The 58,385-nt window shown below is 44.8% G+C and overlaps 3 protein-coding genes across 3 annotated transcripts; all 3 read left to right on the top strand.

Annotated features, from left to right (window-relative positions):
* Nucleotides 1-30,072: 30,072 nt before the first annotated feature.
* LOC127692863 (olfactory receptor 6B2) lies at nucleotides 30,073-31,011 on the top strand. The gene has a single exon (XM_052193460.1). The coding sequence runs from the start codon at nucleotides 30,073-30,075 to the stop codon at nucleotides 31,009-31,011; it is 939 nt and encodes a 312-aa protein (XP_052049420.1).
* A 15,587-nt stretch (nucleotides 31,012-46,598) lies between these two features.
* On the top strand, nucleotides 46,599-47,534 carry LOC127692864 (olfactory receptor 6B2-like). The gene has a single exon (XM_052193461.1). The coding sequence runs from the start codon at nucleotides 46,599-46,601 to the stop codon at nucleotides 47,532-47,534; it is 936 nt and encodes a 311-aa protein (XP_052049421.1).
* Nucleotides 47,535-54,676: 7,142 nt separating this feature from the next.
* On the top strand, nucleotides 54,677-55,615 carry LOC127692853 (olfactory receptor 6B2-like). The gene has a single exon (XM_052193450.1). It carries the CDS (start codon nucleotides 54,677-54,679, stop codon nucleotides 55,613-55,615), a length of 939 nt encoding a protein of 312 aa, XP_052049410.1.
* Nucleotides 55,616-58,385: the final 2,770 nt, after the last annotated feature.

The following is a 58,385-nucleotide window of genomic DNA, read 5'->3' on the forward strand; positions in this document are numbered from 1 at the left end:
ACTTTTAAATGTATTGTATGGCTTAGCATATGATGAATCCTGAATCATTTATCATGTGGGTTTGCAAAGGGTATTTACACTTTTTTCTGTTGGGCTAGAGTTTTATGAAAAACTCTTGGACAGGTGGGCGATAGTCTTCTTTAAGGGTTCTCTGTCAGTATGCCTCTCGTATCTGTTGCTACAACAGAATACCTGAATATGGGTACTTTATAAAGACAAGAAATTTATTTAGTGAGCAGTTTTGGAGGAGTGAAAATCCAACCAAGAGCCCACTGTGTTCAGACTTTGTTGAGGGTTCCTTTGGCTAGGTCACAACACAACAGAGAGGGAAATGGGGGGACTCGCCAGGTACAGAAGTTTTCATAGACGGGAAGTGGTTTAACGTTACAGTGGTTTAACGTTGCCTGTAGCTGGATGGGACAGCATATGCCTAAAATTCCAGAAGTTGGGAGGCAGAGACAGGAGGATTGTTGCAAGTTTGAGGATAATCTGATTTGTTGAGTTCCTGGCCAGCCAGGATGATAAAATGAGACTATAAAAGGTAAAAGTAAATTAAAACAAAAACAAAAACCTACTCTCCTGAGAATTATCCCACATGTCCAACATGGACAAGGGGACTCCACTGGCCTAGTCATCTCACACTGAAACAACAGGGCCAGAGGGAGTGAAAATCACTCCAGAGGAGCAACTCGCCCCGCCCTGCCCTGCCCCACCCCGCCCCTAGCTTCTCACTGTCAGTCCTTCCTGCCCCCCACATCTTCTCTCTGCTTCCTCTTTCGTGATTAGTATATTTCTATAGCACAGAGAAGGGAATTTCGTTATGACATCCCTACAGATGTTTACCATGTAGGTAGTTTAATTCCTATTCCCATCCCCCCTTCCCTTTCTTGTCCCCCTCCTTCCCTGTGGCTCTCCTCATTGCATAGCCCCTTCTACTACTGTGCCTTTGTTGTTAAATCTAAGTTTTGCATACAAAAGAAACATATTTATCATTTTTAGTTTGGCTTGTTTTGTTCAACATCTCCAGTTCTGTCCACGTTTCTGAAAGCGATGTAATTTCCTTCTTCTTTATGGTTCAATAAAACTCCATTGTTATGTTTTTGGATCATATTTTTAATTTTATTTACCTGTTGATGGTCATCTAAACCAATCCTAAGCTTAAGCATCTCTGTGGTAGAACTTGGGTTTCTTCTGATGGCACCAGGAAATAGATTTTCAGGATCATAAGGCAGTTTTACTTTTTATCTTTTAGTATCAAGGTTGATTTTTTTCCTCACATCTCTTTCAATATGTGTTGTTGCTTGTTTTGTGTATAATGCTGTTCTGACTGGGGTAAGATGGAATCATAATTCAATATTTATTTCCCTGATGGCTAAGGATGTTAGGCAAATTTTCATATATTTATTGGCCATTTGTAATTCACCTCTCGAGGACTTTCTGTTCAATTCATTTGCCTGCTTATTGATGGGGCCATCTGGGTATTTTAAGTTTAAGTTCTTTGCATATTCTATTGAACACTCTTCAGAAAATCTTTGTCTCTGCTTAGACCTCCAAATTTCAGTGTTTCTCCCTGGGGTTTTCAGAAATGTTGGTCTCACATGTAGGTCTGTGGTTTTTATACAAGGTGAGTCTCGGGATCTCGATCCCATACATATGGGTATCCAGCGTCCAGAACCACCGTGGAACACTTCTCTGATATCAAGTGGCTGTATCAGTGTGGGGCTCTCATTGAGTTCTCTACTCTATGACCTTGGTGTCTGTGTGTGTTTTGTGCTGCATCATCCTGGTTTTTGTAACTATGGCTTGGAGTCAGACATTGTGCCTCCATGATTGCTTTTCCTTCTTAGAATGTCCCTGGCTATTTGGGAGTATTTTGTGCTCCCACAGAATTTTAATTATTATTCTAGTTCTGTGAAGCAGAAATGTTCCTTCACATGTTTGCCCCAGCAAAACATTATCTGACACAACCGACTTCCCAAAGAACCCTTGGGTATCTGTGTATCTTAGTCAGTGTTTCTATTCCTACACAAAACATCATGAGCAAGAAGCAAGTTGGGGAGGAAAGGGTTTATTCAGCTTACACTTCCACACTTCTGTTCATCACCAAAGGAAGTCAGGACTGGAACTCAAGCAGATCAGGAAGCAGGAGCTGATGCAGAGGCCATGAGGGATGTTACTTACTGGCTTGCTCAGCTTGCTTTCTTATAGAACCCAGAACGACCAGCCCAGGAGTGGCACCACCCACCATGCGTCCTCCCACACTTGATCACTAATAATAAAAAATGCCATACAGCTGTATCTCATGGAGGCATTTCCTCAAGGGAGGCTCCTTTCTCTGTGATAACTCCAGCTTGTGTCAAGTTGACAAACAAAACCAACCAGTACACCATGTCAGATGGCTTATTTGGTGACAAACATATACACCGCTTTTATAACAGTTTCCTCACTCCTCCTCTCACTCCTCCTCTCACTCCTGCTCTCTCTCCTCCTCCTTCTCCTTCTTCTTTTTCTCTGTGTTATATTTCTTTAAGTGTCTTCTGTGATGCTGGCAGAGTGGTCATGTGTTGCCTTTGTTTATACATTCCTCAGAGGTCTTTATTTCCCCATTGATTTAAAAAGGTAACATTGCTGGCTGTATAGCAAACTTGATTGACAATTTTTTACTCTCAAGTCTTGAAACATATTCATATCCCTCTCTCCTGGCTTTTGTTGCTTTTGCTGAGAGGACTCACGTTCCTAATTTTCAGTTTTCTTTTGCAGTTTTAAATGTTCCTTTTTGCTTTGTACACTTAGCAATTTAAACTAAGGTGGCATGGGCAGGTTCTACTCTGGTCATGTGTCTGGGGTTTTAAATGCCACTTGTCCTTGAGTATCTGTGTTTTGCCCTAAGCTTGGATGCTTTTCTCCTGTATTTTATTGAATAGATGTTTCTCTGCCTTAGTTTCTATCTTGTCAATGGATTTTTGGCTGTTTATGTCCCAGAATTGCAAAAGTTTTGATAGCTTGCTTCCTCTTCCTCCTCCTCCTCTTTCTTTTCCCCCTCCTCCTTCTCTTCTTCTTCCTCTTCCTCTTCCTCTTCCTCCTCCTCCTCTTCCTCCTCCTCCTTCTCTTCTTTCTTTTCTTCATTGTTTGAATCTATTATTTCCTTCACTTTGCTTCAACCCTTGGTGTTTCCTTTAGTTTTCTCTGGTTTAGTGGCGATGTCTTGCATTGTAATTTTATTTAGTTGAGTTTTCATTTCCAATATTTATTTGTTTTCAAAATGGTCTTTCATTGTTCAACATTCCATGAATGTTGCTTATTTTCTGCTCCAAGTCTTAAATTAGCTTCTTACTGTATTCACCTACTGAGCTGAATTGTATCCATCATTTAAAATTAGACTTTTGAATTCTTTGTCTGGCCCTTCAGTCATTTCAGTACATTTGAATTTTGTTACATAGTTGTAAGCATTTTAAAGCATCATGTTTCTAGCCTTTTCGTGGTTCTGAACTGTGTTTTGTTCATCTTTTGGGGTTTCTAGGTCCCATTTTATTTGGGGACTTACTGGGAAGCCTTTTCATGAGCAGTCAATACCAAGTGCCATTTAGAAAACTAAAGTGTAACAGCAACACTAAACCAAATAAATAAGTGTACAAATAGAAATCAATTAAAGTCAATTTCCACACAACCAATGACCACTGAAAATATAATACAGAGAAAGGTGCATTTAAAAATAATAAAGGCAAAATTAGAAATAACTATATGAAATAAAGGTGAACAGTGAAAGGGGAATGAGGAGAAGCTAAAGATAAATAGAGCAAAAGAGAGAAAAAGGAATGAGAATGTTAGGATGGACACGTGAAGAGGGAAAGAATAAAACCTGGTTACAGGATAAAGGAAAATACATAAATAAAACTGGACAAATGTAGGAAGAGGACTAAATTCAAAATCTCTAAAAAAAAAAAACAACCCTACATCTGACAGAGCCAATAAATAGCCAATAAATATAAAGAACTCAAGAAGTTAGAGCCCAGAAAACCAAATAACCCTATTAAAAAATGGGGGTACAGAGCTAAAAAAGGATTTTCTTTTTTTGTTTTGTTTTATTTTGTTTATTGGGTTTGGTTTTTATGAGACAGGGTTTCTCTGTATAGGTCTGGCTGTCCTGAAACTCATTCTGTAGACCAGGCTGGCCTTGAACTCAGAAATCTGCCTGCCTCTGCCTCCCAGAGTGCTGGGATTACAGGCGTGCGCCAATACCGCCCAGCAAGGATTTTCACCTGAAGAACTTCGGATGGCTGAGAAGCACCTTAAGAAATGTTCAACATCATTAATCATTAGGGAAATGCAAATCAAAACAACCCTGAGATTTCACCTCACACCAGTCAGAATGGCTAAGATTAAAAACTCAGGAGACAGCAGGTGTTGGCAAGGATGTAGAGAAAGAGGAACACTCCTCCACTGCTGGTGGGATTGCAAGCTGGTACAATCACTCTGGAAATCAGTCTGGCGGTTCCTCAGAAAACTGGCCACATCACTTCCGGACAACCCTGCTATACCACTCCTGGGCATATACCCAGAGGATTCCCCGACATGCAATAAGGACACGTGCTCCACTATGCTCATAGCAGTCTTATTTATAATAGCCAGAAGCTGGAGAGAACCCAGATGTCCCTCAATGGAGGAACGGATACAGAAAATGTGGTATATTTACACAATGAAATCCTACTCAGCAATTAAAAACAATGAATTCATGAAATTCATAGGCAGATGGTTGGTGCTGGAAAATATCATACTAAGTGAGGTAACTCATTCACAAAAGAACACACATGGAATGCAGTCACTGATAAGTGGATATTACCCCAGAAGCTCAGAATACCCAAAACACAACCCATATATCAAATCATTCCCAAGAAGAAGGAAGGAGAGATCCCGGGTCCTGGAAAGGCTTGATGCAGCATTGTAGGGAATTGCCAGGACAGAGGAGTGGGAGGGGGTTGATTGGGGAACTGGCAGAGGGAAGAGGACTTATGGGATTTAGGGGGAGGGGGAAACCTGGAAAGGGAAAATCATTGGATTGTAAACAAAGATTATAAAGGAAAAAAGTAAAAACAATATTAAAGGTAAAGTAAAAATGGGAGGAAATACAAAGTAGAAAAATTAGAATGTTTAAAAGTAACATATTAGGAGTTTCTTCCTGGGCTCTGGACCAATGGGGGATGAAGGTGCAGTTGGCTTCAGCTGGAGCTTCCCACTTCTGCCATTCAGGCTGATGCTGAGACTTCTCTTCCATGCATACCAAGAGCTGTTGCCAGCTGCACCTAAGTCTGCAGCCTGGAGGCTGTAAAGGTTCTCAACTGTTCTAGAGACCTTCTAGTTCAAGTACCCATGGTGGTGAATGTCTGTGCTAAGAACTATCCCCAGCGTGTCAGGGAAGCAAACAGAGCACTGTCACCTGTACTGGAAGGGGAGAATCTAGGGACCCTGGCATTCTCAGATCCTGCCCGGGAGTGAAGGAAGTGGAAGGAAGAGGTGTGGAATTAGAAAGACCCACCAGACCTGGGCTCCACGCTCTCAGTCCTGTTGGCAACAAAGTACACAAATTAGGAACACGACTCCAGAAGCTGAGTAGTGTGCTGACCCAACATTCAGGGCTGTAGATCTCCCACATTAGTCTTAGATGACAGGGTTTGCTCACCGCCACAGAGGTGAGAAGACAGCCACTGTGCCGCCCACAGCCTAAGCTCCCTGCTACCCAGACTTCTCACTTATCCACAACCAATGTTCCCCCCGACACACACACACACAGAGAGAGAGAGAGAGTGCATTTAATGGTAATCTTAGTCTCACTGACAAATTATATTTGTTGTTCTTTATATGCGTGCACAAAATGGGCAATGTTATTACATAATAGGCAGATGGTATAGCTTATAAAGTGACCTTTATAAGTTATAATAAGCTATTTAAATAAAAAGTACAGTACACGTACATTTTTTAAAGAAAAGAATAGTTATTACCTATTAAAATCTGAGGCTCCCCTACTCTGTCTTATACCCATTTCAGCAGAGATAAATAGGTAATTATTTGCCTAGATCCACTTTCATTCTAGGTTCTATATGCATGCATGTCTAGAGATTGTCCATGCATCTTACAGGTTACCTCAGTAGAATATCAAGAAAAATATTTCAATGTTGACTTATTTTATGTCAAGCTGTGATGCCTTACAGTTATTCTGAAGCTGTAAACATACTTGTTTAATATTTTTAATTCACTTATGAATTATATATTGTTCACAAGGCATTATACAATTATTTTATATATATGCATATATATATATATATATACACAATTAAGAATATTGATAGGATTGTTTTTAAGACAGAATGAGAAGATAAAAACTTAAAACTTTACACTTTAATATAAGTATTGAGTTGTTCCCTGAGTTGCTGTCACTGAGATACAGTCCCCTATGGTCCCCTGTAACACTCAACATCCCTTGCAATACGTTATTTATTAAGATCGGGTTACTGTAGATATACTTTACTTTTATTCTACATGATAAGAAAACATTGAGTGGTACAAAAAAATCTACATGTATATTCTTATAACTAAGGGATAAACTGACATGTGGCTCATCCCTAGAGAGGGCTGTTTCTCCATGTCTTAGCAGTCAATTAGTTTTTAATTACCTGAAGCTTTTTATCTAGATTGGAACCTGTGAAGCTTCTCTCATCCATGTCAGCGTTTTCTCTTAATTTTTATTATTTATTTACCTATTTATTTATTTACTAATTTGTTTATTATTTACACCCCAAATGTCGTTCCCCTTCCGGTCCCCTTCACAGAGTTCTTCCCCCATATCCTCTCCTCTTTGCCTCTGAGAGGGCATTTCCCCCCTCCCTGGATATCAAGTCTGTACAGGACTAGGTGCATCCTCTCCCACTGAGGCCAGAGAAGGCAGTGATTTCCTATGCATATGTGAAGGGCCTTGGACTGGACCACATATGCACTTTGGTTGGTGGCTCAATATCTGGGAGCTCCTAGGGGTCCAGGTTAGTTGACACTGTTGGTCTTCCTATAGGATTGCCATCCCCTTCAGTTCCTTCCATCCTTCCCCTAACTTTTCCGTAGGGGTCCTCTACTTCAGTCCATTGCTTGGCTATGGTAGCATCTGAATCTGTTTTAGTCAGCTGCTGGTAGAGCCTCTCAGAGGATAGCCATGCTAGGCTCCCGTCACATGTCCTTTTGGGTTTGGGTTACCTTGCTCAAGATATTTTCTAGTTCCATCCATTTGCCCACAAAATTCATGATGTCCTTGTTTTGAATAGCTGAATAGCATTCCATTGTGGAAATGAGCCACATTTACATCTGTATCTAGTCTTGGGTATCATGAATAGGGCTACTATGAACATAGTGGAGCAGCTGTCATTGTGATCTTGTGGGGCATCTTTTGGGGTATATGCCCAGGAGCGGTATAGCTGAGTCTTTAGGTAGAACTATTTCCAATTTTCTGAGGAACCACCAGATTGATTTCCAGAGTGGTTGTACCAGTTTGCACTCCTACCAGATATTGAGGAGTTTTCCTTTCTCCATATCCTCACCAGCTTGTGCTGTCACTTGAATATTTGATCTGAGCAATTCTAATTGGTGTAAGGTGGACTCTCGGGGGCTTTTTTTGATTTGCGTTTCTCTGATAGACCAGGACCATTTGTTGAAGATGCTTTCTTTTTTCTCACTGTATGATTTTTGGCTTCTTTGTCAAGGACCATGTGTCTGGGTGTGTGGGTTCATTTCTGGATCTTTGATTCTGTTCCATTGATTGACCTGTCAGTCTCTGTGCCAATACCATGCAGTTTGTATCACTATTGTTCTGTAGTACAGCTTAGGGTCAGGGATTCCCCCAGAAATTCTTTTAATGTTCAGAATTGTTTTGACTACCTTGAGCTTTTTGTTTTTCCATATGAAGTTAAGAATAGCTCTTTCCATGTCTGTGAAGAATTTTGATGGGAATTGCATTGAATCTGCAGATTGCTTTTGGTAAGATGGCCATTTTCACTATGTTCAACCTACTGACCCATGAGTGCACTAGTGTGGGAGATCTTTCCAAATTCTGAGGTCTTTATTTCTTTCTTCAGGGTCTTGAAGTTCTTGTCATAGAGATCCTTCAGTTACTCAGCTAGAGTTACACCAAGATATTTTATATATCTTGCATGTAACTATAAATTTTATAGTATTTGCGGCTATTGTTAAAGGTGTTGTTTCTCTAATTTCTTTCTCAAACTGTTTATTATTTGTAAAAAGAAAGGCTACTGATTTGTTTGAGTTAATTTTATATCCAGCCACTTTGCTGAAGTTGTTCATCAGGTGGAGGAGTTCTTTGGTAGAATTTTGAGGGTCACTTATATATCATCACTATATCACCCGTGAATAGTGATATTTTGACATCTACCTTTCCAATTAATATTCCCTCGATCTCCTTTTGCTATCTTACTGTTCTAGCTAGAACTTCAAGTACTATATTGAATAGATGGGGAGAGAGTGGGAAGCCTTGTCTTGTCCATGATTTTAGTAGGATTGCTTCAAGTTTCTCTCCATTTAATTTGATGTTGGCTATTGGTTTGCTGTATATTGCTTTTATTATGTTTAGGTATGTGCTTGAATTCCTGTGCTTGAATCTCTCCCAAAGCATATGAAAGTGTGTTGGCTTTTGTCAAAGGGTTTTTCAGCATCTAATGAGATGCTGAAAAATAAATCATATGATTTATTCTTTGTTGAGTTTGTTTATATAGTAGATTATGTAGATGGATTTTCATATACTAAACCATCCCTGCATCCCTGCAATGAAGCCCACGTGATCATGATATGTGGTGGTTTTGATCTGTTCTTGGATTAGGTTTATGATATTGAATATTTTTGTGTTGATGCTCATAAGCAAAATTGGTCTGAAATTCCCTTCACCGTCTCTCATGACCACCTGCTGGAAACCTGCCTGGAGCACCCAGAGCACTGGTGGTTCTCTCTAGAAGGTAGAGTGGGAAAAATGTTGGCCAGAGCAAAACTTGGCTTTGTGAGTATAAAAGCTGCTTGGCATTCATGTTATTTACTCTCTTTGATTCTTAGTTGTATTGGGGCCAGAAGCCTACAGTTCAGAGGAATTATCAACTTTTGCTTAATAGCAAAGGGATAAAGTAAACGATTTATTCCTAGTGCTCCCTTTTCTGGCCCAGGAGCCAGAAGCCTTTCACTGACCAGACAGGTTAACTCTTTATGAACCAGAGAGGAAGGAAAGGAAAAAGAATTAAGATCCTTTACACAAGCAAACATGCTCAGACAAATATACATTCATACACCTTCTCTCTGGCCTGGCCAGACCGTCTGTCTCCATAAGTATTGCCTACATATGTGTTGTGCCCAGATTGTAAAAACCCCCAGAGAGACCACCAGGAATCACAACCCACTGTAATTTCATGCGGGTCTTTATTTAAGCTCGAACTTGGGCCACCGACCTTCCTGATGGGGCAGGAAGGAGAGTGAACCCCCAGATCTAAGTGAAGGGGCTTTATAAAGGAGAAAACCTCAAGTGGGGTTTAAGCCTTGGCCTTCCATGAGAGGGTAAAGGAATGTAGTCCTTCAAACATGATAACATTTGTTTAGACTGTGGGGCGGAACTGTGCAACCTGAAAAGGAACCTTTCTGACCTGGGAAAAGTAACTTGTGCTATCAGAAGCTGGTGTATTTTTACAAACTGCCACAGCTGTCTGGAAACACTTAATTGTCTCTTTTTTTATAGTCCAAGAGTAGGCTATTATCATTTCAAGGGTATTGGCTTCTGTTTCCTTCAAGGGCAGGAGCCATTTGCATCTGAGAAATGTTGGTTGTTAATCAAAAGGGGTATGAGTTTCAGGGGAGGCTAGGGTATGCTGCTTTTCATCTATTCCCAAGGCTGGCATTTGCCCCCTACCTGGGGGGTGGGGATTGTCATGGGGAGGGAGTGCTAACTGCTCTGGCTCCATGAAGGATCAGAAGAGTATAGGCTTTGATGTGCAGGCTTCTCGTGTCTCTTCATATGTACAGATAAACAGACAGATACATACATTTGAATGGAGGGATGGGGCACGACACCCACAAGCCATCACACCACACCATACCACTTTTATTTCTATTCTCTGGCCTTTTTATAGACAAAGGTTCTTAGAAAATTACCTCATAGATAAAATGTTACACAAAAAGAGAGTTACAAAAGGATGTTGATATTAAGTTCAAAGCAGTGTTTCACTCTATAAGCTCATTATAAGTTCAAAGCAACAATTTCTCATGTCCTTGTCTTACCATAGTGCAACTTATGGCATCACCCTTGGACCTGAAAGCATTTCCTTGAATACAAATTTGTCCCAAGCCTTTTTACTATAATTATGAAAGCTCATTGCATTTCCTATTGTACAACCTTTACTTACTATTATGAGGAATGGGCACATTTTGTTTTTGATTCAAACTTTATTGCATCTTTCTAGCAAAAGAACTGAAACTATCTCTTAAAACTTTCTTCCTAAGATTATTTGAGTCAAATCAGGAATTCTTTAAAAAATCATTAATTTACCCGAAAGTTGATCTTTCCATTGGTCTGCAGGAAATCTGCTCAATAGTCTAATGAATGCAGACCATGAAGAAATGATGGGTCACCTCCAGGAAGACCACCTACTAGCTTTAACCTATCCTCAATGGCTCCTGACAGCTACTCACACCCAGTCACAAGGCCAAGGTATCTTCAGAACCCCTGAGTAGTGATATTAATATTGCTATACTGTTTGGGAGATGAATGAGAAAGGAAAGGTTCTAGTTTAAAGTTGATGTGTTTAGTGTCAGCTTGACAGAGGGTCAATCATGCTGGCTGGTTTTATGTCAACTTGACGCAAGATAGAGACATTTTCTCACTTGAGAAAATGTTCCCACCAGATTAGCCTGTGGGCAAGCCTGTGGCACATTTTCTTAATTAGTGATTAATGTAGAATAGTCCAACTCATTGCCCTACCTCTGAGCAAGTAGTCCAGGGTGCTATAAGAAAGCGAGATGAATAAGCCGCGAGGAACAAAGCAGTAGGCAGCAATCCCCCCCCCCATGGCCTATGCATCAGCTCCTGCTTCCAGATTCTTTCCCTGACTCCCATAAATAATCAATTAGCAGTTGTAAAATGAAATAAACCCTACCTTCTAAAGTTGCTTTTCATCATGGTGTTTTATCACAGCAATAAAAATATAATTAAAACATATTCCCTTGGCACGTTGTTGTTGCTGTTAACTTGATGTGAGTTATTCAGAGGAGTTTTCTAATCCATCAATTTATCTTCAAAGTTGGAAATCATTCCTTCTCCATTTTTTAAGAATTCCCTGAAGCCTGTGGATCCACTAAGGTAACCTGGGCCAGCTCCCCTACCCAGTCCTCATCCCAGTCATCTCTGCAATGTCCCTTTGCTCTGTAGAACAATATGCATATATCCCAGAGGTCAGAGTGTTGACATGGTTGAGAGATTAATCTGTCCACACCACTCCACCCAAATTACAGCTAAAATAACTATGGAAAATAAAATGGATTATTTAAAAGCACATAATTCACCGAAAGAGGAAAGGTTGAAGGAAACATAGCAAGGGAAGAGATTAGAAACAGGAAGTAATGCAGAAGGCTTATGTTACATTGTAACTGTATGTTACATTGTATGTAAGTTTATGTTACATTGTATATATGTGGGATATATGCTCTAAGTAGAAGACAAAGTTGGCTGATTTTTTTTTATGATCCTAAAGTTTGACTTTTCAAGACAGGTTGCTTTGCAGATGTTGGCTTAGCGTCCATGTGGCTGCTTGTCCAAGGATCCTGGGAGGCTCTCAGTTCCCTTGTGGATTCCTGAGTTGTCAGAAGGAACAAGCCCCTTTCTCCTCAGATGAGAACCCATCTCAAAGGCTGGAAAGCATTAAGTCAGCATTTTCCCTCCCCAGGAAGAGATCCAGTGCAAACCAAAGGAAGTAGAAGTATTTTCCAAACATCCGTTACTGCACAGTGACCCAATACAGCTTGGACAGTCAAAACAAATTTCCCCCTGTGTTTAGTTCCCAAACTCCAGACACCACACCTAACCCGAGGGAACCTCTGTGGTTAGTATCACTGCTGCATTACTCAGAAAGAAGGTTATTTAACAGGACTGCCTCATCTGAACACCAGGGTCTTCACAAGCCTCCAAGGACCATTTAAGGTTAGCAGAATGTTATTGCAAAGAGTTAGCTGGAAGGAAAACCAATGAGACTCAAAGTTCCCCCAGACATTTGTATTTGCGGTATTCCTCCACATTTCTGTCAGCATGACTTGACTGGTCCACAGAACATCCTCCCAACACATGCTTTGATGGTGTTTTGCTATTCAGAATTTCTGTTCCTCTTGTTCTGTTAGGGGGAGGCACCTAGCACAAATTAGAACAGAGCCCCACTTCACCCCAGGGACTTATAAAAACTGTAACCAGAAGAGGGACTCAAACTTCTTGCAGAAGTGAAGCTGGACACTGGGAGCATAGACCCTGCTCACCATGAGTGTTTGTCGTGTAGAGAAAAAAACCATCTGAGCCAAGGAGCCAATGGGCAGATAAAGATGAGGCAGTAAGCACAGATGTCCCTGCATGAACATGGGCTGTGTGCATCTGATCTGTATGTCCTTCCATTTGTCTTTCCACAAAGCTCCCATGGCTTCATATCCAAGACCTGGGGAGGGCCAGTTCCAGTTACTCTGTGTTGTGTGGGAAAGCTTCAGGCTGTGCCTTGACCTGAGTTTCTCCATTTTACACAGTGACAGTTTTGACTTGAGTCATTCCGTTTGGAGTACAAGTTACAGGATAGAATGACATGCTGCTTATACAAGTAAAAGCCACCTTTGGTGCATGCCAGCAGGCATGGATAGATGAATTATGTTCCTGTGTCAATAAAAGTGACACCTGTGAACAGATCAGATTTTGTTAGCAATGCTGAATGTGGTCTTCAATCACACCAGAGCAACCTGGACTGGGGCTTTAAATACAGGAGTTGTTTGTTTTTCAAACCCCATCATGTGGCTACCTGTCCTGCTCATTGGTGAGGAAAATGTAACAGCAAAGAACTCTAGCCACCTGTCTTCAGCTCCAGCTCAAGAATGGTTCCTCCTGCCGATAGCATGAAGTCCTCCTCAAACTCTCTGCACCTTGACCCTCTCTGGAAGGTCCCTGGACCTCCCCTTGACATCTCTGCACTGAGCAGCTCTGTGTCTGTGCTCTGATCAAGACCACTTAATACCTTGTGACCAACTCACAACTGTATCTGAGCTCTGATCAAGACCACTTAATACTTTGTAGCCAACAGAAAACCTATCCATCACAGTTTAATGAAGTGGGATGTCATTCTCATAAAATTGCTTCCTAATGATTTGGGACCCAAGTATTTCTTTTGGGGGGCAAGGAAATTGAGAGAATGGTTAATCTCGAGAAAACTAGCTGTATTTAGTTGTCAGTCTCTGTACACTGAGGAAGTTCAGGCTCAAGCGAAGTCCTGACTGGATCAGTCTGTAAAACTGGACGAATTGAGGTCATCTGGGGTCAGCAGCTTTCTTTGAAGTGGTTTTGGAAGTCTTTTGAGGAAACCACATTGAGGTAGTCTGAGGAAGGACCGGGTGGCTCAGCATCCCCAAGGGTGAACCTTGCCAAGAGCTGTCTTTTTGGTTATTTTCTGTGAGCATGTAAACTCTCACAAGTGATATAAAGTTTTTTATTAACATAGTATGGAAAGTACAAGGTACATAGATCAGTTAACAAAAATTCTTTGTTCTTTGTTTGAGTGGGTCAAAGTCATCTGTCTTTCTAAAGTTAGTTTGGATTATAACCAAATTGCAATATAAAATTTTATCTATGCCACAAAAGAATAGCAGGATAAGTCCTGAAGACTTTGTAGTCAACAAGATTTATCGACCACACGTGGATATTTAAATCTCAACCAGACTTAGAGCTGTTCCCATATAGCGGGATCAGCATATACATTACCTGTCTTGGTCTTCTTGTCAATCTCTTTTTGTGTGTCTGTAACCAAGAAGCCCCAGGAGTCTTCCATAGTCAAATTTGGTTCTTATTACTTTTGATGGAATCTAAAGCCCTTTCTCCTTTTCTTCTGACACAAACACAAATCCTCTCTCCTAACATAACATTTCTTTTGTCCAGCAGGTTGAAGTCATTGTAAGTATAGACTGATCCATTCTAGCAATTCCTTTTTATCTAAGTCTGTTGCACTTTGACCTGTCTCAAAGAGGTTCTACAATAGCATCATTGCCATTGAATGTATAACCACCTTCATGTTGATAAATTAAAATGAGATTGTATGAAGTCCAAATATCCTCCTCTACAGTGATACATATTTATTATTATTTATTAAGACAGGTTTTCTCTGTGTAGCCCAAGCTGTTCTGGATTTGTTCTCAAGTTGGTCTCAAACTCACAAGGAACCCATCTGTTTGTATCTTTGTTTCTTTTAGCAAATCCTATCAGTGTGTGTCACCTACTGGCTTAAGCATAGTTTTAAGTGTGCTGTACCTGTTTAGAGGTTTGGGTTCTGTATTTTACCCTAGGCTAAGCTGCCAAGGGTTTCCCTATGTGAGTCCCATGTTTTAAGGAGACTGGCTGGTTGCTCAGAGTAGTGCGATTTTTTATCTCAAGTTAGCTTTCAATAACTTTTGGCTCCAGGAGGCACGCAGCCTGTTGCCAGGGCGGTGACTTCCATGGCCTCGCTGGCATTATTGCATAGCACTAGCACTTGGTGTTTCTGTGACCTTGCTGTTGCCTGTCTTGGGCGGGGACTGGGCGGCTGCTCCCTTTTCAGCTGCTATCATGGTCTTTTTGTCTTAAACAGATAGCGATTCTCCAACCCACCGCAGTTTTGTTTAGCTTTGGGTTTTGTCCGGGATGCTGGGAGCCAGTCTTATCCAGACTTCCCCAGTCTTATCCGGAGCTACAGTTCGCTTCAGAGAAGCACTTGAGAAGAGCCTAGGCTGGCGTCTAAGCCTGCTATCTGTAGCTCATGGGCTTTGCCCACTATCGAGCTCTGGCTGGGATAATAGGTGTCCACAAGCTAGCATGCCCCCAAACCTCACTGCTAATGCCTCGGGAGTCTGGGAACTAGTGCCCATGTTAGGAAGCTGCTGCCGCCCTTGAGTCCAGATGAGTCCCCACATCTTCTATTTGCTAGGCTCTGGAGCTGAGGGTCCCAGCTCTGGGCAGAGATGCAGCAAGGCCTGACAAGTGGTCAGTTCCAGATTGCAGCTGCCTTAGCTAGCACTCTGACCCTGGGACTCAAGGCAAAGCTTTGACCCTATCCAGAATTGTGCAAGACTTGGGGAATGACCTGCCTTCCCAACCATCATTACAGCTTCTGTCTTAAAGGGATAGTGTGCATTTCATTGGGATATCTGAAATCTCAACTTAGGTTATAAGTAAGTTCCCCACTTTGCATAGCACAGAATTATAACAAGTTTTAAAACACTGGAGCTGGGCAGTCTATCTATCTGAGCTATATTGTCTGTGTTCATGCCTTGAATCCCAATACCTTCACGATGTTCCTGCTTCATCAGGCTAGCCCTCATGGCCACATGCTTATGATCTATATTACCCCATGGTGATTTGGTGATTTCTTCTTCTTCTCCTTCTTCTTCTTCTTCTTCTTCTTCTTCTTCTTCTTCTTCTTCTTCTTCTTCTTCTTCTTCTTCCTCCTCCTCCTCTTCCTCTTCTCCTCCTCCTCCTCCTTCTTCTCCCCTTCTCCTCCTCCTTCCTCCTCCTCCTATTCCTCTTCCTCCTCCCCTTTCCCCCTTCCTCCCCTTTCCCCCTCTTCCATCTCCTCCCCCTCCTTTTCCCTCCTCCTTCCTTCCTCTTCCCCTTTTCCTCCTTCCTCCTCCTCTTCCTCCTTCTCCTCCTTCTTTACTCTCCCTCATGGTCCCTACCTGAGACCTCAAGCCTAGGAATCTTTGCCCCACTTACCTCTCTTCTACCCAGCTATAGGCTATCAGCTACTTTTATTAAACAATCAAGGATAATTTGGGGGGGGCAAGGTTTACACATCAAAGGTTAGTGTGCATGAAAATTTGACAACCAGATCTTGGAGATACAGAATTTAACATTTGAATGCATAGCAACAGACCAAACCCCAACACAGTTTGGTTGTCCTTCTGGTGTGATGTCAGCCCCTGACTATAGGCTCAACTGTCAGCAGCAGCCCCAGCCTGTCTATTCGTCGCTGGCTTTGTGGCTCTGTCAAGGAGAATTCCATGGGTGCCTCTGATTGCTGCTGCCAGACAAAGTGGGAACAAATAAAACGATGTCGTTGTCTGTGTCAGAGAAGCTGTTCTAGGAGACAGCTGTTGCCGGAGGAGTGTGCCAATGTATGCAACAACTTGCACACAAGTGTAGATCCTCGAAAACTCAGCTCATCAGAGCTGATGCGGGATGTGATGGAAATCGCAAGATCCACGAAATCTGCTGAATAAATGAGAATTGAAGTGAAAATTCCTCAAGGAAAGCACCAGGCCAGCAAGCTCCGTGGAAGTTGCTATAAAAATATAACAAATAATGTCCATTTTAAGAAAACTTCTTTTTCTGAAAATAAAGGCAGGCCCTGTGTGCCAGTTTGCGATTGAAGCTAGCAAGACATGGAGGAACTTACAAGAACAAAGCTGAGGGGCCCTCATTAACTACAAGCACAAAGTCCCCAAAACATTAATAAGCCTACAATGTAAAACAATCACATCCTCACCTAGCGGGTGTTCTCTTAGCCTCAGATTCCTCATATTCATGGGAAGATAACCCAGCAGAACCATGTGATCATCATCTGCCTGATGCAGAGACATCCAACCAAACGTCAGCATCCGTTCCAAAGCAGAGATCCGAGAAATGGAGCTTAGATAGATTGGGGGAAAAGAGTTTTCCTCAAGCCGGAATAGGTGATCTTCAAAACCACATGGTTATAAAAAGGGGAGTTTTCCCTCGGCTCTAGAAGAAAGCCATGCCTAAAAGGACCAGTATCTGCGCAAGACACCCCCCAAGACCAAGTTTTCAGCACAAAGGAACTCTATTTGCCCCAGAGGGAAAAAGAGATAAAGACAGGAGATAGAGAGGATGAGGGGAAGGGAACAAGGGAGGGGAGGAGGGGGGCTAGGAAGAAGGGAATATTTTCCGCATAGAGACAAGGGACTTCCTCTGGGTCGAGAGGAGATGGTCAATAAAGTAAATAGAGGAGGCCCCTGTGTTAGCACAAGGTGTTTAATTTTAATTGGCCATGTTAATTAGGCAAGCTAGGGGGGCTGTTGATTACTGGATTTCAGTACTTAGCTGTACCTGGGTAGTCAGCCTCAGGAGGAGGAAGTGGCCAAATAAGGAACTAGACCTTGGTGACCAGCTTTAGTCATGCAGTCTAATAGTTTTTAGCGAGGCAGAGGGAATGGGGGAGAAGGGCAAGGCCTGCCAGAGCCATGTTGCCTTGCTCAGGCTGGCCAGAGTCTCTTAATGGTATAGGCTAACCCCGCGCCATTGTACTTGACAGTGCGTCAAAGGTCACCATGCTTAATAAGCCAAGGGAATCGAAGACATGAGGAAAGAACCAAAGGGATCAAAGCATCAGTGTTTATTCTCAAGTGACGTGACCGTCCATGTGTGGGTCACCCAGGAGTTAGCAATCCAATGGGTGAATCAGATGAAGTCAGGGAGGGCACCCTGTGAAATAAAACTGAGTTGTTTTCTATGCCCGAGACAGGGAAGGTAAAGGTTAAACCTCTTGGGATGGTGTCACTAAGGCAGCAGCCATTAATTGCAACTGCAGGTCGTCACTGAGAACACCAAAGCCCTGAAAATAGAAATTAAGGAAGAGCTGTCAGGATAAACATGTGGTTCAGATGAAACGGAAGTGGTGCCATTTTGTGTGACTCGGATGCACTCTCAATGCATTGTGGGAGAGGCAGTCGGGTCTGACCAGGGGCAGCTTGCCCGGCCTTGGCTCCTGAGTCATTTCACTTCAATGGATATTAACTAGATGCATTTGTGGGGGTGCATAGCACTGCCCAGCCTCCATAGGTCATTCATGTGAACCGGCAAAGGACAGCTGATTGGGAACATGGAAACGATGACTTTTAATTAGCACATTAGAAGCCGGGGTGCTTCTGAACTGATTATTGCTCTGTAGCGAAAATGGCCCGGTGAAAGGGCAGATGACCTGGACACCCAGAGTAGTCAAAGCGCGGCAGCATGTAGAGGCAGGGCCATGCGCCAAGTGGCTCGTCCGAAATCTATTTTCTCTATTGCAATCTTCCTCCATGACAGAGAATGTCAACCCACTGCCGTGGGTTGTCTGATTTCACCAGATTCTGTTATTTGGTTAGGGAAGATTCAGACCTTACACAAGCTTTGAGGGCGATAAAACACTAAATTACTATAGTGGTCCTAGCAGAGAGTGGAGCGCTAGCTAGCTGGGGCTGGCAGAAGGGACGCTAAAACACGCTCACATCGTGGACATCCATCGCCCTTGACCCTCTTGATGCTGCTGCTGTGGCTGGCTGTCCACCGGAAGAGCCCGCGTGTCTGCATTTCGAGGAGCTGCTTCCATTCCTGGGTAGATGGACCTCTCCTGCCCAAGAGAACCCGTGAGGGAAGGTCACTCGTGGGGTATGAACAGAAGCGGGCTACTGCTGACTTGCCAAAGGAAATGCATGGGTCCCTCAGCGTCTTGGGAGTCCGGTGGTGATCAGCACAAAGATTCTGGGATTATGTGGAGGTCCTTGATCCATTTGGATTTGAGCTTAGTACAAGGAGACAAGGATGGATCAATTCGCATTCTTCTGCATGCTTACCTCCAGTTGAACCAGCACCATTTGTTGAAAAGGCTATCTTTTTTCCATTGGATGTTTTCAGCCTCTTTGTCAAGGATCAAGTGGCCATAGGTGTGTGGGTTCATTTCTGGATCTTCAATCCTGTTCCATTGATCCTCCTGCCTGTCACTGTACCAAACCTCCACATAAAGCCAGACACTCTGAAGCTAATAGAAAAGAAACTGGGGAAGACCCTTGAGGACATCGGTACAGGGAGAAAGTTTCTGAACAGAACACCAATAGCGTATGCTCTAAGAGCAAGAATTGACAAATGGGACCTCATAAAATTACAAAGTTTCTGTAAGGCAAAGGACACCATCAAGAGGACAAATCGGCAACCAACAAATTGGGAAAAGATCTTCACCAATCCTACATCAGATAGAGGGCTAATATCCAATATATATAAAGAACTCAAGAAGTTAGCTCCAGAAAACCAAACAACCCTATTAAAAAATGGGGTACAGAGTTAAACAAAGAATTCTCACCTGAAGAACTTCGGATGGCGGAGAAGCATCTTAAAAAATGCTCAACTTCATTAGTCATTAGGGAAATGCAAATCAAAACAACCCTAAGATTTCATCTTACACCAGTTAGAATGGCTAAGATTAAAAATTCAGGAGACAGCAGGTGTTGGAGAGGGTGTGGAGAAAGAGGAACACTCCTCCACTGCTGGTGGGGTTGCAAATTGGTACAACCACTCTGGAAAGCAGTCTGGCGGTTCCTCTGAAAACTGGGCACCTCACTTCCAGAAGATCCTGCTATACCACTCCTGGGCATATACCCAGAAGACTCCCCACCATGTAATAAGGATACATGTTCTACTATGTTCATAGCAGCCCTATTTATAATTGCCAGATGCTGGAAAGAACCCAGGTATCCCTCAACAGAAGAGTGGATGCAATAGTACACAATGGAGTACTATTCAGCCATTAGAAACAATGAATTCATGAAATTCTTAGGCAAATGGATGGAGCTAGAGAATATCATACTAAGTGAGGTAACCCAGACTCAAAAGGTGAATCATGGTATGCACTCACTAATAAGTGGATATTAACCTAGAAAACTGGAATACCCAAAACATAATCCACACATCAAATGAGGTACAAGAAGAAAGGAGGAGTGGCCCCTGGTTCTGGAAAGACTCAGTGAAACAGTATTCGGCAAAACCAGAACGGGGAAGTGGGAAGGGGTGGGTGGGAGGACAGGGGAAGAGAAGGGGGCTTACGGGACTTTCGGGGAGTGGGGGGGGGCTAGAAAAGGGAAATCATTTGAAATGTAAATAAATTATATCGAATAAAAAAAAAAGAATTAAGTTGGAAAAAAAAAAAAAACAAAGATTCTGGGAACAGCTGCAGCTCCTACTTCACAAACAGCTTCCAGCTGAAGCCCGCGGCCGCCACCCAGTGGCAGACGCTGGAATCTGGGACAAAAAAAAAAAAAAGTGTGCTGTAATGACAGGGTCTGTTGTCGCAATATCCAGAGTGCTACCGACAGAGACACTGCCTCTAGTTCTGCTCGACATAAAACAATAATCCGGGAATATGAAATTCCCATAACAGCTGGGTAAACCTCTAAGATCAATGCCCAAAGAGTTCTGGAATGAACGGGAATGGCTACCAGGATTGTGGACCTGCGTTTTCCTTCTGTGGCCAAGTCAAGGTAACCGAGGGACTTGTCCCCATGTGGGCAGTGTCCAGGAAGCAGCTCTCAGAAGGTTCTCCCTGAAACCAGCTGGTGAGACTGCAGATGGAAGAAGGAAGTCTCTAGAGACCGATGAGCAGCCGTGGGGGGTGGGGCAGGGTGAATCGGGCGGGGGGCTTTATAAACAAGAGCCCCATGTGGGGATCTGTACTGACTCCGGCAGTGGCCAAGGACCAAGCTGTGTGGCCAGTGGGAATCTGGTCTGGTGAAGGAGGATGCCCACGTGGGAGTAAGGTCCTGACGAGGGTGAATATGGTTGCCTCCGCCATAAGTCATGGTGAGGCCTCAGGTGTAGTGGGAGATAGAGGCTGTGTGGACAGTAGTGAGAGCACGGGGTGGAGTCCTCGAGGACGAGAGGCTGCTGCTGCTGCTGCTGCTGCTGGGCCTAAGTTCTTCCTCTAGGACTGTCTTGGTTGGTTGGTTGCTCTGAGAGTAAGCGCCAGGGTGTCAGAAAGCAGAGCCTGGCTCCCCACACACTTGCACACTCTTTCCACACGCCTGCTCATAACCTCACATGCACTTTTGCTGGGGGATGCGCTTGCCCTCTCGAGACACAGGAGAGACCCATGACCATTTTAACTTCTCGGACTGATGTGCTATTCCACTAAGCGATCTCTTTTCTTTATACATTAAGCAGCTCCAGGTGCTTTGTCGCTGCACCTACAAATGGGCTAAGACAGGATTTGTAGGCATCGCTGGAAATCTGACAAATGCTACTGCCCAGTGAATGGTGGTAAATGCAGACTCATGGCTGCTCAAGGTTCTGAGGATAAATGACGGGTGGGCAGCCAACCCTGACTGAACAAGACATTGGAAGCACTCCCTCAGTGACTCAGGGAACATTGTTGAAGAAAGGACAGAAAGAATGCAAGAGCTGGAAGAGAAGGACAAGGACAGTGAGTGAGGAGCCATCTTCTGGGCAGGACTGAGCCCTCTGAATCGTGAACTCAAGGCAGCTATGGATACCTGTGCTGGATCTCCGTGATAATGGATCTGTCAACAGACAGACGTAGGTGGAGGAGGGGCCCAGGGGCTCTGCCCATCACTGGTGAACTATTTCCTCCTTATGGATTCAGAGGGGGGGAGTCAGTGGCTTCAGTTGCTAACACACTGATGGCCCCACCCGGTTCCTTTGAATAGGTACAATCCAGCACCTACACAGATGGTCTGTGTTAAACCAGATGGGTCAAAAAATAAAACTTAAAGCCGTGCATCTGGGGAAGGGTCTGGTGAGGAGGAGGTGAGCTGATGGGCTGAGGGAAAGAGAAGAAAGAGTCGGAGGGGAGGGGGAGGGGAGGGGGGGGAGTAACCAGAATGGATTATATGCATTGTGAAATTGTCAGTAAGCCAAATTAATTAATAAAAAATAATTTCTATCATAATTTAACAGAACTTCTAAAGGAAGCAAATAATTCAGGAGACCATGAACACAGCAAAAGTCTCTCCAGGGCTGGCAGAGAACACCTTCCTGCCCGGTGGCCACACAAACCACTCATCCTTCCCAGGCAATGCCAAGAGCTTGGTCTCCTTGATTCTGAACCTATGACTGTAGGAAGTATGGAGGAGTTGTTATAGCCATGATTATTTTAGAGATTTGGTTTGGTCTGGGTTGCCCAGGGGCTGGGGAAGGACCATGGAAGCGTTAGTGCACAGGCTCTGGCAGGGACTGACACAAAGTGCTTTGGCTCTTCCTGGGCACCCAAGACGATGCCCGAATGGGCGATAAGCACGTGGGAGCACAAGACCCACCCACAGCATCCTGGGTCCAGACAGCTGTCCTTGTGGGTACAGTTGGCTCAGCAACTAACACATTGTAGGACATGGGGCTATTTCCAGCTTTGAGAGATTGTTAAAGGAACAGCCATATAGACGGAGTATCCGGAGTTGTACATGAATAAATGTCTAGTTTTCCAATGCAATAAGAAACTGCTAGACATCCTTTGCAGAGCAGCTGGAGCGTCTTGCTCACACCAGCAGTGTAGGAGAGTCTACACCCACCACCATCCGTAGCTGTCTGGTGTTCTATTTTAGCTTGCTGAGGAGCTAGGCCTGCTTGGTCGTGTTTGATTTGCGACACCTACTGGCAGATGGGCATTTATGACTTTGTGGAAGGGTTGGTTGGCCAATCCCTTCGCTTCTAAGCCTTGTTCTCTCTGGTGGCTTTGCTGAAGACATGGGTAGGTTGAGCATTTGTTTACACCCAGGGACTCACTCTCCTGCCTGGGCTCAGTGGCTTCCATCACTCTGCCCACCGACAAGTCTATTTGCCTTCGACTTAAGCTGTGGTATTTGTGCTAATCCTTCCCAAGAAAGATGTCTCTGTCTACAGTGGAAGTTCAGCTTTCCCTTTATACTCATGAATGATGACACTCATAAACTGCGGGACTGAGTAGGGCCCTACCTCAACCTCATCTTCTCCTGGACTAGACCTGCTCATAACTCTCCACAGTCATGTCCCTCCCTGCCTTGAAGAGCAAAGTGGCTATGGTCAGGACAGGACCATGTGGCCAGGGGCCTGAAGGCTTGAACAAGGTTATGGGGACAAGAACCAGTGACACTAAATGGCCTGAGTTTCTCCATAGTCTTTGCCATCCAGCACAGGAGACCAGGGCTAATTGGCAGTGTGGGGCAGATACACTTTACTGTGGGGTAATTGGGCCCTGGAGTCCCACGTCCTCGCACATGGGGATGGGAGCTTCCCTTCTTCCACAGTGCCTCCTTTAAACCAGCTATGGCTCAAGTGGGCCAGCTGCTCTGAGGGTTAGTCAGGCTGCAGCAGAGGTCAGAAGTAGTTTCAGCAGACTGAGGACAGACACAGACACCGGCAGATCTCCAAGGTAGGCATCACTGTTTTTGGAGCTGATTGTACCGTAGAAAGCTCCATGCCCCTGTCTCCTGCCTCCTGCCTCCTGCCGCTATTTGCGTGCATTCCCCAGCCCCCTCACACCCTCCGCTTCCAACATCTCCAAGTACTTGCTAGTCCCATTCTTCATTTTTGTTCCAAACTCTATGTGCACGCCCCTCAGATGTCCCCTTGACCATGACTCCAGAAAAATGGGTCAATGAGCATCAGGAAGGCTGACATCTGCCCACTTGTTCCTCACAGGAAGTTGGCCCGTTCCCCTGAATATACCCTCCTCTTTGCCTATGGTCAGCTAGAGAGATTCAGACAGGGACACCAGAAAACCCATCCTCCCAGTATCCAGTGCCAATAAATCAACCCCGTATAGTGCCAGGGCAGGCAGGACTGAGAGCCAGCTACTATTTCCAGAGCTCGCCTTCACCATAGCCATTGGGTGTTGATGGATCAGAACCAAGGACCTAGCCTATGGGAGGACTGCCCCGTCTGCGAACCACCTGCTCACTCTCCTCTTTGCTGCCCTGATTTTTCTTGTTCCCTCTCTCCCCCATTTATCAATGGCCCCATTTTGGTGAATCCAGAAAGAACCACAAGTCTTCCTTGTAATTTGGAAGTCTGAAGGCCACAAGCACAGGACTCAAAGGAATGCAGAGAACAGTTTCCCTCCAACATTTCCTGTCAGAAGGGGGACTGCCCTCTTTCCTGACATCTTCCTGGGCTCCTGCCTGGACTCTTTGAGTAGCTAGGCGCGCCCCTGACTGTAAGGAAGACCCAGGACAGTCCTACCTCCAATCTACCCCAGGCTCTGATCCTAGGCAAAGTCCAAACACCTTCCCAGTCAAGCTCTAGAGAGAACCGCTCCCTCCTCCAGAGTTGGCCTGGACTCTAGGCAGGGCTGTGACTCTGGGGACAGGCATGACAGAGGATGACCGTGTTTCCAGGCCCCCTCACTTCGCAGGCTCTTCCATGACCATGGTCTCACCTGCCTGCTCCTATCTACTGTCACTCAGACTGCAGAGTGGCTTCTCTCTGTGTGGGGGAACCTCCACAGTTGCCCAAAGCCTTGCCAGGCAATGGAGGAACAGGGCTCGTGCCCTGTGCACTCTGCTGTGTGATTGTGAGCACCGAAAAGCTGAATTTTCAAGCCACCATGCCCAAGGTGACAGAGAAGCAAAGGGTGAGTTGAACCAAGAAGTGGCAGAAATCTCCAGATTTCCAGTTGTCCTCTCCTGAGAGGACTCTGCTCTGTGTGCAAATGTGTTCCCATCTCCACACTTTCCGTTCTGTTTGCTTACTGTGCTTCCGGTCACATCCCAGACAGCCCCATCCTAGTCCTGTGCCCCTGAACTCCCAGCAGGGAGACCCCACTTGGCCTGGCTGGAACCTCACATATCTAACTGTCCCCTTCTTCAGCATTCATTCCCCAGGGGCATGGCCCTGCAGTACTTCCAATCTTCCCCTTGGCCCATCAAATCCACATCTGCTGCTAATTATTTATTGACCAGGGTCATCCTCGACTCTTGGGGTCTGGGTCAAGAAAATGTGTCAGGCACTGTCCTTAGCCCAAGTCCCACCACCTCCTCCCAGGGGGACCAGAAGCTTTATCTGCACCCTTCCTCTGCTGGGCCTCACTGCACAGATCGCACTGATCATTTAGAATGTGGATCAGCCCAGCCACTAGCCATCAGGGTGACAGCCGATCCATCTGCCTCACGCGTCCTTTGAATGCTTTTCTCCTGTAGTCCACACAGTCCCTCCAACTGGACAGGTCCTGACCAACTTTTCATACTTCAGCTGTGTAGTAGGAAGTCTCTGCCTTCTTCTTCCCAGATAGCCATGTGGCAGGTCCTCTACTCTTAGAAACTTCCCAAGTGTCACTTCTTGCTGCTGTCCCCACCCAGCTGTGCCCTGTCCCACCGACCAACTCTCTCCAGCTCAGTATCAGCTCGTAGGCTAGGAGCTGCGCATCTTGACCTGCTTAAAATTCACAGTCCGTGAAGGTGGTGAGTGGGGGCTGCTGTTTTCTCCTGACTGATCCAGTTGCTTGGAATGTCTGCTATAGATAGTGTGCACTCAATGAAACTGGATGGACCGTTAAATGGGAACGGTCCCCACCCCAGTTTTGCCATCTGAACTCTGCCTTCTGAGGAGTCCTGCATATCCTTGTTCACTCTTGGCATTTTTCATGGTGACCATGGACACCAAAACCCAGCACATCCCTGATGTCTAGGTCCTCTGCCAGGAGTGCTCTTCCCAGTACTCAAAGCCCCAAGAAGGCAAAAGCCATCTTTATGGACTCTAGAACAGTCTTCATTTCCATTGGGGAAGGTCCTAGTTAGAAGGGACATTCAGAAAACCTTTTTGTTTGAGACAGGATCTCACTGTGAAGTCTAGGCTAGCCTCAGGCTCATGGTAATCCTCCTTCCTCAGCCTCAAGAAGGAGATCTTACCATCTATTCAGAAATCATCCCTCAGTTATGACAGAGTTGTGGATTTTCTAGATGAAAAGTTCCTGTCCTCCAAAAATTGGGACAGTTTGTCTATGTCTTTATCCCCTTTGGTAGCAGGTAGCTCAAGGGAGCTTGGTATACAGTGGCCACCATGGTGGGGTGGAGGTGACTCTAAAGGCTGTAGGTTGCTTTGATCACATGAGAGCCAACTTCCCTGAGACAACAGGTGTGTTTCAGTGCTAGGTTCTGACAGCTCATTATCTAGCCCTGACTTTGGAAGTGAACTGTGCTGACCAGTGTGGCTGTTCTGACCAACCTCAGGGCTACTTCCTAGGATCTCCTCAAGTTCTGAAAGTATAGTAAAACATGAGGCTACTGCAAGGGCTTTTCCTCCACAGCCTCTGTCAAGTGGTGGCGGTAGGAACTGGTTTCCGCTGAATCAGGGAGAATCCCCTATGCTCAGAAGCAGGGAGGATCTGTGGTCAGCACTGGTGAGACTTCAGGACAGTCCCTCTCCTCTCACACCTCCTTGACAGCCCTGATGGCCTCCCGGTGACATCACCTTGACAGTGTTCGAATAAAACAGCTCATCCCAAAAAGCCCTTTCAGGATGCTTGTAATACTGTGTGCTATGGGATGCCTCCTCTCTCTTGTGAGGGAAGCTGTCAGAGACCCGGGCCGGCTCACCTGCTGGGTGCTTACTATAAGGTGTGTGAATGTTGGCTGCAACCGCTCCCCTTCGCCTCTGTCTCCTATTACTGTTTTGGTTTTGATTTTTTTGTTTACATATTTATTTATTTATTTTTGGTGTGTGTGGGGAGGTCTGATAGTAAGTTGAAGTAATTATTTTTGATAAAAGGTTATATGAGTAAAACTCTGTTTGGGGCATGGATTTTAATTGATGAGACAGTAACTCTGGACACGGGCTTTCTTTTCATCCTCATCCCCAAGCCTACATGTGGAGTTTCCAGCTAAGTTGACAGGTCTGTGGTGTGTGTGTGTGTGTGTGTGTGTGTGTAGCCAACTCTGCAGTGGGGTCAGAAGTCCCGTGGGCAGGGTGACCCTGTTCTATTTGCATTTTTCTTCACAGCTGGTATTTTTCTTAATCCAGTCCTTGTTCTCTGTGACCTAGTGTGTTTTCTTGTTTCCTTTACTTCTGTACTTCTTTGTTGATCTGATGGCACTTAAAGGATCCATGTCATGTTAAACAGTTACCTTGAAAAGATCTGAGAATGTGCTAGTTACAAACTCTAAGGATAAAAGTCTTCTGGCTTTCTCTGTTGAAAAGAAGCCAAACATGTAGTTTGCTTATTACAGTCTCAGCCCCACTCAAGGTTCCCTCAAGTGTTAAAACGCTGTCATTTCCCCGAAGAAGCAATATCTTGCATGGTGTATCTTCTCCGTTGACAAGGACTGATATGCGCTGCTTTGTCGATGTGCCGACAGCTCCTGCAGCACTGAAAGGTGTTTAAAATGTTTACTCCTGTCACACAGCCCTTTCCTGTGCCTAGTCCTCCCCTACGGTGATGTGCTTGGCCCAGGAATACGGTTTCATCTCTGGTTGATGCCTGTGACACCTGAGTTTCACACTGAGGGAGGGTGTGTGAGTCCTTGTCTAGAACAGGTGGCCAGAAGTCTGGCCACAGTCACACACTGATGGTTCCAGGTCTGGGTTTTGGGGAGGTCACTCAACCCTCCACGGAAACTGCCCTGCTGTATTCTGAACTCTCAATGTTTGCGACTGGAAACAAAATCTAGCTCAGCTGATCTTCCATTTTATAACACATCTCATTCTATCTGGATGCTTCAGAAGTATTCTGCCTTAATGTTGCACTTGTGTTTGTGTGTGTGTGTGTGTGTGTGTGTGTGTGTGTGTGATGTTTGTTATTTGAAATCTTCACTGTACATCTTGAAAAACCATAGGCAGACTTGGTTGATATTTTCCTTGAGTGTCCACTGCTTTTGTTACTTTTCTTGCCACTGTGACAGAAGCAACTGGAGAGAGAGGAGAGGTTTGTTGTGGCTTACAGTTGCTTGTGCTTCCCTCCCACATCATAGAGAACAAAGAAGCAGAGAGCTTGAGCCTTCTCCAGAATCATTCACAGTCTTCAAGTCCCACTTCACCTAACTAAGCCATATGTCTGTATGTCCTGGATGAGGACCAAGTAGTTAAACAACAAGAGCCTGCAGGAGGTATTTCACATTTACATTCTAACCATGGAGTCCTTTGAAAGTCCATATGTCAAAGGGCTGTTCATAGCCTGGGGGGCTACAAGGGTGCACTGGCTGGTTTTGTGTGTCAACTTGACACAGGCTGAAGTTATCACAGAGAAAGGAGCTTCATTGAGGAAATGCCTCCATGAGATCCAGCTGTAAGGCATTTTCTCAATTAGTAATCAAATCAGTAGGGCCCATTGTAGGTGGTGCCATCTCTGGGCTGGTATTCTTGGTATCTATAAGAAAGCAAGTTGAGCAAGGCAGAGGAAGCAAGCCAGTAAGAAACATCCCTTCATGGCCTCTGCATCAGCTCCTGCTTCCTGACCTGCTTGAGTTCCAGTCCTGACTTCCTTTGGTGATCAACAGCAATGTGGAAAGTGTAAGCTGAATAAATCCTTTCTTCCCCAACTTGCTTCTTGGACATGATGTTTGTATAGGAATAGAAACCCTGAATAAGACAAGGGAGATGGGGAAACCTTGGGGGTTGCTACTAGGAAGGAGTTAGGTCACTGGACATGTGCTCCTGAAGAGGATACTGGGTCCCCTAGCTACTTTTCCCTTGGTCCCTACTGTCACAGGTTGGACAGCATTCACCACAGACTGTCATCATGCTGTGCTTAGATCACCAGAGGCTGAGAGCAAAAAGGCTAATGTAAAAACAAACAACAAACAAACAAACAAAAAACCCTCTGAAACCATGAGCCAAAAACCAAGCTTTCCATTCTTTAGAGGAAACCCTCTGGTACATTCTAGTTACAGTAATCAGACATGACTGACAGGCCTGCCCTTTCTGGATGGCTGGGAAATGTTCTATGGTATGAAGCAGCAATCATAGCCAGACCCATATGGAAGGAACACGGGATGCTTGTTAATTTCAAACACTTGCCTTAGGTTAATAAAACATTCTTCTCCCTGTGGCCTGGCATTACCTTCTCAGATACCATTCACTGCTTCTTTTGAGCACTACTTTGCCCATCCTGTGCCCTTTGCTTCTGTAGTCTATGAGAGTAGTTCTAGACAGCACCACCCACTGCAGCTTCCCACCTTAGCAGTCTAGCCAGCACCCACGTGGCTCCACTTTTTCTGTTCTTGGTATCTCATGAAGAGAGCAGCAGCTCTGCTATTAGAAAATCGTGTTTTGTGTCCTGGTGCAGCCACGGCCTCGGGTAAATCCACAGACTGAAAGTGGAGATGAGACTCATTCCCAGTTGCAGTGAGGCATGAGATAACCCGTGTTACTTAGACATGGAAAGAGTAAAGATGCTCTTCATCTTGTTGAGTCTAGAACCTCAATGCTGTTCTAGAATTCCTCTATCCTGCTGCCTTCAGACACCAGAGTTCTGGCTTTCCCTGACCCAGAATGGTAATTCTTTCCATTTGGAAATGGAATGGTAAGAATTTCCTAGTGGAAATTCTTTCACTGTTGATGTCTCATGTGGTCTATAGAGACAGGGGTGGAGCTGCCATCCTGTGTCTGAAAACCAGTCCCAAGGGAATGCCTGATTATAGAGTCTTCATAACCCAAACTGACCACCCCAGAAGTCCTAATTATTTCATATCTATTAAAAAATCTTCTCTGAACTCAAACAAAGGTCTAACCTCTGCTAATTGGAAGGAATGATTAGAACCAAAACAGTAACCCCAGGTGACCTTAGCAATCATGAGTTACTTGCCTAGAGAGCAGGCACAAGGAACCGCCACTCTCTCATGTTCACAGATTTGCTGCATGATTCCAGGGTGCAAATCACAGTCTTGCCATCCCTGTGGATAGAGAGAGATAGGGATGCTGGATTTCCAAGCCCAGCATCAGAGCCACAGCATCTGGGATCAAGTACTAACTGCACTTATAGTTTTTTTTTCCTTCCTTGGCATTTCTATTTCTGCAGGTTGGGCTTCCTGTTCTTGATGCCAGCTACTCTTCTCCTGCCACAATGCCTTGTTGATTCTTTCAAGTATAGAAGGATGAGGGGAGAGAACATCACCAAGGTCAGCACATTCATCCTTCTGGGCTTCCCCACAGCCCCCAGGCTGCAGTACCTGCTCTTCCTCCTCTTCTTGCTCATCTACCTCTTTGTGCTGGTGGAGAACCTGGCCATCATCCTCACTGTCTGGAGCAGCGCCTCCCTCCACAGACCCATGTACTACTTCCTGGGTATCATGTCCACCTTGGAGATCTGGTATGTTTGTGACATCATCCCCAAGATGCTGGATGGCTTCCTCCTGCAGAGGAAACGCATCTCTTTCATTGGATGTATGACTCAGCTCTATTTCTTCAGCTCCCTGGTGTGTACAGAGTGTGTACTTCTAGCATCCATGGCCTATGACCGCTATGTGGCCATCTGCCACCCCCTGCGCTACCAAGTCATCATGACCACAGGGCTGTGTGTCCAGCTTGTGGCCTTCTCTTTTGCTAGTGGCTTCACCATCTCTGTGATTAAGGTCTACTTTATCTCCAGTGCCACCTTCTGTGGCTCCAATGTCCTGAACCACTTCTTCTGTGACATCTCCCCCATCCTCAAGCTGGCCTGCACTGATTTCTCCACTGCAGAGCTGGTGGACTTCATCCTGGCCTTCATCATCCTGGTGTTCCCACTCCTGGCCACCATTCTCTCCTATGGCCACATCACCCTGGCTGTGCTGCGTATCCCTTCAGCCACAGGCCGGTGGAGGGCCTTCTCCACCTGTGCCTCCCACCTCACTGTGGTCACCATCTTCTACACAGCTTTGCTTTTCATGTACGTGAGGCCCCAGGCCATTGATACGCGGAGCTCCAATAAACTCATCTCTGTTCTGTATACAGTTCTCACACCCATCTTGAACCCCTTGATCTACTGCCTGAGGAACAAAGAATTTAAAGATGCCTTAAGAAAGGCCTTGGGCTTGAGTCAAGCTTCGTTGTAGGAGGAAGGGTACCTTCTACCTCCAGAGCATCTTGGGAGTATGCCTCTTTGGTGATGATGGTAATGGGAGCCCTTGCCACTGCTGTAGTGCTGTAGGCATTTAGAGCATCATCTTTTCCTTTGTGGGGTGGGCATGATGGGCACTGTTTGTGTACCGATGCCATCCAATTCCCTTTTATATGTGAGCAGAATGGGACTTGGTAAGATGAAATGTGTTTTCTACCCCTTTAAAATTTACCATGCACATTTCAGAAGACAGTAAGCTCTGTTGGGCCAGACAGGTCAGGTCTACAGCATCAGTAGTTCTCAGTATGTGGAAGTGTGGAGCATGGCAAAAAAAACTTCAGGAGTCCCCAAAGCACAGTGTATCTGGAAACTGCGAGAGTCCGTAGACTTGTTTTAACTAGTAGGGCATTGCTCGGTAACAATTCAGGAAAAGAGCTTTAGCTTTTTCTCTTCAGATATCCCTCCCCATAGCCCTCCCTCTGCTGAGAAAATAAAGCCCCACTACTGCTTGAGTTAATCTCAGTTGACGGTCAAGTGGGGACTATGTTTTCTTGGGACTGTTGCTTCCTTAAATTTCACCACAGTGCCCAGCGTCCCTTAAACCATGGGACAGGCTGGGAGGGATGGCTTGTGGCATGTGAAACAGAAGCATGTGTGGGAGGTTCCTGGGACAAGAAGATAGAAAACCCACAGAGGGGGTTGAGGAGAACCTGGGTGGTGTGGCACCTACATTTAGAACATGAGTGGTTTGTGTTGAAGGGTGGAGAAGAGGAAAGGAGGCAGCAGGGAAGCTCAGAGACAGGGAAGCAGCTGAAATGGTGCAGATCACAGAGTTGCTGATGGGGTTTAGAGTTTGGTGTTTGCAAATGAGGGGGGAGCAGAGTCCCCGGCATGCACAAGTCTGCCTGACCACTAAAGCTTAAAATTCCTGTCTAGGCCTACTTGCAGCTGCTTAAGAGATGAACAGAGGCCCTTTGGAGGAGAGACTATGCAGGGGTTGTTGAGATTTTCTAGAAGGGATGAGTAGCTCTGGGATGAGGTGGTGCACACACGGTGGGATGGGTAGCTGGGATTCAAATAAGTATTTGAGGTTAGGGTAGAGAGACCACATTGGTGCCCTGGACTGAATAAAAAGGAGGAGACCAAGTGACCATGGCCCATCCTCTCTCTCCCTCCATCCTGACTGAGGGTAAAATGAGACCAGCTGTCTCCTGCCCCGAATGCCATAGCTAGACCCACTATCAACACACCTTCTCCACCATGTTGGACCTCACCCGTTAACTGTGAGCCAAAAGCCCACTCATTTCCTTACGTTGCTTTTGTCTGGTATTTTGCCTCAGCAAAGAAAAGAGTAGTGACCATAGCAATATCTGTGGAAATTGTAAATGAGGTTGAGAAAGTGAGAAAATGCAAGTGAGGTTGGAACAATTGGCTGTCTGTGATTGGCTGAAGCTGGGCTATGTTTCTGTTAAAATTGGGTCTGTTAAATATCTATCCCTGTTTGTTGTTATCTTGGTAACAAACATCATGCTTACCTGAAGATGCATTAGAAAAAAATCACAAAGATTAAAAATCATTGGGGATCCCAGCTTACCACCTACTACTTAGGATGGCTACAAACCAACCACTAGTTGCTCTGTAAACACTCCATGTTACATTCTCAAGAGACTTACTTATTGAATTTGGTGTTAGTGTCTACAGAAGCAATTTTTGTTTTGGATTGGTTGGGTGGTTTTTGTCTGTATGTCTGTTTACAGGCCAGGTACATCTCAAACTTGATATACCACCAAGAATGACTTTGAACCCCTGATCCTCCTGCCTCTACATTTCAAGTGCGGGGAGTGTAGGCATGCACCACTACAACTAGTTTCTTACCTACCATTGAAGTCAAGCTTTCTGTAGTGGCAGTCAGTATATAAATAAGATCAGTAAGTTTGTTTGATGACAGACACAAGACTGAACAAAAAAGCAACAAACAAACAAAAGGACATAAAAATCTGCACTGTTTCTGTGGCAGACACATGTTATCCCCACCACTCAGGAGTTGCTTCCACTTGTCTGATACCTGTATGGTCTGGCTCCCAGAGTCAAGGAATTTTCCTGTTGTCCAGGCTGGTGTCAGACTCCAATCTCCCTGGCCCCTACTGCTTCCAATACTGAGTTCCCCAAATCTCGGTAGATCTTTGCTCATCGTGATGGCCTTTTCAAATTAACAGTTGGTACTAATTTCAGTTATCAATCATATGAGTCAGTGATCATGTAGATATTTTAGAGAAAATGATGGACAGAAGTGAGACGGTAAAAAAACAAAATTGGGCTCAAATCAGCAAGACAGCAGAGGGAAGGAGTGTATTCTACAGAAGCCTAGCAAAGGTCCTTGGGGCTTGCAATGATTGGCTTCATGGAGTGTTTCAGCAGAGATCACTTACATCGGTTCATCCAGAAGTCTGGGAAACTTATGTGTTATCCCTATGTAGCATTATGACATTAAAAGGCCATGTTTAGTGAAAAAGGACACCATGGATTTAATCTGGTGATTTCACATAGGTAATAGCTTGGACTTATAGACCCCAGGTCTTCAGTGTGTGAACTCTAGGTGTACAACAAGCCTTTCCCAAGCACCGTTCAGACAGGTTCCCAACTGGAAATGCTCCTGATGTCTCCAGTGAACTTAGAAAGGCAAGCATCAGCAACATCTACACTGTCAGACACATCCTTCCAATCTTCTCCTGGGATTACAGGACGAGAACCCCAAGAGGCATTTGCCTTCCAGGAAAGTTGTCTGACTGCTTGGCCACAGTCAAAGTAACTTTTCTGATTTTTAGACCCTAACTAAAGTCGTCCATGACTGTAAGGAGGCGAGAAGAGAAAAGACTAAGACAGCAACAAATAAGAGTAAGTCTGCCATCAAGCCAGGAAAGTCCTGTCTGTGCCCTTGGGAAAGCTGTCCACCTACTTGCCCATCTTCTCAGCATTGTCTTGGGTCTCCAGCAGATGTGTCGATCAGAAGACTGGGGCTGGAGTAGCAGCTTTGGAATTATCCATATGAACTACAGTTTCAAGGTCTCGAAGTCTTAGGGAAAATGGTGGCAGGGTTTAATACAGCTGCTGCCAGCTTGCCCCTGAAACAGTCTCACTCTGGTGCTGTAATGAGAACTGGAGTCTCTAGTTCTGGATAATGAAAGGTTTGGTTGTCTTTGTCCTCAGTTGGCAGAATGCAGGCTTCCTTCTCCAGCTGAAAACCCACCTGGACATTAAAGCTTCCTGGCACTTAGCAGGATGAGGGAGGTGTGTGGGCTTCTAATCTTAGGGTTGTGGGGGTTCATGAACTGTTTTTGCGGGATCAGCATGTACTTTCCAGTGGGAGTGGATCTTACTGTCTTTAATGACTCTTACCATCACAGTTCAGTTGACTCAGTTAACTTGCCAATTTCAGGGTTAAAATTACCTTTCAGAAAATTGGTGGTGTAGATGGGGAAAGGGCAAGAATACCATGTTTGTCTATGGAACCCAATTTGCTGTGGAACTTTTCCAATGGGATGGGTGCTCTGACCATTCACTGGAGATTCCTTCACGGATGTTTTATGTTCCCTAATGAGTTCTTGGATATGGTAACACTGGCTTTCTTACAGACAAATGCCTTTCCAACTAGAAACTATGCAGTCTCCTGCCTCATCAAAAGTGTCAGTTCATAGCTTATATCTGTTAATGTGCAGACAAAGCCCACAAGAAATGGTGATGTCTTCCTAGAATGACTCACAAACACAGTCTCACAAGCCTAGTGTTGCTTAGGAGCTATGCTTGTACAATGGAAGCATTCTTTGTTTACCTTATGGGTCCACAGTGTGTCAGCTCCACAACTGTAAATGCGTGTGGCTGATTGGTCCTAAACCATGTGATGAATGTAGCACAGGAAGCTCCTGGGTTGGGCTGGCTTGAATCCTGAAACACTTTTACTGTAAACTTACTTGGAACTTGGACATCTGGTCTGCTCAACAGCCTCTTTCTGAGTCTTTACCATAGGATGCACCAGGGAACATGTGTCTGAGGACGGTCCAATACACTATCTCACAAAGCAACACCATGAGCCTCCAGTTCTGATCCTACACTTGCTGAGCTGATGGCTTCTCCATCAGCAGGCTGCAGTAAGAGGCAGGGTCATGTAAGATGTCATCATAGAACAAGGCCTCTTAGTCTCTTTCTGTTTAAAACTCTTTCCGCCTGGGAATTTTTACACAAAGCTGAATACACGAGTACACAAATCAACCATTTGTTGACATTCAGCCTAAAGAAAATTATTTTTAAAACACCTTTTATATGTATAAAATTTTGCCATTATTAAAGATGGAAGCAACTTTACCAACTAAAAAGTTAAATGTATTTGTTTATGTTTACACAAAGAATAAAATCTTTAGGGAGGGTAAATGGGAATTCCCATCACAGAGAAACTGTCAGGGACATGTAATTTACCTGTAAGGGAAGAGTGAGAGAGAACAGGACCGCTCGTAGTAGAGAAATCCCAGTGAGCAAGCCATTGCCACGCTCTGTATTTCTCACCCAGCAACCTCTTCCTTCTCTGTCTATTTCTTTATCTACTACCCAATGTCAATTTAGAATGCTCGGTAATTCTCTGATCCAGCCCTATACACCATGTTCTTCTTGTTTTATCCTTACTCTTTCCCTTTTCATCTTTATCCCCCCAAACCAGATTGGACCAGTTTACAGGAGGATCTCTGTGGCTCAGGCTCCTGAGAGAGAAGACTGTTGTGATATCTGGCAGCATATTGTTACTATTATTTTTTTCAGTCTGCCTGGTCTTTGGCTACTCTGTGGATTCTTTTTTCTTCCACCCTTCTCCACCCTTTTCTTTCGTCCTTTTAAACCCCTAACACTAGATAAGAGAGGAAAATGCTACAGAGAAAGGGAAGGAGATCTCTGAATGAAGTCAGGGTGAGAAAGGGGGACATTGTCTTTAGACTGTTTCCTGCTGATTAGGGGCATTGAGTTCCTCAGAGCAAATTTTTTTCTTGGCTGTCAGGCTATCTAATTTTTTCTTCTTGATGTTTCTTGTTTGTGCATGACTACTTACAAGCCATGACCAACAGCAACCAAACAACAAGCCACACCTATCCTGCCTCTTGGGTCACTCTTAGGTTATATATATACTCTCTAAAAAGTCCCCATAATGCCAAATATCACATAAATCTCAGAAACTATCTGCAGCTGGCAAAATCATGGACCGACTAGATAGAGCACAAGGCAAATCATAGTTGGCTGCTGTGGAAAATCTGAAGCAGCCTCATATCTTCACACCTCAGATTAAAACAAAAAACATACTCTTGTAAAAATGTATGTGTGTTTTTTAATAATCCAAAATTCCAGAAACACAAATTCTCACTACATTTCCCCCTTTCTGTTCTAAGCCATTAATTGTGCTGTGTTTATCAGAAAATTATAAAACAGAAACATTTTCAATACAAGAAGCACTTTTCAGGTCAGTGGCCAAGGTGTTCAGGAGATCTCTCCTGCTCAGTTCTGATCAAAGCACAGGGCATTTTGAGATCTGAGACCTCTAGCTATAGCTTGACCTATGATATTAGCATGGTTCATGTTAGAACCAATATCAGTCAAATTCCTTTTCCACAGGCATTGCTCTCATTTTAATGGTCTTATAACTTTTTTATAGTCAATATTTATATTTTCAAAAGCCAAGGACTCTATTAACACCTGTCTTGTCTCAGGGTCTGATATAGCTTAATTCACAGCTGATACTAATTTTTTATTTCTTTTCATTTTCTTATTAGATATTTGTTTTGTTTATCTTTCAAATGTTAACCCCTTTCCATGTTACCCCCATCCCAACCCTCCTCCCCCTACTCACCCCCCCCCCAATTTCCTGACTCACATTCCTCTATTCTGGGGCATCAAGCCTTCACAACACCAATGGCCTCTCCTTTCATTGATGTCTGAAATGGTCATCCTCTGCTACATATGTAGCTGGAGCTGTGGGTCCCTCCATGTGCACTCTTTGGTTGGTGGTTTAGACCTGGGAGCTCTGTGGGGTACTGGTTGGCACATATTATTGTTCCTCCTGTGGAGTTGCAAACTTCTTCAGCTCCTTGGGTCTTCTCTCTAGCTGCTCCATTGGGGACCCTATTCTTATTCTATTGGTTGACTGTGAGCCATGGGTGTTTTAATCCACTTTCCAATAAGGATAAAAGTATGCACACTTTGGTCATCCTTCATCTTGAGCTTCATGTGGTTTGTGAAAAAAAATCAGTGAAGAGTTCTCCAGAGCCTTGTATAACCTTTGTAAGTGAGGTGGATTCATTTCCCCAGGCTCCTCAACTTTGCCCCAAGCTCTTAAAGCCACTAAGTAGCATTGTCCCCTTCACCCAGCAACTGATCTTTGACTATATTCATTCCCCTACATCTACTTCCCTGTTCAATAACCGAGGCTTCTTCCCTCCACCATGTTCACCATTGCAACTGCAGACCAGTCTCTAGTAGAGCTGTTACCAATCCTTTCCAATCTTGTGGAATAATTCTATTTTGAGTAGTCCAGTTATTTAGCATTTGTTTCACATAAGGTGAGTACATCCCATATGTAATCATGGCCTCTTTTAAATGATCTATTATTTCTATAGAACACTATCCTGTCTCATCATAACCTTGTTCCACCTGGTTATAAGGCATATTCTGTGTGACTACTGGGAAAACTGATGGTGGTGATTTTGTAACCCTGGGCCACCCCTCCTTCCACTCTGGTGGCTTGGTTGGTTTGAGATTTACCTTTTCTCTTAAAATGGGCTGTTTGGTCAGATTGTCTTCCAACTCTTTCAATTTTTCTCTGACCTGACCACCCTCCAGCATAGTTTGTTTCCCCCTTTCTTCCTGTGGGAAACTCCTGCCCCGTCATCAGGACTGAGTCTTTGTTCTCCCTTTACCAGTGTTCCTCACCACCCAAGCACTTCCACTTTCTCCCACAGTTTTCGCAGTAGCACAGCCAATTCTGCAATCCTTTCAGAAAAGAGAGAAGAGTGAACCCTTTTGTTTTCAGATGTTTTTTGTTTCTCAGGTCCCTCAATTTTCACTGGCAATTTTTCCTACTACGCAGCCATTCTTCTATTTTTTGAAGCAGAATATACAATGAAGAAAAGGAAAAACATAAAATTACCTCTGGGGGCAAGTCAGGAGACATCTTAGTGGTAGGAGCCATAATAAAATTTTTGCTGAACTCATCCCCTTCCATTTCCTGTATGGCATTTGAAATCAAGCTTCCAATTCTTCCCAGCCCCATGTCTGGGCACCACTTGTAACTGGTCATTGGCTATTTTGTAGATTCCTCTTTATTCCACAGTTATCCACCACTTTTCTTCCACCCATTTATCCCCTTAACATGAAAGAGAGAGAGAGAGAGAGAGAGAGAGAGAGAGAGAGAGAGAGAGAGAGAGAGAAGAGGAGAGGAGAGGAGAGGAGAGGAGGAGAGGAGAGGAGAGGAGAGGAGAGGAGAGGAGAGGAGAGGAGAGGAGAGGAGAGGAGAGGAGAGGAGAGGAGAGGAGAGGAGAAGAGAAGAGAAGAGAAGAGAAGAGAAGAGAATAAAGTCAAGGGTGGGAGTCAGGGTGAAGTTATCTTTCAACTATTTCCTGCTGATTAGGGATATCAAGTTCCTTGGAGCAAGGTTGAGCTTTGTTCACCACTAGAATATCTAATGTCTTTTTGTTGTTACTTCTCCTTTGTGCATTACTACCTCTTTGATCATAACAATGATGCACAGCAATTTGTAGGTGGCAAAATCTTGACACGGTTGGAGCATGAGGCAAATTACAGTTAGCTGCTGTGGACAATCTGAAGCAGCCCAATATCCCACACCCAGGATTAAAACAAAAACATATTCTTATAATATTTCTGTAGTTTTAAAAAACAAAATATATAATTCTCACTACATCTACCATTAGCCAAACTATCCTCTTCTCCAACCCCTTCTTTGTCCCCACACCTCCCCTTTCAATTAAGTCCCCCTCTCTACTTTCAATTTGAAAAATAAAACTGAAACGAAAATTCAATAAACCTAATAAGAAACTAAATGTAAAGACTCACAAATGGAATGGATTTCAAGGAAGACACACTGACAGGACTTAAAGACACAGCAGAGAAATTGGAACATTCAGACCAGTATAAAAACAAAAATAAAAATGCATGAGTGAAAAAATGGTAATATAGTGGATTCTATGAAATATCATATCTATGGATTCTAGCCATAGAAAAGGGAGAATTTTATACTGAAAGCATAGAAAACATTTTCAAAAAATCATACCAGATAATTTCCTCAACATAAGAAAAGGGATGCTAAACCAGGCACAAGAAGCATACTAGGCACCAAATGGAAAGGAGAAAAAGAAAGAATCTGTGCCATATTATAGTTAAAATACTAAATACATAAAACTAAGAAAGCTGCAAGAGAGGACCATCATGTCACATTTAATAATAGATCCATAAAAATAACAGATGCTTAAATGTCAGAAACTTTAAAAGCCAGAAGGGTTCATATTCTCAGTGATTGTAGCTTTGAACACAAGCTACTATACCCAGCAAAGAGATGAAAACTAAAGAAAAACTATCCATGATCACTAAGCTAGATATACAGAGGAATTTGGGGATCCAAAGAGAATGAAAAGCATTGAAGAAGCTAAGGGTAAAGAATATACCACAGTAGAAGAGTAATTAAGAAAACAATAATTTAGAAAGCACCAAACACTGCATCAAAAGCTAACACACATCAGTAAGAACTGTATTAATGGTCTTATTCTCCAATCTATCAGGCCAGATTAAAAAATAAGGATGCAGGACTAGAAAAATGGCTCAGCCATTAAAGGATAGGCCCTCAACCAATACATATACATATATATGTGAGGATCCATCCATTTCCTCAAGAATCACATCTCACTATCAAAGACAAACATTACCTTAATGTGAGAGGATGGACAAAAAGTATTCCAAGTAAAAGGAACTAAGAAACAAGCAGGCATTACTGTTTTAATATCTGACAAAATAGACTTCAAGCCAAAACTTATAAAAAGTTTTTATAAGTTTTATAAAAAGTGACTTAAAAAAAGGTCACTTCATACTGATTAAGAGCACAATTCATTAAGATGACATTACAATTATAAATATATACACCCAAAATGGGTGCACCCAATTTCATAAAATGAACAGTATTGTATATATAAAAGTCACGTATCAATCTCAACAACAATATTAGTGGGTGACTTTAAGTCCCATTTTCATCTCTAATTTTCTGTTTATGTCTTCTGTTTTGATTTCACCGAGATTTTGTCCATCCTGTATACTTTTCATAAAATGTATAGAATGAAAATATCACTCTTACCTGTCTTAGTTGCTTTTTCTATTTCTTTGATAAAAGATCCTGACAAAAGCAGCGTATCAATAAGAAGGGTTTGTTTGGCTCCCTGTTGAAGGTTCCAATCCATCTTCATAGAGGAGTCACAGTGGCAGGAGCCTGAGGCAGCTGATCACACTGTACTAGTAGTCAAAAATTATAAAACAACAAACACCTGTGCTCAGCTAGCTCTTCCCTCTTCGTACAGTCCGGGACCAAACCTAGGGAATAGATCTGCCCATTTTTAGTCTAACTCACCTCAATGAACAATGAACAATGAATAATCAACATCATCCTTCACACGCATGTACAGAGGTTAAATATTCCCTCACAGGTGTGCCTGGAGGTCTGTCCCCAGACATTCCAGGTCCTGTTAAGTTGATGATCAATAGTAAACATTATATTATCAGAGTTAAGCTATAAATTCAATATAGTCCCAATCAAAATTCCAATACCATTTTCATGGAGATTGATAGAAATCTTAAAATTCATTTGGAAAACAGAACACTTTGGATGGCGAAAGCAATTCTGAGCAAAAATAATGATGCTGGATGATTGGCACCAATCAATTTCAAGTTATACAACAAAGCCTTAATAAAAAAGCAGTATGACACTGCCACAAAAAGACATACAAAACCATAGAGCAGAACAGAGGACTCAGATGTTCCCATGCACCGCTACAGCCATCTGATTATTTTCTGACAAAGATGCCAAAAATACACCCTAGAAACAAGACATCTTCAACAAATGGTGCTGAAGAAACTGGATATTTACATGTAGAAGAAGAATGAGATTCAATCTCTGTATCTCACCCTTTGCAAGAATTAACTCCAAATGAATGAAAGACCTTAACCTAAGACCCCAAACTCTGAAACTGTTAGAGAAAAAAATAGGGAAAATGCATGAAGTGTAAGTATATCCCAGGATTTCTCGAGGACTCCATTGTATCAAGGATTAAAGACACTGACCAATAGGGCCTCGTGAAATTAAAGTGTCTATAGAGCAAAGGAAACAACTGAGAGGACTGACAGCCTACAGGATGCAAGGAAATCTGCCAGCTATACATCTCATGATGTCTAGATGACTAGGTATACAAAGAACTAAAAAATAAAAAACCTAAACAAAAAAATCAAACAATGCAATCAATAAATGAGCTAATTACAAAAACAGATGGTTCTCAAAAAATTATACATGGTAATAATCATATGAAAATTGTTCAAAGTCACCAACTATCAAGAAATGCAAGAAGTGAGGTTCAAGATGCTTTTTTCTCAGACCTCTTTGTATCTAGGCATTTTTGGAAGTTGTCCTCACTCTGAGGAAGAGACTCCCTGCTTAGGTATTCTTATCTCCTGATGTCTTCAGAAAGCATGCCAGAAATGTGTCTCTTAGTTAACTACAGATCTCACCAGGTTCACAATCATGGTTTTACTCTAAGAACGTGATTTGGGGCCTGTGTAATATAAACAGTACACTGTCACTGTAATTAGCCAGAAATCACCCAACACAAGTCCTTATCATATTTCTGAAATCTGTAAGTGGTAACTCATTTGGAAAAAAAGGCTATTTCAGTTGTAATTTGTTAGAGAACTCATATCACAAGTTCATTGTGGATTATCAGGGCAGTTTCCAATGCAACGACAAGGGTCCTTGCAAGAGAGATACAAGCAATTTTGATGCACAAAGAGGAAGAGATGACAAGGCTACCACAGGCCCAGGGGCCAGGAGCCACCATATCTGGGAGAGGAAGAAAGAGACTAATAATCCAGAAGTATGCAAAGAGTGAAAGACATGAGGGGAAGAGGCCTGAAAATGTAGAAAGAAAATCCACAGGGAATAGCTTGACCAAAACCCTCCATAGAGTCTTCAAGATACATGAGCTGAGTGAAAGGGTGGAGATACACAAGAAATCAAGAGAACTGAGGTAAGGGCACTGAGGCCTGAGAGTGGAAACCCTTGTGGGTCCATCAAATGCGCCCCTTGCCAGTGAGGTCCTGGGTGTCTGGACATGTGTCAAGATCTGCTGGATTATCCAGTACTTCTGATGCTTTATGGTTCCTGAGGGATCAGGAGAGTCACCTCTGTGTTTACCCCACTTCTTCTCCCACCTTGCTACTGCACACAGGCCTGGGTTCCAGCCTGACTCTCAACACAAGCATTTGTGTAACTGTTGAGCCAAGGGGTCCTCCCTTCAACATTCCTCCAGTAGGGCTTGCAGCCACCAACCAGGCAAGTGGAATGGAAGCCAAGACACTACACACACTGACGGGCATTGGCAGTAGCAGGGGTAGCTTGCCCCAGAGGCCATGATCCAGCTCATTATCAGCATGGGCAGCTTCATCAGCTGCAAGGGGGTAATTGGGCCCTAGAGGCATAGAACTCCAGCTAAAAAGCCATAGCTGTTCCTTTCTATATATGAGGAGCCCACATCCAAGAATCTATCTGAGGTTCATGTGTTCACTGTGGCCAGCCTGGGAGTCATCAGCCAGGAAGAGGTCCTCTCCTTGTTCCCAAAGAGAGAAGTGAGGCTACCAGAGACCCAGGTAGGATAAGTGTCTGCTTCTCACATCAGACGTACAACTACAGTTTTAGAATATGTTGTATAAAATGCATCGTAGAAGAGCTATGTGCCCAGTGTGGCTGAAACCCCGTCATGCATGTCCACGTTGAAACTGGGGCAGGATTGCCTCTAGAGCTGTAGCACCCAGCATGAAAGCTTACAGTGCTACAGCAAAGGGTCTTTTATCTGTCAATGCTGTGTAGAGTAGTCATCTGCAGGTTCTGCAATGAGTGTGTAGGGATGAGTCCTGTGTTGTGTTAGCATTGATGGGTGCTGTGTTGAGTACGAATCTCTGAGAATTGTGTTGAGTGCATATTTGGAGGTTCATGCTGAATGCAGGACTGTGCTATGTCCTACCATCTAGACACACACAGCCTTAGTCCGCATCCTCTCTGCACTGAGTGGATCAAAATACATTTGTTCCCTACCATGGACAGATCCTTGTCCATCTGGTTCTACCAGATATGAGAGTAGCCTCTGAGAACATGACTACAGGCTGACAGGGATCAGGACCCAGAAAACCCCTATTCTGCAGACATCTTCCTTTCCTCTCTTTGTTTCTTTCACTGACCTGGGCTTGAACTCTGGCCAGGCCAAGAGCATTCTGTCTGAGGCATATAGCAGACCCGGGTTGTGATAAGAGAATTCCTGGATCCTCTTCAGAACTCTTGTTGCCTCTCAGTCTTCAGTAGAACCATGAAATCCAGCATAAAAATGCAATCACCTGTGTCCTGACCCACCTCTCTCCTCAAGATCACTGAGGACCATAGCCTGGGGCTTCACACATGAGCAGTTACTCTCTCACAATTAGGGAGACCTGGAATCCAAAATCCCGTGTAGACCTGGGGCAGGAAAGGACATAAAAACAAAGAGGAGAGAGCTACATAAAATGGGTGCAGCAGTGAGCAGGGTGCCTGGGTCCAGCCTTCAGTCCAACAGTCATTAGCCTTGAGGAAGATGAACAAAGACACACACACTTCCAGAAGTCCATAATGATTCTAAAGGGGAAAATTTGTTTGAAAATGCACACAACCATCACCAAGGTCCTAGTGAAATGAGAATTCAGCTCTGAAGGAGCTCAACTTGCAGGTCAGGATGGTATCCATGCTATTGATCCATTATTAATTATCACACCCACAGTGATGGGCAGCTGCATCCCAACAGCAAGCAGTCTGTGGGTATGTGTAGTCCTGCATGAGACACAAGACACAGCACCCTTAGACAACCCCAGTCTATAGGAGAGTCCTGATAGCCCTCCTCTGAGAATTGTACGTGTGTTTCAAAGCCTCCTGTGGCCACTGGGAAGAAACACAGTCACACCCTAGATTGTGTCCAGGACACAGTTTCTATCCCAATGGCAGTGGCTATTACAGAACTGACTTAAGAGAAGGCTCCACAGTGTTCTGGAGAATGTCTAAGCAGGCAGTAGCATTTTACAGCTGGAACAGCTGCCTTAACGGCATCAAAAACTTCCCCAAATTCAAACCTGTCTCTGAGAAACTCATTTCTAGAAGTTTCCGTTTCTGCCCAGAACATTCATGAGAACTCCATGGCCTGTAAAAGAAGCCATTCATACGGCAATAATGTAGTCCCAAAACACCATACCTCCCCAAGCAGTAGCAGAGCTCTTGGACATGGGGCAAGCACAGAACCCTCTTCTGCTCTTTCCCTCAATGACAAGTTCCCTAGGTAGGCCAAATACCTGTGCTTACCTGTGTCTTGTCCACTTCTCAAGATCACTGAGGACTATAGCTGGGTCTTCAGGCAACAGGCATCGATTCCCTTACAATTTGGAGGACCAGAAGTTCAAAATCAAAGGCCACCTCCTCCCTTGACCATCTTTTCTTTTTGAGAAGAATCTTCCTGCCCCTTCTAACCTCTGAGGATTTCATTGTTCTGTGGCTTTGTGACTTGGGTCTTCACACAAACTTCCCTTCCTATTCTTTGCTGCTTTCACAAAGACATGTCCTCTCACTTGGGCCCACTGGTAAGGAAGCTGGAAGCTTGTGAGATCTGAATCAGCCTTGTAAATGGGTGAATGCTAGAACTACCCAACAATGAGGAGACTCCATCCATCCAGAGGCCCTGAAAATATGTGATGCTGGGGGTTCCCACAGCACAGCATTCCCAGGAGTTGCTACCACTTTCCTGTAAGCCTTGATGATGCCCAGTATCTGCAGGGTACCAAGATGTTTGCAAAACTCTTTTGATCTACACAAACCACAGTACTGCCATTCGAGCACCCTGAGAACAGCTGCTCTAAGTGCTCTTTTGCCCTCCCTCTGCCAGGGAAGCATGGTCCTGGTCCAGTACCCATCCTCTACTCTCCTTCAAGGACTTGGGGTCCACCTCACTTTCAGCATGGTGATGGTGAACTGGGCTGCATGGCTTGGCAGACATGGAATGAGGTGCCAGGAGTAGTTCATCGAGGAGAGATGCGGGACCTGAGCTGAGCAGGCACTGCATCCACAGTCTGCATCCACTCTAGTTTTCATCATCAGGACCAGAACCAGTCCTGTGAGATACCCCTGTTCTCCCACCAATGGGAAGAGCCAAGACCAGGAGATGGCACTAGAACTTGTCACATAGGACCTCAGGAGTACCCCATCCCACTGCTCCCACAACTGCATCCTTACTTGGACTCATTTCACTCAATGCTCCTGGACACACCCAGCTGTTGGACCTCCCTCCAAAGGGTGCTACAGCCCCTCTCCCTCTCCAGCTTTCTACTCTGAGTCCCTCAGAATTCAGTCATGGTCCTGGAGTAGATCATTCATCTACTGTGTGGCCGACTTCCCCACTGTGACTTCAGGTATTGCCATAGACCTCCTCTGGCCTCAGTTTCTACATGTTCAAAGTAAGCTGGATTTCCAGCTACCACTTTAGTCTGAGGCCAAGGAAAGCAGTGATGCTATTATCAACACATGGAATGTGTGGGTTCCTTCTGGTGTGTGTGTGTGTGTGTGTGTGTGTGTGTGTGTGTGCATACATGCATATGTGTGTATGTTTATGCTAATGTGGGTGTGGGATGGAGAATCAATTAATGACACCAGTGAGGCAACTTTGGAGATCTCACTCAGTCCCAGCATCCCCTAGACCATTGCCCTCATGCATTCTGGGAGGTGGAACATGATCCCAGCTATACTCACCCTTAAAGGAGGAGGGCCATGGCCTCAGCAACACTCACTCTATTACAGAGTGAAGTCATGGACTGCTATTTTCTAAAAACTTAAGGACTGAGGCAAAAACTCCTTCTATACCCCTTTCTGGATCCGGGATATGGGGTATGGAGCCATCAATCGTGTGGGTAGGAGACATGGAACCCTCTATATCTAGCCTCCAGGGTGGGACCACATGAGCAATATAGATACCGTACATGCTGAACATCTATCCTAAGGACTTCCTCTCCTCTATTACCCCTCTTCTCTGGCACCCAAACACAAGTGCACGTGTCTTTTCAGTTTAAGACCTGACAGAAGAACGAGCTCCTTTCTCCGCTACTTAACGGAACCAGGAGGACTGTCTGCCTTCCCGCTGAGGTTCCTAGCTGGCTCCCTGCTCTCCCACCAGCTGATGCTGGGCCCTTCCTGTTGGCCTCTCTGTCTTTTGCAGGTGCACAGGGATGAGAGGAGAGAACATCACCAAGGTCAGCACATTCATCCTGCTGGGCTTCCCCACAGCCCCGGAGCTGCAGTACCTGCTCTTCCTCCTCTTCCTGCTCGCCTACCTCTTTGTGCTGGTGGAGAACCTGGCCATCATCCTCACTGTCTGGAGCAGCGCCTCCCTCCACAGACCCATGTACTACTTCCTGGGCTCCTTGTCTTTCCTAGAGATCTGGTATGTGTCAGACATCATCCCCAAGATGCTGGACGGCTTCCTCCTGCAGAGGAAACGCATCTCTTTTGCTGGCTGCATGACTCAGCTCTATTTTTTCATATCCCTTGTATGTACAGAGTGTGTACTTCTGGCCTCCATGGCTTATGACCGCTATGTGGCCATCTGCCACCCCCTGCGCTACCAAGTCATCATGACCACAGGGCTGTGTGTCCAGCTTGTAGCCTTCTCTTTTGCAAGTGCCTTCACCGTCTCTGTGATTAAGGTCTACTTTATCTCCAATGCCACCTTCTGTGGCTCCAATGTCCTGAACCACTTCTTCTGTGACATCTCCCCCATCCTCAAGCTGGCCTGCACTGACTTCTCCACTGCAGAGCTGGTGGACTTCATCCTGGCCTTCATCATCCTGGTGTTCCCACTCCTGGCCACCATTCTCTCCTATGGCCACATCACCCTGGCTGTGCTGCGTATCCCTTCAGCCACAGGCCGGTGGCGGGCCTTCTCCACCTGTGCCTCCCACCTCACTGTGGTCACTTTCTTCTATGTGGCCATGCTTTTTATATATGTGAGGCCCCAGGCCATTGATACCCGGAGCTCCAACAAGCTCATCTCTGCTGTGTATACCGTCCTCACACCCATCTTAAATCCCTTGATTTATTGCCTAAGGAACAAAGAGTTTAAGGATGCTGTGAGAAGGACCCTGGGGTTGGGTCACACTCTGTAGTAGGATAGTACATGTTCTACAGTACAGTTTATGGTGGGAAAAGTCTCTTGTATCGCTTCTAATGGTCTTTAATTTTTTTGGTAAAATCTAGAGCTATTACAAAGCCAGCTACCATAATGAATCTTCATCTAAATATGTTTTCTGACATAGTTGTAGAAAGTATGTATAGGCTCAGGTACCAAGCTCCTAGGAAGTTCCTAGTCACTCTCTCTGCTTGGTTTCTAGTGCCATGGAGTAACCTGGGTGTTTTGAGGGCTTTATGAATGTGGTCGTGAAGGACTTACACTTCCTTGTTCTGCTTTGGCTCAGCATCGTGTGTTTGAGCCTCCCTGTCTTTGCATGTAGCAATGATTCATGTGTCATTGCTCAGCAGCATTCACATACATGTCAGCATGGGGTTCTGTGTGTTGTCATTGGCTGACAGTAGTATGTATACTGCCTATGATGTGTAATGCTGCTATATAAAATCCAGGTAGTAATTTTTTTTTTACTGATATCCATGCAGTTGGTGAACTACACAGAACTGTATCTGGGCTAGAAACAGGAACCTGATGAAACACAAGGGGTGTGTGTGTGTGGTCAGGTTTAGCAGAAACAAAACTGTTTTCCAATCTGTGTGTACCAGTTTTACTCCCATTAGCAGTATAACAGCATGTCAATGGTTCTGTATCCTGTCCAAAGGTAGCGTTGCTCATGGGTTTCAATTTAGCCTTTCTTCTGGGCTCCAAATCTATGTTTTCCAAATGTCCCATTGTTCTCATGTCTTTTCTTGTTGCTGTGATAGAATACTTTGAGGGGGAGAAAGGGTTTATTTTCCTCATACTTCCAGTTACACTCCATCATTGACAGGAAGCCAACATGGTGGGAAAACAAAGCAGTTGACCACACCCACTGTCTGAAGCAGCTGGCCACACCCACTGTCTGAAGCAGCTGGCCACACCCACTGTCAAGATCAGAGGGAAATGCTTGTATGTTTGTATTCATCATATTTTTTTCATTTTTTTTGTATCTTAGAATCTAAACCCAGGTAATGGTGTTACCTACTTTTAGGCTGGGTCTTCCCACATCAATTGACATAATCACTGCAAACCCACAGACAGGACCACAACTCTGCCTGATTTAGAGAACCCCATTTTAGACTCCCTTTCAGGGTCATTAAACATTGTGTCAAGTTGACAACTGAACTAACCCTGATGAACTACATTCATCAAGGGTGTCAGTTCATAGCTTACATCTGTTAGTGGGCAGTCGTAGCATACATGAAATGCTGATGTCTTCCTGGAATGACGGGTACCACAACTTAACGTGGCTTAGGAACTATTGCCAATCCACTGGGAGCAATCACCTCACAGTGGTCCCGTAGCCTGGATGACTTCTCCATCCCCAAGCTTCAGAGAGTTGAACCTTTAACAAGAAAGCTTCAAGAACGAAGGAATGGCCAGCCATTGGGCCTTCTGTGAGGCCATGCTTAAACATCCCTTCAGATGCCAATTTGATTTTAATCAAATCAGCAGCAGGGGTAGATGGTTCTCTCTGAGACAGCTTGGACCAGATGGTGGGAAGCACTGGGGTTACTTCGTATCAATGTCGGCACTGGCAGATGCAGCACACAGCCTGCCTTGATGTTGCCTGACACATGTGAGCTTCATCCTAATGGGAGAAACAGGACACAGAGACAAAGGAACAGTTTGCCACTCGGGGTTGTTGTGACAACAGTCCCCCTGTACCTGAGAAGTTCTATATTTCCCTTATGGGTCCACAATGTGTGTACTCCACAACTGTGAATGTGTACACACATTGGCTGATTTGTCCTGAACCATTTGATGACTGTAGCACAGAAAGCTCCAGGGCTGGGCTGGCTCGAGTCCTGAAACACTTTTTTCTGCTGGGGCTTGAGCAACTGGTCTGCTCAACAGCCTCCTTCTGAGTCTTTAGTGAGGTTGCACTGGGGAACATGTGTCTGAGGACTGTCCAGTAAATTATCTCACAAGACAACACCACGAGCCTCCACTTCTGATCCTACACTTGCTGAGCTGACGGCTTCTCCATCAGCAGGCTGCAATAAGAGACAGGGTCCCCTTGGCAGCTGTGCCTCAGATGAAGGCTTTGTAGAAACTTTCTACTTGTGGGTGTCTTTAGGCATGAGAAATTTTGCAAAACCTTTGAAACATATGTACATAAAATAGGTATATAAATCGAGTATTTATTGATATAAAACATACCTAAATGTTTTAAAACAATTGTTGGTTTAGAAGAATCACACATTGATTAAAGATAAAGTCAGATTTACATGTTTAACCACACAGATGTGCTTGCTTATTTTTACACAAGGAATATAATCTTGACACCAAATATACTTAACACTGAATGATACAGAGAATCTTCAACTTCTTCAGCTGATAAATATCTTGATTTATATAATTGTTAATGCTGTGAATTCAGCTTTATAAAAATATGTAGCACACAATGGCAGAAGTATGTTTAGGATCCTGCCAAAAATTGTTAGAGATTCCAGGTCTCAAGACCAAAGCAATTCAAGACGTTTTCATGAAACTCAAGTCAGTGACTCAAACAGCAATTTTATAAATCCAAATTCTCATGCACTCATCTGATTCTTAGATGCTAAGAAACGACAATAGGAACACAGGGGAAGGCTTTGATTTTCATCATCAAAACATTGTGCTTCTAAATGAGCAGAAAGGTGTGCTCTTACAGTGCAAACACTGCCGTTCATGACCCACAGCCATCTGGACTCTTAGCCAGGATGTCTCAGGCAGTTATTTGGTGTTGTGTGGCATGAGGAGCATACACAGTACATGGTATTCATGGTGTGTTCAGGAAGACTGTAGTGAGGTTGCATGACACAGCACAGGTGAGCACTGTCAGCCACCCTGCAATCATTGGCTCCTTGTCTAATGTGTTTGGAAACCATTTATGAAGGCTACATCTTTCATGATTCCCATGCTTGGGCAGTGGTGGCACATGCCTTTAATCCCAGCACTTGGGAGGCAGAGGCAGGTGGATTTCTGAGTTCGAGGCCAGCCTGGTCTACAGAATGAGTTCCAGGACAGCCAGGGCTACATAGAGAAACCCTGTCTCAAAAAAAAAAAAAAAAAGATTCCCATGCTTAGCTGCAGAAGTTCATCTCAGCTACAACTCAGGAGAGATTGGGAGAATTCTGCAGACAGTAGGCTAGCTACTGAGAAACACTGTGTGTAGTTGTAGAGTTCAGCAACCAGATGTCCAGGAGGGTGGAGAGACAAAGAAAGGCCTCATGGACTCCTCTGGCTTGAGGGCTAAAGGGCAGGGGCACCATCAGGGGCAGCCTGCCCCAGAGGCCCTGATCCAGCTCACTGCCAGCACGGGCAACTCCATCAGCTGCAAGGAGGTAATTGGGCCCTGGAGACACTGGGCTCAAGCTAAAAAGCAATACCTGTTCTTTCCCTCATGTGAGGAGCCCATGTCCTGATAGCCCATCTACGGCTCACCCAGTCACTGTGGCCAGTCTCAGAGTCGCCAGCCAGGAAGAGGCCCCTCCTCATTCCCAAAGTCTGTCCAAGTGAGGCTTCCAGAGACCCAGGTAGGATGAGTACTTCTCAAGCCAGGATGAACTCACAGGGTAACTTTAGAGTATGTGGTACAATGTGCATCATAGAAGAGCTATGTGTGTAGGTTACATACCATCATACGTGTCCGCATTGAGGCTTGGCCTTGAAGATTCACCTCCATAACTGCAGCACCCAGCAGGAAGGCTCCCAGCACTGTGTCAAAGGGTCATTTGTGGCATCTGTGAGTGCAATGCCGGGTGGTCATCTGCAGGTACTGCAATATTGACGGGCACTGTGTGGTTAAGCACCCCTGAGTACTGCGCTGAATGGGTATGGGTGGGTCGGGTGCGTCTGATGTGTACATGTTCAGGACTTCTGTGCTAAGTGGATATTGATGAGTCCTGTGTTGAGTAAGCATGGATAGAAGCTGCGTTGAGTATGGATCTGTGAGAACTGTCCTGAGTGCATAGTGTCCAGGACCAAATGTTGAGATTGCAATGACAAAGGCCATTACTGACTTAGCTTGATGAGGCGTGGGCTGGATGACATCCTGGAGGTCATTGTTAGTGCTGCTGAGGTCAGTTCCCAGCCTTGAACCACACGAGTGTTCTACTGTAGGGAACTGCTACCTTGGGACAGCCCATAGCTGTCACAAGATTGGGTTCTTACAGGACATTCACCCTTGATGGTGGGAATCCCAACTGCAGATCTGTCCTGTGCCATGTCTTTTCTACTGTTTCTTTCCATCCCTTCCTGTGAATTCCAAGCTTGCTAAGCCAACCTTACAGACAGCCATGAGGTATCCACGAAACACTCACAGCTTGTCCCCTACCCCCTGCAGTGCTCCTAGATACAGGAAGCCACAGGACCCTATCTTCTACTTCCATCACTGCAGTGAACTGGGTAGACTAAGAGGGCTCACCTGTTTTTCTTTTCCTCTCCCCTCGCTGCCAGTATTCAAGGCTATTGCCACTAAGAACCAGAGCCCATGGCTTAAAACAGCAGACACTTGTTCTTTGAAAATTTGGGGGACCAGAAGTTCAAAATCAAAATGTGGCACGATTGTTTCCCGCCTGACCACTGGAGAGAATCTTCTCTGCCTCTTGTTATGTCTGCTGACTCAAGGGGTCTTCAGGCCTGTGACTGCTTGGGTTCAACATCTGCCTGAGTGTCCTTGTGGCCATCCTGTCACAGATGTTGATTCTTTCCTGACTTTCATTAAGTCATTGTCATTGAAGTGAAAGTCCATTATCAAGGAGGTCGGGAATTGGTGAAATCTGAATCTGCCTTGTGACCATTATGTGTATGCTGTAACAGTCAAAAGGAAGGAAAGAACTCCTTCCATACTTAGGGCCCAAGATCCCCTTATTGGGGGTCTAATGACACAGCCTTCTTAGGAGACAAGGCTCCTTCCTAGCAAACATGAAACCACTGATGCCAGCTGGACATCTAAGTGTTTACATGATGCTTTAGAGCTTTTGCAAACCAGAATACTGGGGCTAGATTCACAGTGACTTAGGGAGCACCCTAAAAACTTATTCTCCAGATTTACCTTACTCATCATCTATATATCTCGCCATCAGCCCTGGCATAGCTTCAGCAGCCTGAGCAAGTGCCCATCCTTCTACTCTGCCTTCAGATTGGTCTCAACCTCATCTCAAGCAGTACACCTAGATGTAGTGCAGCTGTGTGGATGGACAGATGTGCAAGCCTTACTGTGAGGTGCCAAGGGTCCTTCCTTGAAAACTACAAAGGAGAGACACAATGCCTGAGCTGAGAGAGTATAGCTATCGATGGGAAGTAGAGAAGGCTGGAGAGCAGACCCAGTCGCCAGCCCAGATTCTGATCAGCAGACACAGCAGGGTAGGAGAGCTGCCAGCCTGTAGTTAGGGGAATGTGGTTACATCCGTGTGCGAGAGTGGCTCTATGATCAGCCTACACAGTCTGTCTTCTGTCCTAGAGCTGGCGTGTGCTTTGGGTGTTTATGGGAATGTCTGTGCCTGTGTTAGCTGCCACTCTCGTGGCAAGAACTATCTGTGACTATGGGGGCCTGTCCTGTGCCCAGCTCCTCCTGGATGAGCAGTGGCCTTGGCACTGTTTTTTCCATTTGCTGTGAGCTAGTGGGTGTTGGTTGCTCCATAATCCCATGTCCAGGGTCCCTAGTTAGAGGGGCCACAGCTCCTGACTTCCCTCATACCTGCCATTTCTCCAAGAGCCTGGTATCCAGACCTTGTACCAAAGCTTACTGCCTGAGCTATAAAAATCTTGCAGGCCTGGGCCACATGAGTTCCCATGGCTATCTCTCTGTCTGTGCTCATTGTCCACCCTGAGTTCGGTCTGCTCTGCAACCTTGTCCCGTTCTACCAGTACTTCTGAGACCTGGGCCTGTTCTCTGTTCCTATGAGTGTAATAGCTTCCCTAAGTGGCAATGCTAAGCCCTGGCTTCTCAGGATTCCCTTTATTGGAGCTGCAATGGACCAGCATTTGCTGCATGGGTCCCCAAAGTGCTTCTAGGAACTTTCCTGGACCTCCTTTGGCCTCAGTTTCCCTATGTTCAAATTTACCTGGCTCCCCACCCCATGTTCAAATCAAGCCAGCTTCCTAGCTGCTGCTCCAGTCTGAGGTCAGGGAAGGCAGTGGTGTCATTATGAGCCCGTGTAGCATGGTTCTCAACCTTCCTAACGCTGCAACCCTTTAATACAGCTCCTCATGTTGTGGTGACTCCCAACCATAAAATAATTTTGTTGCTACTTCATAACTGTAATGCTGCTAAGGTCATAAATTGTAATGTAGGTATCTGATATGCAGGGTATCTGATATGTGACCCCCTGTGTGTTGAGAACCACTGGTGTGAAATGTCAGCATGTGTGAGCAGATGTGAGTTACTCCTGGAGTGGGGTGGGGTGGGATAGGGAGGAGGTGCTCACACAGTCAAGGAGCCTTGGCGACCTCACTGAGTCACAGCCACAGTCTAGGTGGTTATACTCACATCTCCATGGAGACAGAAGCACAGTCCTCTCCATACTCTTCCAGTTCTTCCATACCAAGGAGCAAGGCTCTGTCTATATTCACCTCTACAGGATAGCATGCCCAGCCCTGTCTATACCAGCTTTCTTTCTCCATGGCCAACATTTATGATACAAAAGCACAGCAGAGCACACACTACTTTGGCACCTCTGATTCAAGGGAAATATATATATATATAATAAGCATTATCATGTTTGTGATGATAGTGACTGAGAAAAACAAGCATGCCCTTCCTAGAAGATAAAACCCAAACCCCAGCAATATAGCAAGGAAATCCATGCCAGATCCCAGCTACTCTCCTGATGGGCCATTGTAGGTTTCCTACTTCTGAAATCTCTATTTTCAACAGTTCTGCTTGTTTGTCCCCTCTTCAGTAGGCACCCAAACACAAGTGCACAGGTCTTCCCAGTTGAAGACCTGGCAGAGTAAATTCCTGTTTTTGCTGCTCATGGGAACTGGAAGTGCTGTCTGTCTTCCCACTGAGGTTCCTAGCTGGCTCCCTGCTCTCCCACCAGCTGATGCTGGGCCCTTCCTGTTGGCCTCTCCGTCTTTTGCAGGTGCACAGGGATGAGAGGAGAGAACATCACCAAGGTCAGCACATTCATCCTGCTGGGCTTCCCCACAGCCCCGGAGCTGCAGTACCTGCTCTTCCTCCTCTTCCTGCTCGCCTACCTCTTTGTGCTGGTGGAGAACCTGGCCATCATCCTCACTGTCTGGAGCAGCACCTCCCTCCACAGACCCATGTACTACTTCCTGGGCTCCTTGTCTTTCCTAGAGATCTGGTATGTGTCAGACATCATCCCCAAGATGCTGGACGGCTTCCTCCTGCAGAGGAAACGCATCTCTTTTGCTGGCTGCATGACTCAGCTCTATTTCTTCAGCTCCCTAGTGTGTACAGAGTGTGTACTCCTGGCCTCCATGGCCTATGACCGCTATGTGGCCATCTGCCACCCCCTGCGCTACCAAGTCATCATGACCACAGGGCTGTGTGTCCAGCTTGTAGCCTTCTCTTTTGCTAGTGGCTTCACCATCTCTATGATCAAGGTCTACTTTATCTCCAGTGCCACCTTCTGTGGCTCCAATGTCCTGAACCACTTCTTCTGTGACATCTCTCCCATCCTCAAGCTGGCCTGCACTGACTTCTCCACTGCAGAGCTGGTGGACTTCATCCTGGCCTTCATCATCCTGGTGTTCCCACTCCTGGCCACCATTCTCTCCTATGGCCACATCACCCTGGCTGTGCTGCGTATCCCTTCAGCCACAGGCCGGTGGCGGGCCTTCTCCACCTGTGCCTCCCACCTCACTGTGGTCACCTTCTTCTACATGGCCATGATATTCATGTATGTGAGGCCCCAGGCCATTGATACCCGGAGCTCCAACAAGCTCATTTCTGCTGTGTACACTGTCCTCACACCCATGATGAATCCTTTGATCTACTGTCTGAGGAATACTGAATTTAAGGATGCTGTGAGAAGAACTTTGGGTTTGGGAAATCCACCTCAGTAGCTATCAAGTATTCTCAAAAATTATTCAAATAAAACCTCTTACACCACCCAATTCTACTTAACATTTTAATGAAATTTAACAAAGCTGTAAAACTACCTACAATAATGAGCCTTCATCCAACTATGATTTCTCAGTGTGGACTCAGGGAACTAGCTCCCTGTAGATGAAGCTTTAGAGTCCACCCCCAGTGAGCCTCTCTGCCTCAATAGAACCTCTATGCTGGTTTCTAATTCCACAGGGTAACCTGAGTGTGTTGAGTTTCATTAATGTAATCATGGAGGACTTAGATTTTCATGTTCTGCTTTGGCTCCACCATGTCTGGGTGTCTCCCTGGGTGTCCTTGCATGTAGCAAATTTGCATTATTTCTTGGTTATATTCACATGTACATCAGCATGCAGTTCTGCGCTTCGCGTTCCACTATTGCCTGACAGTATCACGGATACTCTCTAGTATGTGTAATGCTGCTAAATGGAATCCGGGTAGTATTTTTTTTCTATCTGATATCTATGCAGTTTGTTGAGCTACACAGAACTACGTCTAGGCTGGACCTAGGTACATATAAGGCTTATGTGCCTCTAACTGCTGCAACACAGTGTGTGTGTGGCCAGTTTTAGTCGAAACTGTACAGCTGTTTTCCAAATTGCATGTGTCAGGTTAGGTCCTGTTGGTAATATAGGAGAATCCCAGTGGTCCCAAACCCTGGCTAACACATAGTTGTCCCTGCTCATATGTTTCAATTCAGCCTTTCTTCTGGGCTCCAAAGGTATCTCACTCTGACTTAAATCTGCATTTTCCAAATGCAAATGGTTTTCTGCTGACATCAATAGAGTCTCTCTCCCTGTCCATTTAGATATAAACTTTCTGATGAGCCCATGTTCATATGGGGTCTCCACACACTGGGCTTTTTACATTATCTGATTCTGAGCTCCCTGTCAGATCTGAGCTCTCTGATGCAAAAATCTTCCAGTTAGTTAAATGTCATGTCCTCGTGGGCCTTACAATAAAAAGTTCTTTATTTTAATGTCTAAAGTGCACATTTCACCTTATAGAGATTTTCCATTTAAGAAATATTTGCCTCTGCTAAGTTTATGGAAATGTCCTCCTGTGACATTCTAGAAGTTTTGCTTTTTAAAAATGTAATTTATCTGAAATTGAACCCATTTTCTGGACGGGAATTTGCTTCAGAACTCACCCATTGTTTGGAAGATCACACTCTGCTCTAGAAAGCATCACCCTTTCATAAATCAAATCACTGAAAACATGATCCTCATTCTTGGGCCTATCACCCAGCCGGCTTTTCATCTATTCGTTGGGACCAGATGGACCCAAGATTCTATCATAGGCTCTGATGAAAGACCAAAGGGAACATTAGTCCTGTGTCCACTCCAGGGGTGGACTTTGCAAGTCTTGTCTGCAAGGAGTGGACTTTAGCAAACACTCAAGCCAGTGCCTTGGCCATGCATTCTCTTCTGTGGTTATCTGTCCTAAAGCAGGTGTGTCTGAGGATCCTATGTTCTCTTGCCAACACGGTCTGATTTAGCTCTCCGTTGACCTTGGCCATATGACCCCTGAAAATAGTATAAAATATGCTGCCTTAGTCAGGGTTTCTATTCCTGCACAAACATCATGACCAAGAAGCAAGTTGGAGAGGAAAGAGTTTATTCAGCTTATACTTCACATTGCTGTTCATCACCAAAGGAAATCAGGACTGATACTCAAGCAGGTCAGGAAGCAGGAACTGATGAAGAGGCCATGTTTCTTACTGGCTTGCTTCCCCTGGCTTGCTCAGCTTGCTTTCTTATAGAACCCAAGACTACCAGTCCAGGGATGGCATCACAATGTGCCTTCCCACCCTAGATCACTAATTGAGAAAATACCTTACAGCTGGATCTCATGGAGGCACTTCCTTAATGGAGGGTCCTGTCACTGTGATAACTCCAGCTTGTGTCAAGTTGACACACAAAACCAGCCAGGACAGATGGTACACTTCTTAATAAACTTGCTTGGCATAAATCATCAGCTTATATGAGACCTCTTGGTCCAAGCTTTTATTTTCTCTCTTTTCTATTCTTTTTCATTAGATTTTTTCTTTATTTACATTTCAAATGTTATCCCCTTTCCTGCTTTCCCCCTCCGAAACCCCCTATCCCATCCCGTCTCCCACTACTCACCAACCTACCCACTCCCAATTCCCTGTCCTAGCATTCTCCTACACTGGGGCATTGAGCCTTCACAGCACCAATGGATTTTCCTCCCACTGCTGTCTGACAAGGCCATCCTCTGCTACATATACAGCTAGAGCCATGGGTCCCTCCATGTGTAGTCTTTGGCTGGTGGTTTAGTCCCTGGAAGCTCTGGGGGGTACTGGTTGGTTCGTATTATTGTTCCTCCTATGGGGCTGCAAGCTCCTTCAGTTCCTTCGGTCCTTTCTCTAGCTCCTCCATTGGAGACCCTGTGCTCAGTCCAATGGTTGGCTTCAAGCAACCACTTCTATATTTGTCAGGCACTAGCAGAGACTCCCAGGAGACAGCTATATCAGGCTCCTGTCAGCAAGCACTTGTTGGCATCCACAATAGTGTCTGGGCTTGGTAACTGTACATGGGATGAATACCCAGGTGGGGCAGTCTCTGGATAGTCTTTCCCTCAATCTCTGCTCCACACTTTGCCTCTGTATCTCCTCCCATGGATATTTTGTTCCCCCTTCTAAGACAGGACAGGAGTATCCTTCTTGAGCTTCATGTGTTCTGTGAATTGTATCTTGTGTATTCT

The sequence above is a fragment of the Apodemus sylvaticus genome, chromosome 9, assembly GCF_947179515.1.
Source record: "Apodemus sylvaticus chromosome 9, mApoSyl1.1, whole genome shotgun sequence".
NCBI classification, from domain to species: Eukaryota; Metazoa; Chordata; class Mammalia; order Rodentia; family Muridae; genus Apodemus; species Apodemus sylvaticus.

Excerpts from the sequence above, each read along its gene's own strand:
- LOC127692863 (XM_052193460.1), top strand. The coding sequence starts at position 30,073 with ATGAGGGGAGAGAACATCACCAAGGTCAGCACATTCATCCTTCTGGGC.
- LOC127692864 (XM_052193461.1), top strand. The coding sequence starts at position 46,599 with ATGAGAGGAGAGAACATCACCAAGGTCAGCACATTCATCCTGCTGGGC.
- LOC127692853 (XM_052193450.1), top strand. The coding sequence starts at position 54,677 with ATGAGAGGAGAGAACATCACCAAGGTCAGCACATTCATCCTGCTGGGC.